The sequence below is a fragment of the Lathyrus oleraceus genome, chromosome 7 (genome assembly GCF_024323335.1).
Source record: "Lathyrus oleraceus cultivar Zhongwan6 chromosome 7, CAAS_Psat_ZW6_1.0, whole genome shotgun sequence".
Lineage (NCBI taxonomy): Eukaryota > Viridiplantae > Streptophyta > Magnoliopsida > Fabales > Fabaceae > Lathyrus > Lathyrus oleraceus.
Window position 1 is genome coordinate 246,918,280 of NC_066585.1, and position 72,089 is coordinate 246,990,368.

A 72,089-nucleotide genomic window follows, 5' to 3' on the forward strand; every position below is an offset into this window, starting at 1 on the left:
CAGAAATGTACCGTACACTAGGTAGCATCTGAGAAGATGAAGGTTTAACTTGGTCGTACATTAAACCATCTCTGAGCAGAATGAGCCGTCCATTAGGCTAAATCTGATGATAAAAGGGGGTAGTCGTACACTAGACTACACTTCAGAAATGTACCGTACACTAGGTAGCATCTGAGAAGATGAAGGTTTAACTTGGTCGTACATTAAACCATATCTGAGCAGAATGAGCCGTCCATTAGGCTGAATCTGATGATAAAAAGGGGGTAGTCGTACACTAGACTACACTTCAGAAATGTACCGTACACTAGGTAGCATCTGAGAAGACGAAGGTTTAACTTGGTCGTACATTAAACCATATCTGAGCAGAATGAGCCGTCCATTAGGCTAAATCTGATGATAAAAGGGGGTAGTCGTACACTAGACTACACTTCAGAAATGTACCGTACACTAGGTAGCATCTGAGAAGATGAAGGTTTAACTTGGTCGTACATTAAACCATATCTGAGCGGTTGAAGGACTTGGCGGTCTAACTTGGTCGTACATTAGACTGTCACTGAGCAGAATCCGAGGACTTGACGGTCTAACTTGGTCGTACATTAGACTGTATCTGGGCAGAATTCGAGGACTTGACGGTCTAACTTGGTCGTACATTAGACTGTCACTGAGCAGAATCTGGTCTAACTTGGTCGTACATTAGACTGTATCTGGGCAGAATCCGAGGACTTGACGGTCTAACTTGGTCGTACATTAGACGGTCACTGAGCAGAATCTGGTCTAACTTGGTCGTACATTAGACTGTATCTGATGACTGGAAGGTCTAACTTGGTCGTACATTAGACTGTATTTGATGACTGGAAGGTCTAACTTGGTCGTACATTAGACTGTATTTGCAGAATCTGACTTGAAGGTCTAACTTGGTCGTACATTAGACTGTATTTGCAGAATCTGACTTGAAGGTCTAACTTGGTCGTACATTAGACTGTATTTGCAGAATCTGACTTGAAGGTCTAACTTGGTCGTACATTAGACTGTATTTGCAGAATCTGACTTGAAGGTCTAACTTGGTCGTACATTAGACTGTATTTGCAGAATCTGACTTGAAGGTCTAACTTGGTCGTACATTAGACGGTATTTGAGTGGTATTTGAAGATTTGAAGGTCTAACTTGGTCGTACATTAGACGGTATTTGAGTGGTATTTGAAGATTTGAAGGTCTAACTTGGTCGTACATTAGACTGTATTTGAGTGGTTGAAGGTCAGAATGGATCGTACGCTAGATCGTATCTGAGTTGTTGAAGGTCAGAATGGATCGTACGCTAGATCGTATCTGAGTTGTTGAAGGTCAGAATGGATCGTAAGCTAGATCGTATCTGAGTTGTTGAAGGTCAGAATGGATCGTACGCTAGATCGTATCTGAGTTGAAGGAGTCATATGTTGAGATGAATCAGGATGGACCGTATGCTAGGCAGTACCTGAGAAGTGAAGGTCCAACTGGGTCGTACATTAGACCGTGTTGGGATAGTTGAAGATCAGAATGGATCGTCCGTTAGATCGTATCTGAGTGGAAGGAGTCATATGTTGGGCTGAATCAGAAAGAACCGTACGGTAGGCCATATCTGATAGTATTTGTGTATGCTGTATTTGCAATGAATATTTGGGATGGGCTTATATATGCCATCGTTAGGAGGATGTCAGAATGGATGTTGACATGGAGCAGATCTGAAAGATGTATCTGAAGAAGAAAGTAGTCGTACGCTAGACTACACCTCGGAATATACCGTATGCTAGGCAGTGTCTGAGGGTTATAGTTGAATTTTGAATGTAATTGATGAGGATGTCCGTCTGAATGGACCTTTGTTTTGACTGTGTCAGGAGGATGATTAACCTGAAAAATAAAGTTAGCTTCATGCCATGTCATGATGCATGAGATGCAAATGTTGTATGCATGCGAAATGATGTAATGAGTGAATTATGCGTCTGGAATAAATGAGAGCATTGTATACATGTATATGTTATGAAATGATGTAATATATATGATGCGGAATGAAAATTGTATGTAGGTATGTGATGTGAGATGATGTAATGAATGCGCTATGCGTCTGAGACGTTCTTCCAGGGGACTCTACTGGGGAAATAAATCTCAGTCTTCTGGTCGGAGATATTCATATTGGTGACCCTTCCTTAGCTAGGGGTATTTGACTTTTATCCGATGGCAGAGATATTCAACAGAGCCTGACTGGGGGTAGAAGAGATGACCAGTCTAGTGATGCCACTTTCTTCCGGGGGATAACTGGCGTTGCCGGGGAATCGAATTAGCAATGGATTCATTGGGAAGCGTGATTAGACCTTCTCCTCGATCCTGAAGTCGTGTAGTAATTGCTATTACTATTCTAGGCATGCATTTTTGGTAAACATTGATCATATTCAAATGCATATATCAATTCAAGTTAAATCAATGGACGTTTACGCAAACAAAACAGAGAAAGTAAGACAAAAGCATCTTTTTGGAAATGAAATTGTATTGATTTTGAAAGAGGGCCCATGAACAGGCAAATCGTGTACAAGGAGAGAGAAATCCTAGTAAGAGGAAATTGCCGAGAAAACAAAGAAAAAGCTATGCAGGAAAAGTCCTGTTGATTTTAAATCCACTACCGTCATTATGTCTTCAAGTATCTCATCTCCTGCTGTCGGATAGAAGTGATTGGCTTGTTCAATCCCTTGAACTTGGTTGAAGCCGACAGAGAACGGGACATAGTCATACGCTTTAATCCCTAATTTTTGCCTGGACCGCCTTTTCAGGTTTTCAATCCACCGGGATACCCTTTTTTGCCCAAGCCGCCTTGTCAGGTTTTCGACTTGCCGGGTGTACGTTTTTATATGTTTATCCCTAATTTTTGCCCGAACCCTTTTGGTTCGCCGGGATGCCCTTACTTTTGCCTAGGTATGCCGACCTAGCGGGTCTCTTTTATGCGTAGTATTTTTTAACTATGTCCGCGTTCACAGGATGCGGGAAGTCTTCGCCATCCATTGTAGCAAGTATCATGGCTCCACCAGAGAATATCTTCTTAACCATAAATGACCCTTCGTATGTGGGAGTCCATTTACCTCTGGGATCACCCTGCGGTCGAATGATACGCTTGATCACCAAGTCGCCAATTTGATATACCTGTCTCTTGACCTTTTTGTTAAATGCCTGGGTCATGCGTTTCTGATATATCTGACTATGACAAACAGCCGCGAGTCTCTTCAATCAAATTTATCTGATCGAGTCGAGTCTGAATTCGTTCCTCTTCATCTAAGCCCGCCCCTTTCATGATTCTTAGAGAGGGAATCTGAACTTCCACTGGTAAGATGGCTTCCCTTCCATAGACTAAAGAGAACGGAGTTGCCCCTGTCGAAGTGCGGTAACCATGAAGAGCAAAAGGTAACATCTCATGCCAGTCTTTGTATGTTTCTGTTATATTCTTGATATTGTTAGCAGCCTCCACGGCGCCGTTCGTCTTTGGCCGGTACGGAGAAGAGTTATGGTGTTTTATTTTGAACTGCATGCCGAGTTCAATTTAGTACCATTATCAGTGATAACTCTTTTAGGAGACAGCAGGTTTCTCGAATGTATATTTGATAAGATCCATCTTAGAAATCAATAAAGTGGTATGATTCAACATATACTGTCTTAGTCGGCGAGCAGCCCAAGCCAAAGCGCAGCAAGCTTTCTCGAGCTGTGAGTATCTTGTTTCACAGTCGGTACCTTTTGCTAAGGCAGTGTATAACATGCTCTTTTCGACCAGACTCGTCATGTTGCCCCAGCACACCCTATTGAATTTTCTAACACGGTCAAATACGTGATTAAAGGTCTTCCTTCAACTGGTGGCATCGGAACTGGAGGTTCTTGGGGATACTTCTTGATTTTGTCATTCATCATTCCATACCATCTCTTGATTTTTCTTTTTTAGTAATTTGAAGATGGGTTTGCAGGTAGCAGTCAAGTGTGGAATGAATCGGGCAATGTAATTCGAGTGCCCCAAGAAACTTCTGACTTCTCTCTTGTTTATTTCAGTACCCAGATTTACAATTTCAATCGATTCCTCATGCGGCTGTATGGTAGTAACAGTCTGGCAAGTTCTCCAGGGATTTCACAATCTTCCTCACTTCCATCCTCGGCTTGGTAGATCGGATTTTCAAAGTCATAATGAACAGTAGCAGAGTTATTACCAACAGGATCCAGAGTGGATATGGATCGGCAAATTGTTACGTGAGTGTGTGCAAGAAAACATAGCTTGTTTGAAAAATGACAGGAAAGATAAAGAGCGCAATATTTGAATGCAAAAAAGTCCATTGATTTATTGAATATGAATATGCTTATGAAAATGACAAACCCTTAAAATTAGCTATTATGCCCCGGGTATAGACACAATGCTTTTGAAATACTAAAATAGCAATAACAATTACTCCCGACTAAAGGAAATCGGGATAGTGTCTTCAGCTTTCCAATTATCGAGTCTGTCACCAATTGTTGGGTAGACCCAGCTATCCAGGTCGCAATCGCTGTCAGCATCCTCTATAGCATTAAGAGTTTTGTCATGATTAGGCAGAGGAGCAGTGATGACCTTAGGAGTCTCAAGCGGATCCAATTCAAATTCTCCGGCGTCGATCATATCCTGAATTTTATTCTTCAACGACCAACAATCGTTCGTATTATGCCCGGGACTATCGGAGTGATATGCACACCTGGCGTCGGGATTATAACTAGGAGAAGTAGTGTTGGGTTTTGCAGGAGGATCTCTGAGGGTAATCAAATTTGCCTTTAGCATACCCTGCAGTGCCTGTGTTAAAGTCATATTGATCTTGGTAAACTGCCTTCTTCCCGGGTTAATGTGCCTCACAGATTTCTTGTCTTTTTTCTTCTCGAGCAAGAGAGCCTTCAGTTCTTTTTGCCCCTTGGATAAGTTCAAGATCATTTTCTGGAGTTGAGCATTCTGAGCCTGGAGATCTTTGACAGTTTGTTCGAGATCCATTTTTCTGTTTGGAGGAAAACCGTGAGAACACTGATCCCTTTAGAGTACCTGTTATGCTATGTTATGCTATGCAATGCATGAAATGTTTTCAAGGCCTTTTGGAATTTAACTTTGCATAAACTACCGAAAAGGGACACTTTTTTTTTTTTGTTTTTTTTTTGTTTTTTTTTCAAAACAGAGCAAAGTTAAATCCCTAAGTCCTTGAAATGGTTAGTACAATGTTATGATGTCATGATGTTATGATGTTATGAGGTTAAATAAATAACAAGCACAAGCAAGTCACACAACCATCATTCCTAGGTTTTAAGGCTTGCATGAGTTCCATAGGTAAGTACCCTCCCCACTGAAGTTTAGTTGGTTCAACCTGTCCTAGAATAGTAACCGGGTTCTAGAAGGATCTCAAATCATTGACCTTTCTTTAAGTCCACTTCAGTGCAACACCAAGTGGTTGACCGAAGCTTCCCTAAAGTCCAATCTCAAAGAGTGTAGCATCGAGTATCAACCAACCACAGTCGGAACCGAAGCCAGTCATCTCACTACTTTCTAATGGCTAGGATGAGTCAGTTAGGGTTCTAAAGGTCTGGTTAATGCTTTGGTGACACCACGCGAAATGCCAAAATTTTCCTCAAGTAAACATGAGGAACATCAGGACATCCAAAGTGTCACATTAACCGTAGCCATCATTTTAACCATTCCAGTATACGCCGGATAGTCGCGATGATCTATTGCTACTTACCTAAGGTACACTAGATCCGGGTGTAGGATCTTTCACTCAAAAATACCCAAGCAATCCCTTAAAAGTAAATCAGACAATTTGGAATAAGTGATCTTGTTTTTAAGGTAACCTCTCTTTTTAAAGTGTCCCCAGCAGAGTCGCCAGTTCTGTCATACGGTGAACTGACTTGGGGTATTTTGCTTTTTATCGCAATGTCGCGGATAGCAAGAGTCGCCACCGACTTTTCTTTTATCCAATAAGGAAAGGTGGAAAAGAACAGGAAAGACCTCAATAGATTTTGGGTTCGGGAGGTACATTATACAAAGGGAAGGTGTTAGCACCCTTTGTATCCATGGTTATCCATGGGCTCTTAATTACTGGATCACTTATATTTTTGTCTGAAAAGTGTCGGTGAATTGCTTAAAAAATGTTTGAAAGAGAGTTTAACTTTGTAATGATTCTCGTATGAATGTATACAAAGTATTTATCTCATTTGATTTTGAAAATGGTTTAGAAAAATATAACTCGGTAATGATTCTAGTATGAATGTATACCAAGTGGTGATTTTCTAGGATTTGTAAAGTGTAAAGTGTGAGAGGTGGAAAATGTTTTAGGTTATGATCCAGTAATTGAGAGTTATACCTTCCTGAGGTCGTTATGGGCATTTCCTATCCTTATGAGGGTAAAACTGTCCTTACTATTGAGAAGTAAGTAATCTTACCCTTTGGATGTTTAAGGGTCACCGTAGGGTCATCGATAGGTCATTGAAGGCAACAGTTGTGAGGATACCTTAGCATTCGAAGGGACGATCATCATTTAACCGTGGGCTACACCGAAGGGTCATCGAGGGACAAAATCGTATTTTCGAAGGCAACATCCGAGGGACCATGATTTATTTTATGATGATTTAATCGAAGGGTCTTTGCTAAGTGTATCCCTACATTCGCGGGACATGACCGTTATACCGTAATACCGTAGGGCAGCAAAGAGAGGTCCAAGATCACTTATTTAAAGGCAATATTTTAAAGTCAATTAGGTAATTAGGACGAGCCTCCATATTAAAATCAATACATTAAAATTAATACATTAAAATTAACACATTAAAATTAATTAAGTAATTTAGGGTGAGTCTCCACAAGGGTATCCCACAAATAAAGTGGAAGACCTAACGGCAATCTTTTCCTGGGACATGTGAACCTTGGCAAAATTCAGCAAACGGGTTAGAATACCAAATCGGGGTGTAATCGAAGATTACACCGCAAAAGAAAATACAGCAGCATGAATGTCAGGCAAAACAGTGCATAATTAACATAGAATAGATCAGATACGCATAGGACATAACAAACAAAATATTAGCGACTGTCCCGTTCGCCTCGGCCTCGCCTAGCGAGGGCCTAGCGAATACTCGCTACATGCTCGCTTAGCGATGTGCTAGCGAGCGGCTGCGGGTTTTGAATTTCAGAACAGTATGACTTCAACCTGCGGCATGGCTTATGGCATCCAACACATAATTATACGGTTCAGCATTCACAATATTCAGGCACACTTATATTCACATGCAAAACCTCAAATATGTTTATGAATTCAATTATAATATCACATGCAAGTTAAGAACATAAAGCGGTATCACATGCAAATTAAGAAAATAAAGCGATAATAGTAATGCAAACCTGTTTGCAATCGAATTGCAACCTTGAATTGGCGAGCCGGATTGAGTTGGGCGGTGGTAGCTTCGGAGCGGAGGAGCGGCCTTCAGGGTTTCTAAAGTAGCCCTCAGGGTTTTTGTGCCAGGGTTTTCGTCTGTCTCCCTCTGTTTTTCCGTCCTCCCTTTCATTACTGAAGTGCTGGTATTTATAATGCCCTTTTTCATGACCTAATGGGCTCAGAACGAAGCCCGAAATTTTTTGTTGTCTGTCAGCCTCGCTAGGCGAGCTGGTAGCGAACGTTTGCTTCGCTAGGCGAGCGTGTAGCGAACGTTCGCTAGGCGAGCGTGTAGCGAACAGGCCAGTTTGGGCCATTTTCTGGATTGGGCCATTCGTGAGCTGGGCCTTTGTCCCTTTAAGATCAGTGCCATAAAATGAGTCGGAATACCCCTGAAAAATGTCTTGAACTATTGATGGGCAAATTTTGGGGTATGACAGCTGCAATATAAAAGGATGACAATCCTTCTTTCAGAACTCAGGGGTTTTAGGCGTGAAGATTTTATTGTTCCATCATACTTCACTGTTGTATTTTTGTTTGTGTCTTGTATTAGGTTTATCTTGTGAGCCAAGCAATTATCACCTAGATGATTGCGTTGGACTAGGGTGTTCATTGAGTTGTAAGTGTTGTGTCACTCTAAGCTTTTAAGCGTGAGTGTTGTGTATCTTGATTAAAGTTGTTAAGCACAATCAAGAGTTGTTTGAGGTATAACTTCACCATTAACTTTAATCTAATTAAAGGTTGTAATCACTGAGGTGATTGAGGGGGAGTGAGTAGGAACTTTGGTCTTAGTTTAAGATTGAAATTGCATTGGGTAGGTATTAAGTGTTGGTGTAAGCCCTAGAGGCCAATACTTTTGGTACTTGTATCGAATTATTTAAAGGCATTTTATTTATTATGGTTAATTAATAAAGTTCCTGGAATAGATAGTCCGTTTAATGTATTAAGTGTGACTTAATCATGAGAACACATTAAACATAAGGACACTATTCTTAAAGTATCCGTAGTCGAGCTTTAATGTGAAGTGGGATAACATTAAAGCATTAAGACTATTATGTTTGTAGACTGATGATCACATCTCATGGATCATGGATAAAGAGTTATCAAGTCTTAAACATAGGTATGAATATTAGGAGTAATATTTATACCGGATTGACCCGCTATGAGAATACTATATAGAAAGTTATGCAAAGTGTCATAAGTTATTCTCATGGTGATAATAGTGTATACCACTCTTCGACCTGAAACCACTATGGATCCTAGATGTAGAGTCGAGTGCTTTGTTGCTGATCCAACGTTGTCCGTAACTGGATAACCATAAAGACAGTTGATGGGTACTCCACAAAGCATGCTGAGGGACATGAGTGTCCTAGATGGAATTTGCCCATCCTGCGTAACAGGATAAATGTCTATGGGCCCAATATTGAACTGGACAAGGGTGACACGGTCTATACCTTGTGTTCAATATAAACATAAGGGCAAAGGGGTAATTATACACATAATTATTATCACAGGAGGTTTTGTCAGATCACATGACATTTTCGTGACTTGGGTAGCAGTGATGTGTTGCTAGATACCGCTCACTGTTTATTATGTTAAATGTGTGATTTAATATAATTGCCAACGTCGCGAAAACCTATAGGGTCACACACAAATGACGGATTGATGAGAGATAGAATAATTAAGGAACATCGTAAGGTACGGTGTACTTAAGTAGAATACGAAATATGGTAATGTACCAAATACTTAAGTGATTTTGGCATATTATGAGATATGGGCCAAAATGCACTTAAGTGGGTTTTTTGGCTTGAAGCCCACACAAGTGGTTCTATAAATAGAACCCCTTGGGTAGAAGCATTGTAACTCACTGAGACAGAAAACACAACTGAAGAGTTGGAATTTCGTATCTCTCTCTCACTCAAAGCCTTCATTCATAACAACTAGCACTGCGATTGAAGGAATCCGTTCGTGTGGACTGAGTAGAGACGTTGTCATCGTTCAACGTTCGTGATCGCCCCGTGGATCTGTATCAAAGGTTTTGATCATTATCAAAGATCTGCACCAAAGGTTTGAATCGCCACAAGAGGTAACGATTCTATCATTGATCATGCCCATTCGTAAGGATCACTAAATGGAGAAATTTTTAAATTCCGCTGCGCCTTGGATGGCAATTCTCCAACAGTGGTATCAGAGCCACTTACGAAACCATGAATCTGATATTTGTTTTTGTTCTGTAATAATATGATTAAAGACAGAATGAATCAAAGGTTAAATTGAGATCGATCAAGTTACATATATGTGATATATGTAATCCTGATGCAAAATACATTATATATGATATAGTGTTCTCGTTTCGTTCATTCAAACCCTCGATGATTGTTTTCCTTTGAGCGATCAATGGTCGTTTGCTTCTTGATCCGACATTAGTATGGTGAAGCAATGACATGTTGATCAATCATACTGAATTAACAATCGAGATGTTTTTGACGGTCTGAAATCGATGCATCAGGGTTAGTGACGGCACAAGGGTTGTGTTGTCAGAGAGTTATGCGATTGGGGTTTGAACGCACAAGAGTTGTGCTTTCTAAACACTTTTTGGAACAGTGTTAACCGGTTAACGCGTATGGTTAACCGGTTAACGAAATGCGAAATAATTTTTTTTTTAATTTTCAAACAGTGTTAACCGGTTAACGCATTTGGTTAACCGGTTAACGCAAGACGAAATTCAATTTTCTGAGTTTTTCAAACAGTGTTAACCGGTTAACGCATTTGGTTAACCGGTTAACGCAAGGCAGAAAAGAATTTTCTAAAAGTTTTCAAACAGTGTTAACCGGTTAACGCATATGGTTAACCGGTTAACGCAAGGAAAAATTCACCCGTTCAGCTAGAAAAAGTGCTTTGAAGTATCAAGTGTTGATACGAAAACGACGTCAATTTTAAATGAATTGTTCATTAAAATTTTCGAGCAGGGGCGCTGCCCCCTTGACCCTTGTCCGCTGAACAGTCAGCGGAACCACCGTTCACTGACCGGGCAGCGGACCCCCGGCTAACTCTGCGTAGTGTGATTGATCATCGAAATTTAATTTGATTTTAATTAATTAAAGGAATTAATAATAATAATAATAAAGTGTTTATTATTGTCTTGTGGTGATCGGTTATGGCCTTAGTTTTCCTTTGTTTTGTTTTGGGTTTTAAAATACGACCTGCGTGTCGTGCCTCTCTCTTAATCTCCCAAATGTAACTTCTTTTCTCATCTCACTCCCTCGTATGTAAAACGAGTTTCTTTTATATAATGTAATGATATGAAGAAAGCAAAGAAGTCAATGCCAAAGGAGGACAACCTTGAAGATCTTGCTTGGAGAAGCTTAGATCGTTGTAGGTTAGCTTAGGTTCTCTCATTGGCTTGGGAGAACAATTGCGCTAGGGGCCATAACTGTTTCATTATGTATGTATGTATGTTGATGCATGTGAATGTATGTTGATGCATGTGAGAGACGGTTTATATGATAAACAAGCCGGTGAGATCAGAAAAATTGCAATTCCCTCAAATTAAATATTAAGTTTATGCTTTCCAAGTTTTAACACTCATCAAGACTAGTAATGGATAATGTAGGTTTCGCCTATGCGAGGTGCATGATCTATATATTAGTAAGGTGCGATGGGATAATTGTAATATCCAACTGTTAAAACAATGGGTCAAACTTAACTAAACAAATTATGAGAATATTATATATGCTTTCCAAGTTTTAGCACTCATCAAGACTGGTATCGAATAATGTAGGTTTCGCCTACGCGAGGTGCATGTTTTGTATTAGTTAAGGTGCGATGGGATAATTGTAATATCCAACTGCTAAAACGATGAGTCAAACTTGATTATAATTTTCTTATATATGTTTAGAAGCAAGAGTTGGGAATAATCCATATGATGGATTAGAATAAGGAGTTATTCACCCAACTGAAATTTTCGAGAGTTGTATGAGATACAATTGGAAGGAGTTCCTACCTAAAATAACCTAGTTTTGTGTAATCCGCCTACGCGGACTTAGAACGGAGTGAAATATGGATCTCGACCCACTAGAAAATCTTCCAACAGGATTTTCCGAATCAAATGATGAGGGTCATTTGTTTTGAGTAAAATAGTGGGAGCATATTTAATTAAAGGCCTAATTGAATATGTCAATGATACTTATATTTTCATTAATCCTTATGTAGATTACCATGACAACAAACACCTCTAACAACATTCTGCGATCAATCCTTGATAAGGAAAAATTGTCTGGGACAAATTTTCTGGATTGGCACCGAAACCTGAGGATTATCCTCAAACATGATAAAAAGTTGTATGTCTTGGAGACACCTGTTTCTGAAGAGGAACCTCCTAGTTCTGCACCTAAGGCAGAAAGAGATGCTTATAAGAAGCATGTCGATGATGCCAATGAAACTGCTTGTCTCATGCTGGCTACCATGAACTCAGAATTGCAAAAACAACATGAGAACATGTCAGCGTTCGATATGATCGAACACCTGAAGTTGCTTTATCAAGAGCAAGCAAGGCATGAGAGGTTTGAAGTTTCAAAAGCCCTTTTTCAAAGCAAGTTAGCTGAGGGAGCCCCTGTAGGTCCCCATGTACTCAAGATGATTGGGTATGTGGAAAACCTTGAGAGATTGGGTTTTCCCCTCGAAAAGGAACTTGCAACTGATTTGATCTTGCAATCGTTGCCAGATAGTTTCAGTCAATTTGTCCTAAATTTCAATATGATTGATACGGACAAATCTCTTCCTGAACTGCTCGCCATGTTAAGAACTGTCGAGCAGAATCTGAAGTCAAAAGGGAAGTCCATTCTGATGATCGGAAATGGAAAGAGACAGAACAAAAGGCCCACTAAGCAGAGTGGTAAGGGGAAGGGCAAGGAAGTTGCCAATCCCAGACCCACTGCTGCTTTGAAGCCTAGTGGAGGCATAGCAAAAGAAGGCACCTTCTTCCATTGCGGTAAGACCGGACACTGGAAGAGGAACTGCCCAAAGTACCTGAAAGATAAGAAGAATGGAGTAGAGACTTCAACTTCAGGTATTTTTGTTATTAATTTATCTACTTCTGCATCATGGGTATTAGATACTGGATGCAGTTCTCACATTTGTACAAATGTGCAGGAACTAAAAAGGAGTAGAGATTTGGCAAAAGGTGAAGTCGACCTACGAGTTGGCTATGGAGCAAAGGTTGCTGCTTTAGCCGTAGGAACTTTTGTATTGACTTTACCTAGTGGTTTAATAATTCAGTTAGAGAACTGTTATTATGTACCTGCAATTAGCAGGAATATTACTTCCATTGCTTGTTTGGACAAGTTTGGTTTTTCATCTATAATAAAGAACAATTGTTGCTCAATTTATTTGAATGATATATTCTATGCTACTGCACAAATGAACAATGGACTATATGTCCTTGATCTTGAAATGCCTATTAATAACATTAATACAAAAGGGTGAAACCTAACGAGTTAAAACCAACTAGGTAAGAATATTAAAACTCTTCGATCAGATCGAAGTGATGAGTATTTAATCCTAGAGTTTGATGACCATCTGAAAGAGTGTGGGATCCTATCCCAACTTACTCCTCCTGGAACATCCCAATGGAAGGGTGTATCTGAGAGAAGAAATCGAACCCTGTTGGACATGGTCCGATCCATGATGAGTCACACCAATCTTCCAAACTCCTTTTGAGGACATACACCATTGACACACTTAACCGTGTTCCATCCAAAAGGTTGAAAAGACACCATATGAGATATGGAGTGGTAAGAGACCACATATGTCTTACATGAAGATTTGGGGTTGCGAAGTTTATGTGAAACGACAAATTTCAACTAAGCTTGAGCCCAAATCTGACAAATGCTTATTTGTGGGGTATCCTAAAGAAACAAGAGGATATTACTTCTACAATCCTTCTGAGGGCAAAGTGTTTGTCGCTCGAACTTGAGTTTTCCTAGAAAGGAATTTTATTTCCAAAGGAATCAGTGGGAGGAAAGTAGAACTTGAAGAAATTCAAGAATCACAAAGTATCGATACACCTATGGAGGAATTAGAGCAGGAAACACAAGTAGTTGTGTAAGAGCAACCTGCTCAAATAGAACAAGACCAGCGTAGGTCAGGCAGGATACGTCACCTACCTGAGATATATGGATATCTGATCAAGGTGATGTATTACTCATGGATCAAGATGAGCCTGTGACCTACTCATGGAATCTTCGTTTTGATGAAACAGTAAAACTGTATGGATTCATCAAAAACGAAGATGAGACTTGTGTCTACAAGAAGGTTAGTGGGAGCATGATCGTATTCCTGGTATTATATGTAGATGACATATTACTCATTGGAATCGATATCCCTACCCTACAACAAGTAAAGTCTTGGTTGGGGAAATGCTTTTCTATGAAGGACCTAGGTGAAGCAGCCTATATATTAGGAATCAAAATCTATAGAGATAGATCACAAAACTGCTTGGCCTAAGTCAGAGTACATACATAGACAAAGTGCTGAGACGCTTTAATATGAATGATTCCAATCTGGTTATGTGTTTTACTTAAATGGTGGCACTGTGAGCTTGAAAAGTTCAACGCAAGATGCAGTTGCTGATTCTACAACTAGGGCCGAGTATATTGCTGCCTTAAGTGCAGCAAAGGAAGCTGTTTGGATCAATAAACTTGGCATAGTCCCTAGCATTGTGGATCCCATTGGTCTCTATTATGATAACAATGGTGTTATCGCACAAGCTAAGGAGCCTATATCTCACCAACGATCCAAACACATACTTAGGCGTTGTGCGAAAATATGTAAAGTACCTACACTTGACAATATAGCTGACCCACTGACAAAGCCTCTTGCGCAGCAGAAGCATGATGGCCATACTAGATCAATGGGCATACGGGGTATGCCTGATTGGCTCTAGTGCTAGTGGGAGATTGTTGGTGTAAGCCCTAGAGGCCAATACTTTTGGTACTTGTATCGAATTATTTAAAGGCATTTTCTTTATTATGGTTGATTAATAAAGTCCCTGGAATAGATAGTTCGTTTAATGTATTAAGTGTGACTTAATCATGAGAACACATTAAACATAAGGACACTATTCTTAAAGTATCCGTAGTCGAGCTTTAATGTGAAGTGGGATAACATTAAAGCATTAAGACTATTATGTTTGTAGACTGATGATCACATCTCATGGATCATGGATAAAGAGTTATCAAGTCTTAAACATAGGTATGAATATTAGGAGTAATATTTATACCGGATTGACCCGCTATGAGAATACTATATAGAAAGTTATGCAAAGTGTCATAAGTTATTCTCATGGTGATAATAGTGTATACCACTCTTCGACCTGAAACCACTATGGATCCTAGATGTAGAGTCGAGTGCTTTGTTGCTGATCCAACGTTGTCCGTAACTGGATAACCATAAAGATAGTTGATGGGTACTCCACAAAGCATGCTGAGGGACATGAGTGTCCTAGATGGAATTTGCCCATCCTGCGTAACAGGATAAATGTCTATGGGCCCAATATTGAACTGGACAAGGGTGACACGGTCTATACCTTGTGTTCAATATAGACATAAGGGCAAAGGGGTAATTATACACATAATTATTATCACAGGAGGTTTTGTCAGATCACATGACATTTTCGTGACTTGGGTAGCAGTGATGTGTTGCTAGATACCGCTCACTGTTTATTATGTTAAATGCGTGATTTAATATAATTGCCAACGTAGCGAAAACCTATAGGGTCACACACAAAGGACGGATTGATGAGAGATAGAATAATTAAGGAACATCGTAAGGTACGGTGTACTTAAGAAGAATACGAAATATGGTAATGTACCAAATACTTAAGTGATTTTGGCATATTATGAGATATGGGCCAAAATGCACTTAAGTGGGTTTTTTGGCTTGAAGCCCACACAAGTGGTTCTATAAATAGAACCCCTTGGGTAGAAGCATTGTAACTCACTGAGACAGAAAACACAACTGAAGAGTTGGAATTTCGTATCTCTCTCTCACTCAAAGCCTTCATTCATAACAGCTAGCATTGCGATTGAAGGAATCCGTTCGTGTGGACTGAGTAGAGACGTTGTCATCGTTCAACGTTCGTGATCGCCCCGTGGATCTGTATCAAAGGTTTTGATCATTATCAGAGATCTGCACCAAAGGTTTGAATCGCCACAAGAGGTAACGATTCTATCACTGATCATGCCCATTCGTAAGGATCACTAAATGGAGAAAATTTTTAAATTCCGTTGCGCCTTGGATGGCAATTCTCCAACATTAAGTGATAGGATTAAACAGGTGGTTTAAGGCCTGAATTAATACTGCTAATAGTGGATTTCCTCCCTGGCTTGATAGCCCCCAGACGTAGGTGTGTGTGACACCGAACTGGGTAAACAATTCCTTGTGTTATTTATTGCAGTTACATTTATTTGCTGTTTACATTCCTGTCTGCGCAGAATCGGATGTCATAACATCCTGTGGGACATCGATAGTCTGTTAACTAGAATTTCAAATACTGTTGTACCATTTTGTCTCATATATGCAAATCTTTATACAAAAGATAGTTGCAATTTGCTATTCCAATTATACCCTCCAACGGATCTTTTAATTGTCTATATAAAGGAGACTTGGAATATTGGAAGAAGTTGCTCATTTGTTAAGCTATTGCTAACTCGCACGCTATTGAACATATACACGCTTTTGCTAAAGTATATATTTTCTGTGTATAGTTTTTGTAAACATACATAGATTTTTTGCTTATTATTGTGTGAGAAATTCATTATGCTTAACTTGTGTTAATCTGCTTTCTTAGAAGCATTATTGTAAACACAGTCTTGTAAATCTCAAATTGCTTCAGTGGTTTCCTTAAGTGACTAGGTTTTAGTTAGATAGACTTAAGAAGACATAGACGATTTGTCTTTGTGGTGTCTGTAATCAGTTTCAGTTATAGTGGATTAAGTCCTTATTGAGAAGGAAAAATCATCTTGGTAGGGTGGACTAGAGGGAGTTTCGTTAACAGCCAACTAGTATAAAAATAACCTTGTTATTTTCTTGTTCATGTTATTGATTGATTGAGTTGGCTTTGAAAAATCTTTCACTTTTAGAAACCCAATTAACCCCCCCTCTTCTTGTGTTTCTTGCCACCTTCAATTGGCACAGAGATCCGGTTCTAGTCTTGATAAGATTATTAAACACTTAACAATGTCAGATGAAGATCCAGTGTGAAACACATGGCTAATATTCTAGCACCAATTGCTCAAACAAATGATAGAGATCACTACAATGTTAAACCGCATATTTTTTATGGAGATAGATTTGACTATTGAAAGGATAAAATTGAGATATTCTTTCTAGGTCACGATGTTAATCTATGGGATATGGTAGTTGATGGCTACGTACTCCTAATAGATACAAGTGGCAATAAAGTTGAAAGAAGAGTGATGACCGATCAACATAAGAAAGATTATAAGAGTCATCACAAAGCAATAACCATCTTGCTAAATGTTATTTCATACACTGAGTATGAAAAGATAACCAATAGAGATACTACAAAATCTATATTTGATTATCTAAGGATGACGCGTGAAGGGAACACACAAGTCAAAGGAAACAAGGCTCTTGCCTTGATTAAAAAATATGAAGCGTTCAAGATAGAGGACGAGGAAATTATTGAGAACATGTTCTCAAGGTTTCAAACTCTTGTTGTAGGACTTAAGGTTCTGGACAAAGGGTATTCTAATGTTGATCATGTTAAGAAGATCATCAAGATTCTACCTAAGTGTTGGATACCTGTGGTAACAACTCTGACGTTATCGAATGATCTGAACAAAACTTCTCTTGAAGAACTGGTTAGTTATTTAAGAAGTCATGAGATTGAGCTCGAGGAAGATAGGCTCAAGAGGAAGAGCAAATCTATTGCTTTGAAGTCTTCAGAAAGATATGAGAAGACAAAAGTTCTTCAAGCATAAACATATGAAGAGTCTTAAGAGGAATTAGAAGAAGAAGATGAATTATCTCTTCTGTCTAGACGCGTCAATCAACTCTGGAAGAAAAGGAAAAGCAATTTCAGAGGACAAAGAAGGGTAGGTGGTCGTTCTGAGCCCACTTCTAGATTCAAGAAAGTTGGAATTGGAAAAGAACTCAATTTCTTTCAGTGCAAGGAGCCTGGCCACTTCAAGAGTGAATGTCCCAAGTTAAAGAAAGACATGCCTGAGAAGAAATTTAGAGGAAATAAGAAGGTTTTGATGGAGACATGGGATTATTCATAGTCTTCAGAAGATTATTCTGAGGATAGCAGGCTAACATGGCACTAATGGCTTGCACATAAGCTCCTGTAGAAACGATTCAATCAGAACCTGAGTTAGATTTTGAAGATGTATTTTTTGAACTTTCTCATTCTAAACTTGAATCTAGTTTATCTGAAGCTCTAGACAAGTATTACAATCTTCTGGACAAATACAAGGATCTGAAGAAGATTCATGTATTTGAATCAGAAGCTTATTGTATGCTTCAAAAATAGTTCTCAAGTTTGAGTGAAGAAAAACTTATTTTGAAAAACAATAACTATATTCCTCAAAGCAAGAGACTCAAACCTGAGAAGAAAACTTTTTCAAAAGCCTCTACAGGTTCGGGTGATATCATAAAGAAATATGATAAGTCTTTATAGATTTTTTTGGCTAGAAGCCTGAATAGAAACTTAATGGCTTCCATGATTTATGGTGTTAGCATAAATTGAACAAGGGGTACTAGTTATGATTTTGATGAAGAATCTGATTCTGAAAAAGATGATAAGCCAAATACTCTTCAGTCCCATTTTGTCCCTTTGGGGAAACAAAATGGTGATATGCCTAAAGGTATAATCTTTTCAAAACCTAAGGCTAAAGTAAAACCTCATTCCCACTTCAATCATGCATTCATGTATAAATATCCTTCACAAAAACTCAAGGTTGTTAAAAACTCTGTGAAGACTAACCCCAAAGGATCCAGAAAGATATGGGTACCTAAGAATAACATAGTATATGTTGTAAATATCCTTTGCTGCAGAGTTGAGACACCAGTCATAGTACCTGGACTCTGGATTATCATGGAACATGATGGGAAGAAGACATATGTTCCAAAGCGTGGAACTTAAGCCTTGAGGCATGGTTGGTTTCGGAGGTGATTAGAGAGGAATAATCATTGGCTCCAGAACAGTAGGTAACATTACTCTTCCTTCCATTACCAATGTTATTTTAGTTGAAGAATTAATGTATAATCTTGTGTCCATAAGTCAATTAAGTAACAATGGTTATGACATTATTTTCAATCAAAAGTCTTATAAAGCTATCAGTCAAAAGGATGGCTCAACTCTTTTCAATGGAAATAGGAAGAATTTTTTTTATAAGATAAGACTTTATGATTTAAAGAATCAAAATATAAAGTGTCTTATGTCTGTAAATGAAGAAAAATGGACGTGGCATTGACGACTGGGCCATGTTAGCATGAGGAGGATTTCTCAACTAAATAAGCTTAATTTAGTCAGAGGCCTGCTAAATTTGAAGTTTGCTTTAGATGCTCTCTATGAAGCATGTCAGAAAGGTGATTTTTCTAAAACCTCTTTCAAAGCTAAAAAAATTGTTTCAACCTCCATACCATTGGACCTTCTGCATATTGACTTGTTTGTACCAGTGAAAACCGCCTCTATCAATGGTAAGAAGTATGGACTAGTCATTATTAATGACTACAACAGATGGACATGGGTGAAATTTCTCAGACACAAGGATGAGTCACATTCTGTATTTTCTACCTTCTGCTCCCAAGTGCAAAATGAGAAAGGTCTCAGAATTGTAAGAGTCAGAAGTGATCATGATGGAGAATTTGAAAACAAAGTTTTTGAAAAACTCTTTGATGCTAATGTCATTTCCTGTGATTTCTCCTGCCCTAGAACTCTATAATAAAATAGAGTTATGAAGAGGAAGAATAGGACTTTGCAAGAGATGGTCAGAACCATGATCAACGAGACTAATTTGGATAAACACTTTTGGGCAGAGGCAGTCAACACATTATGTTATATTCAGAACAATATCTCTATAAGACCTATTCTGGGAAGACTCCCTATGAATTGTGGAAGAATCTGAAGCCCAACATTTCATATTTTCATCCTTTTGGATGTTCTTGTTTTATGTTGAATATTAAGGAGAATCAAGCAAGTTTGATTCTAAGGCACAAAAGTGCTCCATCTTAGGATACTCTGAATGCTCAAAAGGCTATAGAGTATACAACACTAAGACACAGATTGTTGAAGAATCAATACATGTCAGGTTCGATGATAAGCTTGACTCTAAAAAACAAATCTAGTTGAGAAATTTGTAGATCTGGAGATCATTTATTCAAGTTCTAAAGGAAAGACTTCAAAAGCTAAAGAAGATGAACCAAAAGACTCTGAAGCTCCTCAACCAGAAGTTGTTGAAGCTCAGACTCCTCTGAAAAGGCAGAGACAGAGATCTTCACATTCTAAAGAATAGGTTATATGAGATAAATTTGAACTTGTTAGAACCAAATCCTCATTCAAACCTTCTGAAGAGTCTCTTCTATGTTTGGCGACTTTGATAGAACCAACATCAATTGATGAAGCGATTTTGGACACAAAATGGATTTTGGCTATGCAAGAGGAACTCAATCAATTCTCCAAAATTTGACATGTGGGATCTAGTGCCAAGACCCAAAGGAACTCACGTTATTGGAACAACGTGGGTCTTTAGAAACAAGTTGAACGAACAAGGAGAGGTAGTAAGAAACAAGGCTCAATTGGTAGCACAAGGTTATAGTCAGCAAAAATGGGATTGACTATGCAGAAACCTTTGCACTAGTTGTCAGGTTAGAGTTTATTCCTCTCTTAAGTTCCATTGTTGTTAATCATAACATCATCTTGTATGAGATGGATGTTAAGAGTGAATTTTTGAATGTTTACATTACTGAATAAGTGTATGTACACAACACCCTACTTGTGAAAATCCTAAAAATCCAGATTTTGTTTTCAAACTTAAGAAATCATTGCATGGTCTGAAATAAGCTCCCAGAGTATGGTATGAAAGACTAAGCAATTTTCTTTTAGAAAATGATTTCACCAGAGGGAAGGTTGATATAACTTATTTTGTAAGTCATTCAAAAACGATATCATTGTTGTTCAAATTTATTTGATGATATCATATTTGGTTCTGCTAATGCTACTTTGTGCAAGGAATTTGCTAAGTCTATGCAAGCAGAAATTAATATGAGTCTGATGGGAGAACTCAAGTTCTCAAGTGGAACAGTTTTAAGACAGTTGTTTTAGAAAACTAAACCGCTTCTGATTTGTTAATGTGACACATTGGGTGAATAAACCTTGGGATTAGGTAAAATGTTCACGCTTTACCCTCTAGTCAGAATTTTGAACTATTCAAAAAAAATTCATGATTGCAAAAACCTCTATTTAAACCCACTTCACACACTTTTACTACTATCATAACCTACACTTTCTCTCTTTGAGCTTAAAACTTTTAGCAAACCCTAAAACCCTTTATTCTTCGTTAACAATGGCTTTACAACAATTTCAACAAGAACAAGCTCAACAACAAGATATTGCTATTACTCAACGAACTGCTAGATTTTCTTCTTCATCATCACAACCTAAACCACAAATTCCTCATCTGCTACAAGTTGTTTCATTGATATCTTCTTCAGGATAACATGTGCATATTAAAGATGCTTATGATGCTCCTGAAATTACTTTGTCTACTCCAGTAGATAATCTAGAAGTGTTGTGTGAACTATTGGTTGAGTTTGACAATATGAAAGACAATGGTATTGATATTTTAACTATTGTCAAACTTCAAGGTTGGGAACAGTTCTTCAACCATCTTCAAGGTCCAGTCTTCTATAATTTGGTTAGAGAATTTTAGATTCATGCCAAATCTTATCTCTTCCAAGTTACTTCTTTTGTCTTTGGAAAGAAGATTGTTATTTCGGAGAAGCTGATTGCCAAACTCATTGGACTTGATGGGTATAGAATCAGATGTCAATCAATGGTGGAAAAGGAATCCAATTTGGATGAGATTTCCAAAGTAATTTTAATCTCTGGAAAACACTATAGAAAGGTCAATGATATTCACCCTAAGCTAAAGGTGTGGGCTAGAACTCTTCTGGGATGTGTTCATCACATAAAATCTACAAACTCTTCTGATTACATCAACGGTGACCGACAATATGTCCTTTACTACATTGCTATTGAGAAGAAGGCAAGTCTCCATGTACTTATCTTTTAGCACTTAAGGGATAATATGAAGGAAACTAGAGATGGTAGCAGAAAGATGAAGAACTACATTTCTCTTGGTAGGTTGATCTCAGACATTCTGATGGAGAGCAAACTGATTGACTCTCTAACAAATGATCATTTTTCCAAAGGTATACAACCTCTGGCTGGCTGGATGTTTAATGTCAAAGTTCTGAAGAATATGGGCATCATTACTGAAGTGTTAATCCCTCATGTTGAGTTGCCTAAGGAAGTTATCCACAACTGAAGGATCCCTTTGGAAGATTTTCATATCTTCTCAAAGTCATATCCTCTAGAAGTTGTGGTAGGATTTCTGGAGAAATGTCATATTGGTGTTATTCTTCCAGCTTCTGAATCTACTTCCAAAAGAGGAGGAAGATTTCTAAGAAGCATTCTATGAGGATGACCAAGAAGTTTAAGGCTTCCAAGGAGAACTCAGAGCTTCTGGTGCTACTTCTGCGGGAACTGCTTCTGGTAAGTCCGTTTCTTTTGAAGCTCATCTACTTACTATTGATATTAGTTCATACATCCCATCACCACACTCACTTCATTTACCCTATTTCCACATACTTTTGTACAAGTTCACTTCCTCCCATTCTCTGTTATCCAAACTACAAATCCAAATGTCACCATTCCACCACCCCCACCATCACTTTCTAAAATTCTAACTTCCACTCTCATACCTACATATCAACCATTATTTCCATGTTCCCTCTTATCCTAACTCACTCAATCAGAAAAGCCTCCATCACCAACTCATTTTAAAAACTATCAACCCATACTCCCCATTCACTATGACGTCCCTATTATAGAATCAGAAATTGGTTCTGATTTTGAGTCAAATGTTAAGCTCATAGCCTTCCTAGACAGAATCCCTCAACCCTACCCTGACCAAACACCCTCTTAAACTAACATTCACTCTACACCTCTGGATGAATTATTTTCTCAATTTGAAAGTGAGGTTGTTTCCAGACTGAACACTCTCTCTGAGGCTTACACTTCAAATGAAAACTTCTCTGAAGTGTGTGCTCTAACTAACAACTTCAGAAGTTGGATAGAATTCAGCTCTAAAGAGTTGGAGTTCATGTGCCTGAAGGAAGCTAAAAGGAACTTATATGCCAGACTTTATGGTGTAGTTGAACCTCTGCTTCAGAAGGTTCCTCCAACATTTATTCTTCCTGCTCCAAAAGTTATTCCACCTCCTTCTCCTGATCAGACTATTTTGGTTGCTTCTGAGTCAACTCTTGAAGCTTGTAGCGTCTCTAGGGTTAAAAAGACTGTGATTTCTAATGAAGTCATTGTGAAGACTTTGGAGCACCTGGCGGTTGAAAACTCTTTTGGGTAAAAGAGAGGCTCAAGCGACAAGATGAGAAAACATCAAATATTAAAGGGATGCTTGGAATGATCTTATCAAGACTGCCACCTCCTCCTTAAACCCTAGTTTTTTTTAAACTTTGTGTTATCTTTGTTTTTTCATTTATGTACTTGAATTTTTTTTAATGAAATGAAATTTTATATTAGTTTACTTTGTCTTTAATTTTTTTTTGAATGATGACAAAGGTGGATAAAAATGACTGATTTTGATATATCTAATTTCAATTCTGAAACCCAAACATGTCTCTAACTGTTTTTTGGCATTGGTAATCTTTCTGGGAACTTTGAAAAAGTCCATCATGTTAACCAAGTGTTTCAGGTTCTAAGGTATTAACCAAGCTGAATTGAGTTCGTATGAACCAGGCTTATGTTCTGATTAGTTAACTAAGAAGTTTGCAGTTATTCATACATATTCTTGTTCTGAACTAAGTTCAAGTGAACCATGTGTGTTTTAAACCAGGCGTATACAAGATCTGAACTAGACGAAGTTCTGAACCAGGCGTATACAAGTTCTGATAATAACCAAGCATGCATAATACAACCAGATATATATGAAAGCTCTTATAAATCATGCTTTGTGACGAGGCTGATGATCAGACTTTTTGGAACTCAAGCAAAGTCAACTCTGAATGAAATACTTATGTATCCATGTTGTTGCATTCTAGGAAGTTACTATATTGATCATAACCAGGCTTCTGCCTTATACAAAGTTATTTCTTTCATGTTGATTGATATTTTTATATGTGTTAAGATTATTTTAAGTCTTAAACTTAGAGGGAGCTTGCAAGCCTAACTCTGATATTCTAAGATGAAAATAATTTTTAACAGTTTAAAATTTAAAGGGAGCTTACAAACCTCACTCTGATGTTTTTATGTGATTAAACTAAGTAAAAATTGTTCATCAAAATACATGGTTTTGTTATCATCAAAAATGGGAGATTATAAGAACAATATTTGGTTATGCATTTGGCCTTTAGTTTTGATGATAACAATGCATTGTTTTTTAGAGAATGATTTTGTACACTAATGATTTTTATATAGTGTGTAGCTTTTGCTAACAGGTTCTAACTCTAAAGCATTGATGTGTGATGTCATCGGATTTTGGAATCAACACACTCTAACTCTGAAGAGATACAAGTGCTTTACAAGATGCTGTTAAGTTATAGAAAGCTCTTAGACAATGGTTCTAATGAACGTTTGTGCTAAAGCTTCTGATTGTGACTATGATTGAAGAGCCTTTGAAGGATTGTCAGCCTTCAAGATTATGCACTCAAGTTTTGAAGATTCTAAAGAATAAGATCTGAAGACTCTAAAGACTAGGTTATGAGGAACTGTGTCAAGACTCTGAAGACCAAGGTTCTGAAGATTCTCTCAACTAGTCTATTTATCCTTCTAATGATGCTTCAACATCATTTCATCAAAATCCTCTGAAGATAATAAGATAGGATCAAAAGGTTTTGTGTCAGGAAAATAGTACATAGTACAAGATCACCCTTCTCTCCACTATGTTGATTTTGTGGGCTAAGGACAATACTATTGTACCATTTTGTCTCCTATATGAAAATTGTTATACAAGGAGACAACTATAATTTTCTATTCCAATTCTACCCTCCAACGGATATTTTAACTGCTTATATAAAGGAGACTTGGAAGGTTAGAATAAATTGCTCATTCGCTAAGCTATTGCTAACACTCATGCTATTGAACATACACACACTTTTGTTGAAGTATATATTTTATGTGTATTATTTTTGTAAAAACACATAGAGTTTTTGCTCGTTATTGTGTGAGAGATTCATTATACTTAACTTATGTGAATATGCTTTCTTAGAAGCATTATTGTAACACACAGTCTTGTAAATCTCAAATTGTTTGAGTGGTTTCCTTGAGTGACTAGATTTTAGTTAGATAAACTCAAGAAGACAAAGGCGGTTTATCTTTGTGGTGTCTGTAATCAATTTCTGTTATAACGGATTAAGTCTTTGTCGAGAAGACAAAATCACATTGGTAGGATGAACTGGAGGTAGCTTTGTTAATAGCGAACAAGTATAAAAATAACCTTGTTATTTTTCTTATTTGTGTTATTGCTTGATTGAGTTGGTTTTGAAAAAGCTTACATTTTTAGAAACCCAATTCAACCCCTGCCCCTTTCTTGTGTTTCATGCCACCTTCACTATGTGATTTTGAGTGTTTTAATTTAATGTCAAGTTGGTTTATTTCTAGATCTTGCTCATATTGTCTTTGTTTTTGGTTTAAAGTATCTGGACTACTTTGAGATATACATCTCCAAAATATATCAAGAAAACATTATGAGATGCAACTCCGAACAAAAGTTAGGTATAATTGGTGTGTCTCACTCGTTGGTGTTTAATTTTGTAGGAAATGGATGCATCCAGTGATGCATCTTTGAAAATAGGGGCATTTTTTACTTTTCGCCAAGGGTTTGGAAGAACCTATAAGAGTGGGAAAAGAAATTTCCTAAATCAAATGAAAACTTTTGAAAATATATTGTACAATATAATGAGAGACTCGCAAAAATGTATTTAACATGTTTAATATATATTAGTATTTTTTAAAGAAAATGTTTTTTTCCTGATATATATATATATATATATATTATATATATATATATATATATATATATATATATATATATATATATATATATATATATATATATATATATATATATATATATATATATATATATATATATATATATATATATATATATATATATATATATATATATATATATATATATATATAATTAATCTGGTTTAACCACGGTAAGACCCTTAAACCTTAAACTTGTAGCTTCATCAGTTTAATGTCAAATCCAATTTTAATTTCCTGGATATTTACTATAATGTTTAGTTTATGTGTTTGTTCGTTGTACTTAGCCTCTGTTGATTCAATGTGTATTTGTTTGTTGTATTTAGCATTCACTGATTCAATGTGTATTTGTTTGCATTCTCCCCGGTCTTGGCGGGACATGGTCATATGTTTGTACTATGCTTCACATCATAGAGGACTGGTCCCCAACCAAGGGTAAGATTCTCGTTCCTTCCCCCGGAGTATGACTTGGATCGAGGTGGACGTCCCTGGCTTCCACCGCCTAACACCATTGGATTGGTTGGATCCGAAGGGAGGTGCATCATCTACATTGAGAAAAGTAATCCTTAATCATGAATCCAATATTCAAAAAAAGACTCACGTCATCCTGCACAAAAATCATAATATACTTTGTGGTTGCAACACTTAGCAATTAGTATATCAATTAGTCAAATTGTGTAACAACTTTAAAAAACATCTAACTAATAAAATGATTAGTAAATATATAATGCTCTACCCTTTTATTCTATATTCATTAGTTATTTATGGTGTTGGCAGAGATGACCCTTCCATCCTCCCTTTCACTAGATGATCGACATCCTAGAAAACATTGATTATTGATGATCACTGATATTCTGAAGCCACATGACAGTCTCTTTGAATAGCCCGCCAAGGCCTTTTCTAATCGATGGGGCGGTAGCATTGTAGCTTCCTTTATCTTTGGGGAAGACACATTTCTTAATCCTTCGTAGCGTGGTCGAAAATGTTTCTACAAGAGATGTGAGAGTATACTCCTCTGTGCTCAATTGGATCCTGATCATGCTGAGAGATTTGCTAAAGGGAAGCGAGACTACTTAAGGAATTCTTTGCTAAAACTTTCCTCGATTTCTATGGATCGGACCTAATTTATTTATTTCCTCTAATGTCTCCATGTCGATCAGTAAAATTGAGAAGTAAGTCGGATGAAAGTGTCGAGCAAAGGTTCTTTCAACAGGAGTTGGTGATTTATGAGCTCATCATAAAGCAAGATGCATAATTATTGAAGACTACGTGATCTCTGATATCATGTAGATCTAGCTTTGGCTGTTAAAGATATGATAGTCTAATTGCCTTGAACTGGAAATTATTGTTGGGAATCTATCGTCTATGAGGCATCTCGTAAGGATTTCCATCGATGTTGGAAACTTTCGTGACCATCGAAAGGCCAGTGTATGCGATATTTAGAACTTCCTCTTTCTTTAAACATCTTCGTGCTTCTAGATTTCTAATGTGGGTGCATAATTGGTGTGCTAGTAAGAATAAGCGTTTTAGTCGGTGGATTGCCATCGAGTATGCAAGCTTTGTGGATCTCAGTGGTGATAATGAGGTATGATAGAATGAAAACAAACTATCTGGTAATCCATGTTGTAACAGTGTATTGTACGAGTCGTGATGGTAACTCTTTTGATTGCTTACAATTTTGTGTTTGGAGTTTGGTTACTCGCAATCTAGGTAGCATTGGTGCAATACGATCTTCATCTTGGTCTATCAAATCCATTCTGAGATGATCTTCATTCGTCATTCAGAGGTTCTTTACCTTCTGGAGAAGGTGTGGCAGCTGTAGATCTATGCCTAAAGTTGTTACGACATAGGTTGTGTGATGATGGATAATTAAAGTGAAACGCGATTAGAAGGTGGATCAGGTACAGTTGATATTATATTAGAAGTAACTACCTCCATTCTTCGAATATTTTGATACATATATGAATTTGGATCCATGATGATCCATTCATGGAATATTTGCAGAAATTGAATATGAAAAGATGCTTGATGAGATCGAGCATAACTGACATTCACCTTCGATTTTGACTGCTGTTGATCTAGTGACTTGAGAAGGTTACGAATTGGTGAATTGAATAGTGAACATGAAAATCGTAAAAATGTAGGAATTGAAAGTTGATTCCCACATACGGCTCCATTACTCTATACTGGAACATAAATAGTTGAAATGGGTGATGCAGAATCCTGAGTTGATGGTGTTGATCTACAATACAGCGACGTGGGATGGACCTGCAAGGTTAACACTCCAATGCCCAAGTCAGTCCAAAATTCAAGATGATTACAGTGAAAAAGAAGATCAGAAAATGCATCTTGCTTTCAGTGTAAGATGGCTTATACCTTAGGTCGATTGGAGTGGATTTGAGTTGGTTTTGACCTTAACCATTTGAGCCTCTGGTAGATCCATAACAGGTTTTTTCCAAATTTAAACCCTAATATGGCCTATAGATAAAAATCTTATATGTCATTTCACATCATCCATAAAACGAGCTTTGATCTCATATCCTCATTCTTTATCATTTTCTATAAATCTCTTGGTTTCTCACATATGTTTTGTCTTAGCCCTTCGAGAGTACCTTTGTGTCTAGGTGAGGATCATTATTCTAGGTGAGGGTTTAATTGTAATTTACTAAGCATGTATTATCTTTTGATTAAAATATTCGTCCATATGATTTTTTTATTTACGAGCTAAACTAGTAAAAGATCTTGCTTGTTTTAAGGGATTGTCTTAGGAAGTCTCCATTTGGTTCATGAGTTTCGCCAAGAAGAAAAGCTCTATTTTTATGTGTGAAGATTAGTCATTGCAATCTCCATAATGGTTCTTGAGCTCAGTCTGATTAAAAGCTCTATTGGTTTGAGATATGCTTGTATAAAATATCACATTGTTCTTGAGTTCAACCTAGTGTAAAAGCTCACTTGGTTCGAGATTAGCCTGTATAAAATATCATCTCGGTTTAAGGCCAACCAATGTAAAACTCTAGTTCGGTTCAGAGGATAGCCAACTTAAAACTCCATCATAATTCGGGGGGATAGCCAACATAAACTCCATCTTGGTTCAAGATCAACCTGTGAAAAATCTCTATTTGATTTGGAGGATAGTCACTTTAAACTTTGTTTGTTGTTTTGTTGGAAGTTAGTCTTGAAACTTCATTTCCTTGTATAAGGAGGTTTGCGGGTACATTCTTCTAAAAGCTCTCAAGATTAGTGGATATTCTCAAGAATAATTCTTGGGGACACGTAGATCAATTAAGTCTCTCTCTCTCTCTCTCTCTCTCTCTCTCTCTCTCTCTCTCTCTCTCTCTCTCTCTCTCTCTCTCTCTCTTCTCTCTCTCTCTCTCTCTCTCTCTCTCTCTCTCTCTCTCTCTCTCTCTCTCTCTCTCTCTCTCTCTCTCTCTCTCTCTCTCTCTCTCTCTCTCTCTCTCTCTATATATATATATATATATATATATATAATATATATATATATATATATATATATATATATATATATATATATTAGGGGTGTTCAAAAATTTGGTTAACTGATCCAAATATCTAATCTGAATTGAATCGAACCATAAAAAACTTAAACCATTTAAATGATTAATAAATTGAATTGTTTATTTTAACCAATTCAATTAATCTAATTGAATTTAAAAACCAGTTTAAACTCTTATAAACTCTTTCCACAATTTTATCTAAAATATAAATACTATTATTTCATAAATTCAATAAACTTAATAAATCATTATATTAAAATAATAAATATTTTAATTATAATCTTTTAATATTTTTAGTTAGTTACTATTATCATAATATTTTCATTTTCACATTACTGTTCTTCCCCAAATATGAAATATGAACCCTAAATCATCTTCTCTCCAATTCAAACTCAACATCAATTTCAATTTCACCTTCTATTTGTTTTGAATCGATTTCGATTTCAATTGATTTCAAATTTCACTCGATTTCATTTTCGATATGTTCCATTTTCACTGGGTTTCGATTTAACTCGGTTTCGATTTAACTCGGTTTCAATTTAACTCGGTTTCGATTTCACCAGATTTCACCTTCTCTACTCGGATCTTGCTCGTAGAAACTCTTGTCTCGACTCTTTTTGAGGTAAACCTGTTATTTTCTGCTCTCAATTTCACTTTGAATTGAAATAATATCTGAAAATTGCTTTTAGTCTTGATAGGATTTTATTTGAATTTTAATCTACTGGTTGATTTGTGTTCTCCTGAAAATGATGGTTTGGTTCCAGTAATTTTAGTCTTGATAGGAACTTGCTTTTTATACAGTGTATTAATTCTTTTTGTGCATCATCTACCTTTCACCTTTGTCAGGAATATGTTATAGGTACTTTCTCAACGTAATTCTCTAAATTCTTTTTCTTAAGTTCTTAAATCCCTTTATTGATTTTAAGTGGATGCCTGTTAGGTTAGAATATTCTTTTTCAGCTTTGGAAAATTACAAGATGGTTGTGAATGAAATCAGTAAAAAATTGAACATTACTCTGTATGTTTATTCATTTCTTGGCTATGAGATTAGGGTTTGTATGTTAAATCTAATTTTATTGCTCTAAAATTTCATCTCATTTATTGTATTGTGATCTTATTACCAAGACTGTTGTTTTTTTTTGTTTGTTCAAGTTAGATTTGCATCAATTTGATATTGAATTGTTGGCTATTAGAAGTTAGAAAGTTAGTTAGAAAGGTAATTGATTGCGGTAATGTCTGTATCCGCATTGGGCTGCAATTGCAGTGTGATCCTAAATCACACTAAAAACCTAATGCCGCAACGGCCGCATCATATCACCGCAACGACCGCATCAGCCTGCATCAGTCTGCATCAGTCTGATCAGGCCGCAACAAATTATGCATTGCTTGTGCGTTTTGATTTTTTTGGTTTAAGACATAAAGTACAGTTTATAGCTCCATTCTATGTTTTACTGCCCGATGATGAACAAATAGACTATTGAGTGGCCACATGGTTTTGTTTACAGCCTGACCTGCACCTTCAAGGTGGTGGTGGCAAGGTGAGAAAAAGGAAATAGCTTGTTTATTTTGGTAAGGAATTGAACTTTTTCTTGAGAATTACAGCACTTTCAAATCAATCTCTTGTGCCAGATTTGTATTTCTTAGTTTAATTATAAGTTAGTTTATTAGTATTATTTTTAGGTTTGATTTTAACTAAATAATAGCTTCAATTACTGTGTTGTACTGGTTTGTATTTTTGGAATTTGGTGTTAAGATGGTGATGAAATTTGAATCAAGAAAATGTCATGGCTGTATAGTACTTTGTTGCATGCAAAGATTAGTGTAATGGTTACATTCTAAATATCTTGTTATGATATTATAGCATTTTTTGTGACATGTAATTTATACAGTGGCTTCCTACTTCCTTTTATGTATTTTTGGTTAGTGAATAGACTTTATTTCAAAAATTTAACTATTCTATTGGTTTTACTTTATCTTCTTGAGAATGAAAATGCTACCTTTATTCAGAACCATGATGTTGTGCAGTATGTAAGAATATAAGTGAATAACAATTTATCTTATGGCTTTTGCAGCTAGCTTCTCCTTATAGATCGGACGGATGCTTAAAACTTTTCAACAAAATTCTAGTAACTTCGATATGGATGGTCATGACAGTGTTATGGACTTTGAGACAGAAGAACATATTGGTTCTACACCTCCAGTTTCTAATAATGCTGGTTTGTTGCCTCAAAAGCGTAAAAATCGGTCAGAATCATGGAATCATTTTACACCGATGCCGTCGAACACAGAAATGTCAAAGTTAGCAAAATGCAAGCATTGTGGCTCCTTAATCAAGTATAATGGTGGAACAAGCGCTATGCAGTGTCTCGTCTAGGTAGTTCAGTTAATCTATCAGGTGGTTTTAATGCAGTTAATGATCCGTACCATTGTGCTGAATTCTACCAATCAGATGAGTGCAGCACATCAGAGACAGAATTACAGAAGTATATTCAAGAAGAAGTAGAAAACCGTCCTCCAAATTTTGATGTGCTAGAGTGGTGGAAGGTGAATTCAAGCCGATATCCAATACTTGCAAGCATTGCAAGAGAGGTTTTAGCCATACCGATATCCAGTGTAGCCTCTAAATCAGCTTTCAGTACCGGAGGAAGAATCCTTGATGCATATCGTAGTTCTTTAACATCGGCTAGTGTGGAAGCACTTATGTGTACTGAAGATTGGCTCAAAGGAGTAGTTCCATCTTTTCTTAGTAGTGAGGATCTCGATAATATTGATCGAATTGAGGATGGTAAGATGTCAAAAGATATAAAAACTAGTGTCTTATTACTTTTTTATTACATGTTAAATTTTCATTCTTTCTTTTGCAGAACTATATTCTGCGCCAGATGCCGGAAGTTGCTCATCCTTTGTGTCAGTTGTTGATGATTGAGGGTAACATTTTTTATGATCACTGTTCACTACTCTTGCATTGCAATTATAATTTAGATTTATTGGCACTTGAAAATTTCCCTCATCATGCTGCTTCTTTTGAACTGAACCATTGTTCCCTCATCATGCTGGCATCAATTCTACAAAGGTTATGAATACCTGAAAAGATGTCCTCATTTTGAACTTTCTAGTTTTATGAATTTAACATTTATATTATGAACTGCTATTTTTTTCCTTTCTTCCTGTCACTATGATTTGTAAAAGAATTATTATTCATATTATACAACATATTGTCTGACGTGGACATCTTAATCAAACTGATTAATAACATCTGGTACACATTTACTGTTATATTATCTTCTATCTTACACTTTATCCTCTATTAGGTCCACAGGTTTGACTGAGAGATTTGAACTTTTCATTTGTGGTCGTGAACTAGGCAATGCATTCTCGGAATTGACCGATCCTATAGATCAGGTAAGCTTCCAAACTTCATAAACTCACAAAAATCATCACTCTAATGGAAATCCAGTAACAGAATCAACAGAAAATAAAGGTATTATTTGTGGATGATTACTTCAATGTTGTTGAAATATAATCACCAGTAACAGAAGCAACAGAAAATAATATGTTGACTATAGATGAGTCTAACTTATGAGGATATTGGTGCAGATCAATATTACTTTATGTTTCAGTTAGTGTATTTCTCATTTTGCACGGCTACTAAATGAATAAATCTGTTAGTGAGGTTTCGACTCTCTGTGGTGCGTTTGTTAGCTTATCATGGAGCTCGATTTGTTCTTTTGAATCAAAATGTGCAGGTTTGGTTAGTGTGAAGAGTTAGTTAGGAAATTGGTTTTTTCTATTAGATTGAAATGTTGAGAAGTTAGGTGGAATGGTTTCAAATGAAATTCACGCGAAATGTAAATTTAAATTCAATTTCTGCTTGTGAAATACAGTAGCTATTGATCTATTTTGAAATGAACTTGGACTTAAATTGTAATTTCGTTTTAGGTTAGTTTCGAAGTCAATTTGAGAATCAGTTGATAGTGGAATTTCAATTGATTTTAAAGTTAGTATTATTTTGCATATTCTGCAGAATGTTGTTAGCAGGGCAATGTTTGCTTGGAATTGAATGATATCACATGGTGAAACTCATATTGCCGTGCATGGATGATTTTGCAGGTTGGAGATGGCTTGGATTGCCTTTGAAGAAGATGGCCATGGGAAATTGTGGTTGAAAATTGGATGTTAATGCTTATGAGCTTAGATTAAAAATTAGAACTTTTAGGTCACATGTTAGTTTAGGTTCATTTTTGGAATGTTCATTTGTAATGTGCAATGAGTTTATCATGGAAACTATGTATTAAGATGAACTTATGGTTCATGATTATGTATGTGGACCATTTTCTGATATGATATAAGTGTATAGCAGAAAAAGTTGTCGGTTGTGGCATTCGCTGATGAATATGAATTCAATTTTTTAAAAAACAAAAAAGAAACAGTTTTTAAAAAATCCAGATTTGAATTCAATATTTAAATTCAATTTTATTATAAAAACAAAAAAGAAACAGTTTTTTTAAATATATAAAAAAAACCAGTTTGGAATTTGGTGAAAAAATTAATCCAATTTTTTAAAAAATTGGTTTTAAACTGGTTTAAATAAATTAAACTGGTTTAAATAAATTAAACTGGTTTAAAATTATGAACCGGTTCTGAATTGGTTTTAAACCGAATTGAATTGATTAAACAGATTAACCACTTTTTGCTAAAGTGGTTTTTAAAAACTGCATTGAACCATTAATATGGTTCGGTTCAATTCAATTCATGAACCACGAACACCCCTAATATATATAGATATCATAATAAAAAAATGATTTAAATAAATTCTAAATGTCAAAACTTATTTTTATAAACAAATAATACTAAAATATTTGATTCTTAAACATTTAAAATACCTCTTTAGACCTGATAAATTTTTTAATATTGATTAAAATAATTCATAAATGAAATTAATTTTTTCTTAAACTTTTTTTGTGAAAAAAGTTCATTTTCAAATCACTTTTTTTGTTTAAGAAACTGAATCTTAATATTTTATTCTTCCTTTTTTACTAAATCAATTTGAGTTTAGTTTTGAATATATTAATAATTAGTATATAAGAAAAAATAATATTTAATGGTTAAAATTTTAATCTTAAAAATATTTAATTTACCTTTTTAATCTTAAAAAAATTATAATTTACCTTTTTAGAAAAAAATTAAATTTGTAATCTCTTAAAAATATTTAATTTACCTTTTTAATCTTAAAAAAAAATTCATAAAATACTCGTTATCATTTCTCTTTATTAAACTATTAATTAGCTTTACTATATTTAATGTTATTTTACTAAAAAAACATTTCAATAAATCATATTTTATATCGCATTATGAACTATGAATCTGATTGATAAGAACATGGTATCCAACTAAAACTAATGGGTATCTAATAAATACCATAGTTTTTACTTTACATTAATGAAAAAACTTTGTTTAATAATTGTATTTAGCCTTTAATTTTTAATCTTTTTATTAATTTATGCTTTTTTTTTCAAAAAGTTATTTGAAATAGATTTTGAACGGATAGTTTTTAACTTATTATTTTTTTATTTTGTATTTATTAGTTAATATAATAATTAATTTATCAAATACTCAAATTAATTTATCAATACTCAATTATTAATTATAAACTATCAACCATCAACTATCATTTATCAATTATTATTCATTAACTATCATCAATCAACTATCAATTAGTTTTACCAATCAAAGTCTATATTTCAAGAATAATAATTCATGAGAAGCATAACTTTGAAATCAACTATACGAATAAAATGTAAATAATGACCAACAAAGAAAAAAAATCTTGAAGAAGCTGTCCAAAATAAGTATCAAACTTAGAATATATATATATATATATATATATATATATATATATATATATATATATATATATATATATATATATATATATATATATATATATATATATATATATATATATATATATATATATATATATATATATATATATATATATATATATATATATATATTATTCTTAATAACAAATAAATCTTATTTTTAATTTAATTACAGTTTTAATACCTCTACTTTATTTGATTCACGAAATTTGTTCTCTATTTTAAATTTTGAATAATTTTGATTTCATCTCATACTTTTAAAATTAAAATTAAGAATGTTTCTATTTTTTAAATGACAAATTTTTTTTGTTGTTAAATATGATAAATCATCGTGTATAAATTTATTGTGCAACTTTATAGATACAAATAGAGCTAAATAGTCTTTTGATCCCGGTAAATTAACATGTTTTGATTTTGGTCCCTGAATCTTTTTTTGTCTGAGTCCATATATCTTACTTTCTCGTTGATGTTAGTCTCTACCGTTAAACTTCCGTTAAAAAAAGTCAATGTGGCAAACAATATTGACGTGACAATTATATTTTCTTCTGACACTTTGTATTGCATGTGGAAATGCAACATGAGGGTTTTAAAAGGAGGGATGTAATCCAAAATTTGAATGATTTTGTAATTTCTTCTTCCTCTCTTCAATACCATTGCATTCTTTTTCCTCTCTTCAGTATCATTGCATTCTTCTTTTTCTTCTCATTTGGAGTATAAAACCTATTTTGAGTTATTGAAGACAAACAATGAGATCAATAATTTTTTCATCTATTCTGTCAAAAAAATGCAGCAACATAAACTCAGAATTAAGGTTGGATATGTGGTTAGAATCAACGAAAGGAATTTTTTGTATATGATGTTAAGATGGGATCCATTTGATTATTGGATATGTTGTTAGAAGCAACAAGAACTTTTTTTTAAATATGTTGTTAAAGTTGGATCTATTTGATTATTGGATTTGTTGTTAGAAGTAATAAGAGAAAAAATTTCATCATAAACAAGTGTTGAAGTGTCCTTCATTTGCCATGTTTGTTCTTCCTCTGCAATTCAATTTTAGGTTGCTTCTACGAAGGCTGGGGATGAAAAAATTTCAGACTTATATAATTTTATTGTCTTGATAAGTTGGCGTGTTTTTTGTTTTAATCCATAAATATATATTTTTTGGTTTAGATCCATAATTATGGATTTCTATTACTGCTTTTTTTATTTATTCTAATCATTATTTTTGGGTTTTTACTATTGCATTTATTTGATTTTAGTTCCTAATTATGAGTTTCTCTTAGTGCATTTTATTCATTTTTTATTCACTTGATTTCACAATAAAATATTTTAAATCAATGGTGTAACTCAAAAGCTTCAGAATAATATTAGAAATTAAAGTATTTAATTAGTACTAGTATTCAATTTTCTACTTCGTTGCCTTCTTTACTGTGACCTGACAAATGAATAAATTTCAACTCATGAGATAACTTTATTAACTTAAATCCAAACAAATCCATAAAACTAAAGGAAATCTAATTTTGTTCGGCCCGCAAGTACAACCCGTTGTAGAAATTAATTTTAAACCTCAAGTTTATATATATATATATATATATATATATATATATATATATATATATATATATATATATATATATATATATATATATATATATATATATATATATATATATATATATATATATATATATATATATATATATATATATATATATATATATATATATATATATATATATATATATATATATATATATATATATATATATATATATATATATATATATATATATATATATATATATATATAATATATATATATATATATATATATATATATATATATATATTAGTGCATATATTATTAAACAAATGTAATGATGGATGAGTGGTAAATACAATGGTGTTTTAATCAATATTTTAAAAATCGGATTGGAGATTGAACCGGTGATACTTTGCGATTTAAGATTTAATTTGTTCAACATACCGTCGAACCGTTTATTAAATAAACTAATATTATGAAACTAAATTTCATAGATATATCACAGATAATCATACGTTCACAACTTAATAAAATAAATATTTCAAAAATCTATTACAAAGTTAATACAACAATATCGATAATACATATAATAACATAACATAGTTCTACACTTTATTTTAACCTTCATTTAGGAATAATTTGACCAAATTACAATAATAAAAATTAAACTAATTCAATTCAAAATTAAAATAATAAAATATAATAACTAAAATAAAGTTCAAATAATTAAGAATATCTAAATTAAATAAGATATAATACTAAAAGTAAATAATACAATATATTTCATTAAACAACAAAAAAACGAATTTGAATTGAACTACGTCAAATAAGTCTTAATTGATAACAAACAATATTGATTTGAACGATAATCAATATTGAGTTGGATATCGTGACAATTTTTAAAAGAGACGGGATGATGATGGAGTGTGGTTGAAATAAAAACTATAGTGACATAACAAAATTTAGAAGTTTGTATCGATGTAAAAAAACATTGATTTTTTTTTTGTGATTGAAAAATATATGTTAAGTTTTGATATTGATATATTAAAATTTTAAAAAACATTAAAAAAAATGGTTAATTTTATGCATTTTTTTAACCGGACGGTTTTACAAAACCGACTCCAGTTCTTTAGTTCAAATGATTTTGAACGGTTCAATCCGATTTTTCCGATTTTACTCCGATTTTGATCCACTAACAATTTTAAAAGCTTGATCCAACCGGATTCATCTTCGATTCTTGGTCCAACCGGTTGAACTGACCCATTAATTTCGATTTTTAAAACATTGATTTTACCTAAAGGGGTTGTTTCAAATCCCACAATATGAAAAAATATATTTTATTAACTTAAATTAATATCAAAACTAAAAGATTATTTAAACCATAGAAATATAAATTAAAATAAACATCTTATCGTTTTTTATGGAAAAAATGTGAAAGGATAATAAAAAATGTTTGAATCCAAATTAGAAAATTAATTTCGTAAATTAGGTAAAATTGAAATTGAAAAAGTGTAATTAAATTTTTTTTAAAGAATTTAATTGAAATATACTCACAATAAAAAGATTTTACACCGTCAATTAATCTTAGACGTTGAATATTAAAATAACTTTGATTTTTATTTAAAAATTTATAAAATAATACAGATATGTGATAGTGATGAATCCACGATATAAATCTTTTTCACTGACAATGCATAATAATTAATTTATTTTTTAAATTAAAATATCCACTAATATATTTTAATATCTAAAAAAATAATTGGTATTTTTGACCAAGAAAAATAATAATCGGAAGGTATTCGAAACTTGATGTCCCTCTCTTTTTGTGTGTGGCGCTACTTAAGCTTCTTTTCATTTCATTTCTTTTCAATTTCTATTCTTTCTTTTAGATACTCTTTCCTTGCAAACAATTCATCATCTATATAAAGGTCATGCTATTTACCCACAAACCTACGAATTAGTCTTCACGGGAGTACTTTTTATTCTCTCTCTCTTGTTTAGTGAGAGAAACAAACGCAGTGTGAGTGAGAAGATGACAGGTAGGAAAATTGAGAAAATGGCTTCCATTGATGCTCAGTTGAGGTTGCTAGCTCCGGGTAAGGTGTCTGATGATGATAAGCTTGTTGAATATGATGCTTTGTTGCTCGACCGTTTTCTTGACATTCTTCAGGATTTGCATGGGAGTGATATCAGAGAAACGGTATTTTCAATTTCAATTTCATCACCCTTTTTTGTTTTTATAGCTTCATGTTATTTATGATGAAAAGATTGTTGTTTTAGTTCCGCATTGACGAATTTTAGATGCGTAACTTTGATTTTATGTAATGGTGAAATTCAATTGTGCTCATTTTGGCTTTATCTGAAACCCCGTTTTGATTTTTTTGTGAAATTTGTAGTCTTTTTGGTCTTGGAACATTGTAATTGATGAAAAAAATTGCTTGAGGTGTGTATTTGACTGTATGGCTGTTGGAATGAATGGGCATTGAAAGTTATGTTTGGTGGTTTTAATTGTTGAAGGACCTTGAATTCTGTGTTCCATGCATGGTTTTCAGTTGTCATTGTCTTGTAGTCCTTGACTCTGGAGCACCGACACCTCAGAAAAAGGTGTGAAAAAATGTGTTAGTGTCGGTGTCCAAACCTGACATTCACACTTGTATTACGTTTAATTTATTTATTTTCAAATTATTATTGATGTTGACGTGTCAATATTGGTGTTGTGTTTCTGGTGTCCGTGCTTCATAGGTCCTTAGTATTGTAAAGAACTACAATCAAATGCGTCTGATTCGTCTGAGTTGCATCCGGGTTGTGGCTACGCAGACTCTTTTTCTTCTTTTTTTTTTGCCACGATCTAAATTTTTCACTTTTGTGTGTGCGCATAAAGCATCGCAGATCTATGTCTCTTCTCATTTTTATCTTGTGTTTTGAGCTAAAATTTAAGTTTTTCATGAACTAGATTCATGCTTCAGTATACCAAATCAAATTTTACCTGGATATTAGCTTTGCTTGTACCTAGTCTGCATATTTATTTTCCTTCGCTGAATACATGGACTTTCATTGCTTATTAGTTTCGATGATTTGATGTTAATTAGGTTCAAGACTGTTATGAGCTGTCTGCTGAGTATGAAGGGAACAATAACCCTCAGAAGTTGGAGGAACTTGGGGAAATGCTGACCGGTCTTGATGCCGGGGATTCGATTGTCATTGCCAAGTCATTTTCCCACATGCTTAACTTGGCCAACCTGGCAGAAGAAGTTCAAGTTGCCTACCGAAGAAGGATTAAGTTATTGAAGAAGGGCGATTTTGCTGACGAGAACTCTGCCATCACTGAGTCAGACATTGAAGAGACCTTCAAGAGGCTTGTGAATCAACTGAAGAAGACTCCCCTTGAAGTCTTTGATGCTTTGAAGAGCCAAACTGTTGATTTGGTTCTAACTGCTCATCCTACTCAGGCCGTTCGTAGATCTTTATTGCAAAAGCACGGAAGGTTTGTCCATTACTACCTTCATTGTGATTGTTGAAATTCAACTCAGAGGACTTATGGAGGAGTTATGGAGGTCCATTTGTTGAACATCTATCAGTGAGTTGAAAATTAGAGACCTCTAATAACATGACACCAGAGTCCTATGTTTCTGGCATTTTGACGATATCTGTACTAAGGCTTAATCTCTGTTGATGATAGTTGCTTTCTTATTTTGTTTTCAGGGTAAGAGATTGTTTGACACAGTTGTACGCAAAAGATATTACACCAGATGATAAGCAGGAACTTGACGAGGCTTTGCAAAGAGAGGTGCCTATCTGCTGATTTTTCTTGATTTTATATACATATATGCTGCCATCACTGGCAACCCCATGATTATCTGTATGCTACTTTATATATACAGTTATACTTAAAATCATGTATATTAAGTGATAAATTATTTTCCTTGGTTGGGCTAGAATAATCCGAGTTATCTGTGTTTATATCTATTAACATGGATATCAATGAATAAATGCCGTGATGCTACACTCACTGCATGAAGGTATACAGTGGGTTGAATTTTTGTGTTTAATATCCAAAACTAAAATCTGATGACTTTTCCGTGATCATTTGGCACATCATATTTGGGTTCAGAATTGGCATAAATGTACTAATCGATGTGTTATGTCTGACGCAATCCACCTTCAAGTAGTGCAGTATCTTAATAATCTTATAGTGCTTGATCAAAATTACTTATTTTAATTCTATTTATTATATCTATGGCATTTGATTCTGCTGTTGTCGGTGCTAGATTATCAAGCTCTAGTTTTGTGGATTTGGCTTTTCCAATTGAATCTACTTTAAGAAGTAAATTGGTTTCATTAGTTTATGGTTATGAATTGTTTGTTAGATCTTAATTTGATATTTATATGGCAAACTTTGTGTAGTGATAAGAACCTACTGATGTTTCTCGTATGCAGATTCAAGCTGCATTTCGTACAGATGAAATTCGAAGAACTCCTCCTACACCACAAGACGAGATGAGGGCAGGAATGAGCTACTTTCATGAGACAATCTGGAAAGGTGTACCAAAATTTTTGCGCCGCATTGACACTGCTCTGAAGAACATTGGCATCAATGAACGCATCCCATATAATGCTCCTGTTATTCAGTTCTCTTCATGGATGGGAGGAGATCGTGATGGTATCTTTCTTTTCTCCTAAGCAATTACTCAGTGGATATGTTTCTCATAAATCTATTCTATCTTTTGTTAAACTTCCTGACTTTAATGGTCAAAGTATATATGTAGTAGATTCAGGAATTTAATATCTAGATCTATGATACCTCATTTTCTTAATTCAGTTCATCTCATCATTGAATTCTACCATCTTCAGTTTTGGATACTGCGTTATAGACGTGGCTTATAATGTACTATAACCTGTCATTAATTTTTTCTAATGTGTATTGCAGGCAACCCCAGAGTAACTCCTGAAGTTACAAGGGATGTGTGTTTGCTGGCTAGAATGATGGTTGCTAATTTATACTTCTCTCAAATTGAGGATCTCATGTTTGAGGTATCAAATATGCCAGTCATCATTAATCATATTTAATTTTAGCATTGTTTACCATCTCGGTTATTGTCTGTTTCTGGCAGTTGTCTATGTGGCGTTGCAATGATGAAATACGAAGTCGTGCAGAGGAACTCTACAGCTCAGCAAAAAGAGATGCAAAACATTATATTGGTATGTAGTATGTAATAGTCATGTTATTTTGTTCTGAATTACGGTCAAAGCATTTAAATCCTTTATTGAAATCTACAATGTTACACATAATCTCATTTTTAATGCTGAACACAATAATGTTGAGATGTCTTAAACTTGTCGATTAATTTAGAGCTGTACTTTTTGAAGTTTTGATAAGTAAATTGTATTGAGTTTTACAAAAAAAAATTCTTCATTGCTGCAGAGTTTTGGAAACAGGTTCCTCCAACTGAGCCATATCGTGTTATTCTTGGTGATGTGAGGGACAAGCTATATAATACACGTGAACGTGCCCGGCAGTTATTAGCCAATGGAAGCTCTGAAATACCTCAAGAGAGTACCTTCACAAATGTTGAACAGGTATTATCCTCGAAACCGCCAGATAAGCTGTTGCATGGTACAGATAATTGAATCTTTTCACCTTTTAAAAGAAACTTCCTCAAAGTGACTTGAAAACTCTAATAAATTAGACAGCATTGAACTCATAATTCAGGAAAGACAATACCAAATGCATGTCATGATATTATAATTGCTCAAAGTAATCTTGATATAGTGATTCATTTATTATTTTAAACTCTAACCGGCAATTTTTCATGTAGTTCCTGGAGCCTCTTGAACTATGTTATAGGTCACTCTGTGCGTGTGGTGATCAGCCGATAGCTGATGGAAGCCTTCTTGATTTCTTGCGGCAAGTTTCCACATTTGGGCTTTCACTTGTGAGACTTGACATCCGTCAAGAGTCAGATAGGCACACTGATGTTATGGATGCTATAACAAACCACTTAGAGATTGGATCTTATCGAGAATGGTCTGAGGAACGCAAACAAGAATGGCTGTTGTCTGAGCTCGGTGGAAAGCGTCCTCTCTTTGGCCCTGATCTTCCTAAAACTGAAGAAATTGCTGATGTTCTGGATACCTTCCATGTCATTGCTGAACTTCCTTCGGACAGCTTTGGTGCTTATATCATTTCAATGGCAACAGCCCCATCTGATGTGCTTGCTGTAGAACTTTTGCAACGTGAATGTGGCGTGAAGCAGCCCTTAAGGGTTGTCCCATTGTTTGAAAAGCTTGCTGATCTCGAGACTGCTCCTGCTGCACTAGCCCGCCTATTCTCAATAGAATGGTATAGAAACCGTATCAATGGAAAGCAAGAAGTTATGATAGGATACTCAGACTCGGGAAAAGATGCTGGCCGTTTCTCTGCAGCTTGGGCGCTGTACAAGGCTCAAGAAGAACTTATAAAGGTTGCCAAGGAGTTTGGCGTTAAGCTTACAATGTTCCATGGAAGAGGTGGGACTGTAGGAAGAGGAGGAGGTCCCACTCATCTTGCTATATTATCTCAGCCACCAGATACTATTCATGGTTCACTTCGGGTTACAGTTCAAGGTGAAGTAATTGAACAGTCATTTGGAGAGGAGCACTTGTGCTTCAGAACACTTCAGCGTTTCACTGCTGCTACACTTGAGCATGGAATGCACCCTCCCGTGTCACCGAAACCAGAATGGCGTGCCCTCATGGATGAGATGGCTGTCATTGCAACAAAGGAGTATCGCTCCATTGTTTTTCAGGAGCCTCGTTTTGTTGAATACTTCCGATGTGTAAGTATTATTTCCCATCATTCTTATTAGTAATTAACATTGCATATAAAGATGCCCTTGAATTTATAGCCATTTAATTGACATTTTTTACCATCACCGCCACATAACACTCTCCATCATTGTCACCACTCACCACATGACACCCTCTGTCTCTACTTGGCACTTCCCACCACTGACAAGGAGTTCAAAAATTAAGATGTACTTCTTTAATACACTTGGTATTTGAAGTTTCATACTAACAGTTATGACTATTTGTTATCATGTTTCATTCTTCACCAGTCATGTGAAATTATTATTGCTTACGTTTTACTGACCTTGCAAATTCTTGTTATTTTTCCTTTTGTTTTGTGTGCATAATTTTCTCTGCTTACTTTATTTATGAATCATTACAAAATGCAGGCAACTCCTGAGATGGAGTATGGAAGAATGAACATAGGCAGTCGCCCGTCAAAACGAAAGCCAAGTGGAGGAATTGAATCACTCCGTGCTATCCCTTGGATCTTTGCCTGGACTCAGACAAGGTTTCACTTACCAGTATGGCTTGGCTTTGGGGCTGCTTTCAAACATGTAATTGAGAAGGATCCAAAGAATCTCCAAGTGCTTCAAGATATGTATAATCAATGGCCATTCTTCAGGGTCACTCTTGACTTGGTTGAGATGGTGTTTGCCAAGGGAGACCCAGGGATCGCAACTCTTTATGACAAACTTCTAGTGTCAGATGAACTGTGGTCATTCGGAGAGCGATTAAGGTCTTCATATGATGAAACCAAGAGATTTCTCCTCAAGGTAAACTATAGTTTTATTGCTTCTATTTTGCGCATAAGGATTTTTAGTCACATTTTGTTTTTTGTTTGTAGGTTGCTGGACACAGAGACATCCTTGAAGGAAATCCTTACTTAAAGCAAAGACTTTGTCTCCGTGAATCTTACATCACAACTCTCAATGTGTTGCAAGCCTACACATTAAAGCGAATCCGCGATCCTGATTACCATGTGACGTTGAGGCCACATTTGTCCAAGGACTACATTGAATCAAGCAACCCAGCAGCAGAGCTTGTGAAGCTCAACACTACAAGCGACTATGCTCCTGGTTTGGAGGATACCCTTATTTTGACAATGAAGGGTATAGCTGCTGGCATGCAGAACACTGGTTAAGCTGTTATGCTGTTATTTTCCTATATACACTGTTTGTAACTTTGTGGCATGGGATGCATACATTTGGTACCTGTGTTTTCTTTTGCAGATGTGGATCCACATCAAAATAAAAATTACTCTCTCTATCACCATATAATAACACCGGATTTTGGCTTGTGTCAGCAAGTATTTTTATCTATTTCACCTTATGTCATTTGATGTTATACCCTTCTCACATGATCCTCAAAGTCATTAGTGTACTAAACTTGCATCTCTTATAATTTTTCATTGGTTGGTGATTCGATCCCTTGAAAAAGGTCAAAATTTTAAATAGATTATCAAAGATTAGTCTTCATAATTGCATACAAGAAATAGCAGTTAAAACCAACATTACCTATTTATTTATGAATCTACAAATTTGGTAGGGCGAACATTTTTCTCTCCAATTTTGTCAATCACAAATTTTGTTACCAAATTAAAATATTTCAAAAGAGGGATTAGGATAGGCGTAGAAGTTTTCTTCTCCAATTATGTTGATAAATTTAGCTGAAATATATATATACTTAAGAATATTTTAGATCGTGTGTAAAAGATTAAAAGAGTATTTTAGATGAATTTTTTGTCTAATAGTTTCTATCAGTGGTTTGTTTTAATGAAAGTAATAATGGGAAAGAATCATCTCAAACTAGATCTTAACTATAGTTGTTTTATTGCAAGTGAAACAATTAAAATATCTAATCAGTTTTTCAAGTTAACTCTCATTAAATTATATTAATGCAATTAAAATTATCTTGAGTCATCACAATGCTATAATAGATATACAACTTACATGTTTACATTACATAAACCTAATTTAGGTTGGTGCCTGTTTATGTCATCACTGGCAGCATTTTTATTTTTTATTTATTTATATTTTTTATATATCGGAGGTTTTCTTTATAATTTTATGTAAGAGACAAATTATATATTCATTTAAAATCTTAAGATGATAGATATGTGAATTCTCTCACTTATAAAATATTGAATCTCCAATTTTCTAGTTAATGTGAGACTTTTCCACACTTGTTTCTCAATACTTCCAACTCACACTTATTTTTCTCAACCATTTAACCTTCACATAACCTAGAAAATAAAGATAAATCTAAAGACTAATTTAGATTTGCGTATTGTTTTGATTATAACTTGACCTAAAAGAATACAATTGAAATTAAACCAAGAATTTTAAAAAAGATTTTAAACATGTATTGTTGTGTCAGATATTTGATCGAACTCTAGTATGGTCAAAGGGTACCTTCTTGGTTCGACAATCCGACAAGGTCATTAGCATGTCGTCGAAGTTTGTTCACATGTTGTAGTCGAAGTATGCTAGGATTGTTAGCATGTCGAATTGAGTCTGTTTGTTATGCCCAATTGTTTAGGTTGACTTATTTTCTAAGTTAACTTGTGTAATGAGCCAGTGTGTAAAAGCCCATTAGTTTAGTGTGTTAGTTTTCTTATAAATAGCATACTAGTCTCTCATCATTACATAATGCAAATCCTAATTAGAGTGAGAGAAGTTATTTGCTATTATGTAACACTTGTAATTTTGTTTCAAAGAGAAAGTAAAGAATAACAGTTTATAACCAACTTGTTGTGTTCTTCTTGCTTCCCTTTTTTAGCCTTGTGGGGTTTCTTGCCGATCAAGAAACCGATTATACTTTGTTATTCCGATATTGTTTTCTCAACAAATTAGTGCGGTGAACGTGGAAAAGATGACGTCAACAAAGTATAGGATTAAAAAGTTCACCAGAGTGAACGATTTCGGTCTATGGCACTTAAAGATGAAAGTCCTACTAGTTCAACAAGGTTGTTTAGAAGCGTTGAAGGGAGCCGGAGCCACGGACATTGCGTTAACGGACAAAGAAAAAAAGACTATAGTAGAGAAAACCCACAATGTCATATTATTGAGCCTTGGCGATAAGGTTCTTCGACATGTTTCGAAGGAAACGACGACGTCGGGTTATGAGTGAAACTCGAAAGTTTGTACATGACCAAATCGTTGGTCAATCGTCTCTACTTGAAGCAAGCTTTGTATTCATTCAAGATGAGTGAAGACAAAGTTCTGGATATGTTCAACAAGTTGATTCTTGATCTTGAAAATATTGATGTCAAGATCGAGGATGAAGATCAAGCATTGTATTTCAAAGAAAATCTCTTGTATGGAATAGAGTCTTTGATCTTTGAAGAAGTTCAATCATCCTTGTATTCTAAGGTTTTGAACGAATGAAAGGGGCACAAGCCATCTTCGAGTGATGAAGGTCTGTCGGTTAAGGCGAAATTCACCAAGAGAGATGTCAAGTTCGACAAGAAGAAAGGTAAAAGTCAGCAGAAGTCTTATAATTGTGATGCATCTGATATTCAATGTTATCACTGTAAGAATGAGAGTCATACAAGAAAAGTGTGCCCTGAACGCCTGAAAGATCATAGAGGTAAGGATAATGGCAACGCAACCATTGTTCAAGATGATTTCGACTCATCTGATGTTCTTGTGGTTTCAAGCGGTGACTCAAGTAAATAGTGGATTATGGATTCATGTTGCACTTGGCACATGACTCCAAACAAAGACTTGTTTGAGGAACTATGTGATAGATATGATGAATTTGTATTGCATGGAAACAATAAAGCTTGCAAGATTGCAGGTGTTGGATCTGTCAGATTCAAGCTCCATGATGAGTCAATAAGGTTGTTGATTGAAGTCAGGTATGTACCTGATTTGAAGAGAAATTTGATTTCTTTTGGTGAATTTGAAAAGAAAGGATATGTTTTCCAAGGAGAGAAAAGTATTCTAAAAGTCATGAAGGGGTCGAAGGAAGTCTTAAGAGGCGTGAAGAAACAAGGCTTGTATACCTTTGAGGCTGAAGTTGTCAGTGGTCCTGCAGATGTTGCATCCACGAAACCTTTGTTGAAGACAAAAATTTGGCTCATGAGATTAGGCCATGTCAGTGAAAGGGGTCTGGTCGAATTGGGGAAACAAAATCTACTTGGTGGAGACAAAGTCGAAAATTGAAGTTTTGTGAACCCTATTTACTTGGAAAATCTTGCAGAGTGAAGTTCAATAAAGGCAAACAAAAAATACATGGATCCCTTGATTACATCCATGCTGATCTTTGGGGGCCTGCAAGGTGTCCATCACATTCAGGAGCAAGGTATTTTCTATCCATAATTAATGATTATTCCAGAAAGTAATGAGTATTCATCTAGAAGACTAAGGATGAAACTTTTGAGAACTTCAAAAGTTGGAAGACTCTGGTCAAAAATCAGACTGGCAGAAAGTTCAAGAGGTTGAGAATCGACAATGACCTTGAATTTTCCAATGAGGCATTCGACAGTTTTTGTGCAGCCTCTGGTATTGCAAGGCATAAAACTACTGCAGATACTCCCTAACAAAATGGTTTGACTGAAAGGTTTAATCGAACCATTTTGAAAAGAGTTAGATGCATATTAACTAGTGTTGGGTTAAAGAAGGTGTTTTGGACATAGGTTATTTCGACAACAACATATCTGATAAACATATGTCCTTCGATTGCGTTAGATATGAAAACACCTAACGAAGTTTGGTCGGAACATCCACCAGATCTCGACAAACTTAGAGTATTTGGCTGTATAGACCATGCTCACATTAGGCAAGACAAGGTCGAACATAGAGCTTTGAGATGCGTGTTCATGGGATACCCCGAAGGAGTCAAAGCTTATAGGCTATGGTGCCTAGAGCCAAGTCACAGGAAGTGTGTCACTCGTCGAGATGTAGTTTTCAATGAAGTTGAGATGGATTTCAAGAAAATTGATGACGTTAGTCGAAGTGCACATATATTTGAAGAAGAGTTGGAACTTGAGGAGATTCTTGTTGAGGTGGAACATGTCGATGATGAATTGCGTATCGCAAATCAAGTCAAAGAAGAAGCACAAGATGCTAAAGATACTGAGGAAGTTGAGGAAAATGTCGATGACTACCTATTGGCAAGAGATAGACCGAGAAGAGTCATCAAGCCACCTTAAAGACCTGGGTATGCAGATCTCATAACTTATGCCTTAATCTGTGCAAGTGAGATTCTATATGAAGAACCTAGAGACTATAAGGAAGTTATGAGGAGTCAAAATAAGACTGAATGGTTGAAGACCGTGGATGATGAAATGAAGTCTCTTCATGATAACCACAGTTGGGAACTGATCAAGAAACCTGTTGGAGCCAACTTAGTTAGATGTAAGTGGACTTTCAAAGTTAAGGAAGGAATCGAAGAAGTGATGTCGAAAAGATACAAGGAAAGATTGGTCGCAAGAGGTTTCACTAAGAAAGAACATGTCGACTTCAATGATGTGTTCTCTCCTATTGTGAAGCACATGTCCATTCGAATCTTACTTGCCATGGTGGCACAGTTTGACCTAGAACTAGAAAAAATGGATGTGAAAATTGATTTCTTGTATGGAGATCTAGATGACATAATCATGATGAGGCAACCTGAAGGGTATGCAGAAAAAGGAAAGGAAGGTTATGTGTGCAAGCTGAATAAATCTTTATATGGACTGAAACAATCTCCTCGATAATGGAATAGGAGATTCGACAAGTTCACGACACACATAGATTTCATTAGAAGTCAGTTCGACCAATATGTTTACTTCAGATTTCGACTTGAAAATTCATTTGTTATTTTGTTGCTTTATGTGGATGATATTCTCATAACAATCAACAATGTCGAGGATGTAATGAAGGTGAAGACTGAACTCAAGAAGGAGTTCGATATGAAGGATCTGGGAGTTGCATCCAGGATTCTTGGGATTGACATTCGAAGAGACAGAAAGCAGTCAAAATTATGCTTATCTCAAGAGACATAACCCTCAATGAAAGGTTTGTTCCCTTGATGTATGCAGTTGATAAAGTTGCATGAAGAAAACTAGTTTGTTTCCTTGATGTTATAAAGTTTGTTCCAAAGTGGAGATTTGTGAAATATTGGATTGAACTCATGTATGGTTGAAAAATTACTTCTAGATTCGACAATCCGACATGATCATTATCATGCCGTCGAAGTTTGTTCACATGTTGTAGTCGAAGTATGCTAGGATTGTTGGCATGTCGAATTGAGTCTGTTTGTTATGTCCAATTGTTTAAATTAACTTGTTCTCTAAGTTAGCTTGTGTAATGTACATGTGTGTAAAGTCCATTAGTTTAGTGTGTTAGTTTTCTTATAAATAAGATACTAGTCTCTCACTATTGCATAATGTAAATCCTAATTAGGGTGAGAGATGTTATTTGCTATTTTGTAACATTTGTAATCTTGTTTCAAAGAGAAAGTAAAGAATAATCATTTATAATCAATTTATTGTGTTCTTCTTACTTATCTTTTTTCTACCCTTGTGAGTTTTTTATCGATCAAAAAACCGATTATACTTTGTTAGTCTGATATCGTTTTCTCAACATGTTGCTTATAAGAGGGAAAATGCACTATATATTTAGACATTATTACAAAAGCAACACATGAACGTAATTGTATGTCCCTTGATATAATTAAGATCCTAAATACGGAAAAAATGCTATTAACACATGCTTAAGACAAATGACCCAAATCTAGCCCTTGGATGATATATTTATGTTCTTCTTTGAAGCAACAGTAATCACCTCCTCTATAGCTTGAGCAAAAGTTGCTATTTTGTATGTGAAAAAACCAACTAGCATTGGAATCAATTCTAAGTGCATAATACCATATTCTGGAACAAGAATCCTGCATTAAAACAACCAAGCTTTAAAAACTGCACATCTCATCCACTATATATTAAAAATGGTAACTGTTTCGGTTGCAAATCCAAAGAGAACTTACGCATTCCATCGATTATAAATCATGACCAATATAACAGGAACCAGTAATCTTGGTTGCCCAACTGCTCCTCTGAAAGTAACATTCAACAAGTTGTTAGGCCTCTGTTATCTATATCAACAAACAAGGTGAAAAATGAAGATATGTCCATGGCTACAGTGTAAGAGATCACTATGACTAACAAGTGTTCTCACATGTTTCACTGACTAAGTTTAGCTGTTAATGACTATACCCTACATAGTTTATATAGATATCCGATCATATTTTACGATAGTATATTTCTCCGTGTTCACGTGTCTTCTTCCATGTGAGTGATTTGGCAAGATGATGAAATATAATTAGGAGCGACAGTAAAACTTGTCTACAAATATAGTTTGTTAGGAAACTTCATATTACCGAGAAAAATTAGATACTTCAAACTAGACTATCAAATAGTTGTCTACTGAAGAAATTAAATTCCGCATAGTGAATCATCAACTATAGATTACTTGATAAGGGCCCTTGAACCGTTTGAACTTAGTGAATCCACGCTACTTCCCAGCATGCGGATATATGCCAAAGAACCAATAAAGCCAGCACCAAAGCTGAATACATGAAAGAAATGTATGTATTAATCAAACATGAATAATCCTTGAAAAAATCTTTTGAAGGATGCTAGGTGTTATCAAATCTTAGCAAAAACTTAAACTTGATCTTGCGTCAGCAACCTAGATTTTTAGCATTAATTAATTAATAATAATTGATAACTAGGATAACAGTGAATTTATCCAATATATCTCTCAATGGAAACGTGACACTGATTATTGCCTAGATGTTGTTTCTTTTAATTATCTCAGTTTAACATTCGATAGCATAGGCAAAAGATGGGAATGAATGATTTAACAGGATATCCAATTCAAATAATCAAGTTAACAAGTGCTAGAAGAATCAAGGTACCTAGCTGCAATCTCAGGAGAATAAGAAATATAAGTTGAAACCAGACCAACGCCGCCTATACCTAACGTAAGCACTTGCAACCTCTTCTTTAACTGAAAACCCAAATTAAGTTTAGGAAAAGAATTAACAATGCTCGGTATTTGATCAACGTCACAATGAATAAAAGTGTAAGATTTACATAACTTCTAATGAACAAAAACCAACCAGAAAATGGTGTTGAGTACCTTATCATACTGCTCCCTGTATTGAGCAGCCAATACTTCGGGATTTTCACGAGATTTCCTTAATTCCCGAAACATCACATCCTATAGGTTAACATTAACAATCGTCAAGTTACCATTTTCGATTCAAAAGTAAACTATGGATTGAGCTCTATGTCCTACGCCGTCCTAGTTTATACACTTATAAAAGCTGGAAAACATATCCAGTAGGTAAAAAATCAGATACAAATGAAACAAATTTAGTGATGTATAAATTTACTTACGGTTCCGTCAGTTGCAGCTTTGGCAGCTCTATTCCATTTGTCTTGCTCACGGCGTGTTGGTGCCAATCTCCATTTTACCCTCTTGCTTTCACTTTCATTCGCCTGGTCAATATTAAATTTGTAAAAATATAATTGAGCCTTGTGGAAAACAACATAACATACCATGTGCTTTTTTTGTTTCTCAAATAGAATTAGGTCATAAATAGACGAAGAGAATTAAATACTGAAGATCATAATATAGCTCATAAAATCCAAAAGATATATTGATCAGGGAAAATCAAAAGAAGATACACATCTCTTACAATAGTCGGCGTCTCTATTTGCTGCTGTACAATAGGATTTGCAGGAGCTGAGAGTTCTTTGCTCAAATCAACATCCATACTGCAGTTCATAATTGAAATGACATAATACATAAAGTGAGAACAAAAGAAAGAAAATAAAACAATGAAAGCACAATTGAAGACTTTGATTTGAATATTGTGGGGGCAAGACCTGTCGAGGCTCATGGCTCTATTTAAGCTAAGAAACCCATAAGGTACTTCCTGTTCACAACAAAATTATTTATATCAGAATCAACTCACAGAATTAAACACAAAATCTGAAGTCATTCACCAAGATATCTTGAGTCACCACCATCATCAGATACATACACTTTTGTCATTAGGTGGGTCGACTCAAAGGATTAAATAACAATCATGTTGTTCTTAATTAAAAGAATTTGAGTCATCAAGGAATGTAAATGTAAAACCTTAAAAATGAAATATTGTTGTGACATTCATTTCCATTATTGTATACAATTCCCTTTCCTCTTAGAGTCTCATTATGTAAAAACCAAAACTGATAAACATGGATATGATGATAAGCAAACTGAAGTATATGCAAAACCTGGTTCTGTTAATTTCATTCCTTTGCCCCAATAGTCTCAAATCTCAATGTTACTTAAATGGATCGAAATTGAAACCCAGGTAAGGCGGGGCACTAATCATGGAAAGAGAAACCAAATCTAATTATTATACAGAAAATAAATTGAGGCAAAATTGTTATTTATTGCCATTGATTACATATAGAAGTAAAACATGGAGAACAAACAGAGAAAAACATAACTAACTTCCCTAGAAAACTTAAGGTCTGTGAGTGTTAAGCCAAGTAACTGAATCTCTAACAGTTTTGAAAGGGATTGGGAAGTTGGGATTAATAGGATTAATAGCATATACGACGAATATCTTTGCTTCAACTCAAAATTCAATATAGGAAAATGGGAAAGGCATAATCATTTTCTCTTGTTCATTAATCCAAACACAATAATCAAGTAAAAATCCTCTAAAGCACCGACACTTCGGAAGAAAGCATGTCCGGTATCAGGTGTCGTCCGGTGTCCAATACCAACACAACACTACAAGTGATTACATTTACCGGTGTCGAAGTGTCACAGTCTAATGCTTCACAGGACATACCACAAACACAAAGCAATCAATATCATAACTAGCCAATATACAGTTCTCACAACCACAAGCAATGCATCAATCAACTCACAGTAACTCCAACTAAACAAACACCAATTCAAAGAGACCCAGATAGGGAATAACAAACTACCTTTGAAGGAGAAGGTTCAAGGGGAGTTTGAGGTGGCTGAATCATCCTTTTGAAACGAGGAACGAAATCCTTGTTCCACATATAGTCATCAGAAGCCAAAGGGTCAGGATCCTCACCACCCCAATACTTGCGAAGCTTGGTGGTTGTTGGAGGACCACCGTATTCACCAGGAGCCATACCAGTGGACCATTTCATGGGTTTTTTATTGGGAAGGATAACCTTGGTTTGTCTTGGGTGTGGTAATGGTGAATCTTGTGACATTGGTGTTGCTGCACATGTTACACAATTGTAGTAGTTCATAACTACCATTTTCCTTCACAATTTTTCACTTTCTTCGTTTCTGTTCTGAGAACGGCAATGAACTGAAAGCACACAACCAGTGATCGATGGATATGATTCACATGAATGATAATGTGTGTGTATTATTTATTTATTTATTTGAAAATGTTTTTATTAATTATTAAATGGACAGACTTTATTTGCAAAATATCTCCTAGATATTTTTCTCACAATTCTCATAAAAAAAAACTATCATTATCATTTTTTTAATATAAATTCATTCATATTTTTGTGAAGTTTATTTACTAAAGAACTAAAACGGATTGGCACGCTTCTTAGGTTTTTTAGGGTCGAGCTAAAAAATTTTGTTGTAAAATGAATTTAAAAGTTAGATGTTTTTTTTTTAATGTATCCTATATATTTTGTATGCATCACGCGAAAATACGAAAATGCACCTCAGTTTTTGAAGATACATCTTTGGATGCATTTAATACACATTCAATGTAGACCATTTTGAGTGACACCTTATAAATTTGTTTTTTTTTTTAAATTTCGGAGATGTATCTCCGGTATATTTTCGTATATACATTTTCGAAATGTTTACACACCAGCAGCAAAGCCAGACAGTAAAAACATGTAATTTGACAAAATAAAATTAACATTCATAACATGAAACTGGCATTACATAAATGATTTTAACATAAAATGCAATATTACACTTCAATATCCACATGGACGCTTCAACATCTGCATAATATCTTCGACCGGTCTTGAAATCGTCGCTTACAACTCAAGCGAAACTTTTGTTTCGAAACGGAAAAATGTATTCCACGTAGCCCTTACACCTGCATCCGTCTTGAGCTCAAAGTTGGTGAACTAAATCTTTTCTCCGTTGTCAATCAACGGTGAACGGTACTCGATCTTCACAATTCTTTTATTGTCTCCATAAGGTAGGAGATGGTGAATTTCGTATTTAATATTTGTAAGAGATGTGTACTGAGCTTAAACTTCTGCCTGAGAGTTGTGTTAGAGAATGAGACATTTGTGGCATACTAGTTGATTGATATTTGTGACATTTGAGACATTTTCAGTTTGTGTGAAATGAAAAACAAGAGTATCTTAATTTATAGAAGTTGTAGACAAATGTGAATCATTCAAAACCTAGCATGTTGATTCTGGAGATATATCTCTCGTTCCACACCATATTATCTTATTCCGAAGATGCATCTCCAGAACCTCTTCTGAACTAATCATAAGGAACACATAACCTTTGAAAACAGAAGTCAAGTGAAAACATTTTTTTTTAACAAATGAACTAGTGTTATGGGAAAGATAAAAAAAAGTATTAAAACATTAAGAAATTGAATATATCACCCTTCATTAATATAGAGACATAATTATATACACTTATTTGTTCGACTAAATAGAAAATTAAAATGAATCGCAATATTTATCGTCGGTTAAATTTATAGGTGATACCCCTTTTGACTTTTGCGTATTTGATTCTCTTTCAATGCTGCTCAATTTCATGAACTGTTGAATCCTTTATATAAAATGGTTCAGCCAAGTCTCGACTTTTATTGTTGAATGAGTTGTCCACTCTAGTGATGTCAGGGGTATAGGGAATCCAGGTTTCAAGTAAACTTGAACAAAATGTCGTGATTTTGAAAGTCACCCAATACACATAATAAGATCATATTGATTTTGAGATGGGGGGGCGGTACGTAGTGGGAAAAGGGTTTCTGAAAAATCATATCGTGCCAGATTAACACACACTATATCATACACAAATTCTATGAGGTTACCCATTTCATGGAAGCACATCCATTTTGCCTCCGGTGTCGGTCCACTAAGGTAAGGAACAAGAGACTCATAAACTACATCAAAGTTTTATTTCTTTCCATACAATTGTCTGTCTGATTCTTTATGAGTGCCCAACTCGTGGATAAGTTGATGACAGACAAGTGTATGATTATCTTTTCCTTTATCGAGTAAAGTCGAAACAACTCGATAATCGCAATTACCATCCCCCTTAACATTAACGATTCGCTCGATGTACTTGTACATAAAAACTAGCATCTCGTCAATGAATGAAATATTTGGTAAAGGCGACAAATGAGGTGGTTTGCTAATGCGAGCTCCCTTGAAAACACTTTTTTGAGATTTTGGAGTTGGTGAGTCCGAAAAAACTTTGTCAACATGTTCAAAATATGAAGGAGACCGCGTCGTTGAATTGTCACTCGGTGTAGGTTTGAGATTCTTCGGAACACCTTTTGTTATTACTGGTTGTGAGGGTCGTTTCAAGTCGGTGGTTTTCGGATAAGCAATCTTCCTCAATTGTTCTTTGATGTGGAATTTCACGTTCTCATTGGATTTCAAAAATCTCTCTTATATCAATTACTATTCGGTAAAAATAGAGATATTCAATTTACCGTCTTTCATTACACCATTATCATTAAACCTAAGCCACTTTCAATGAGTGCAAACCTCATCCATTTTTATTGGGCTACCAAGTTTTGCCTTTTTTTGCAATAAAATAAGCACATGGGAGACCATATGTTTTCACAATTGTGCATCCACACTTAGCACTATCAGAACCTACATTGTCAGGTCGTTTAGCCTCGTGAAAAATATAATTCAAACCCACTCAAGATATGTTGCTGACCAACTGATAATAAAGATTGTTGTCTTGAAATTTGTGTTCCATAACTATGATGCTTCGACCAAATTATGTTTGTATCTCATTATGCTGGTTCTGAATCATTTGGTTCACAGAGTCCCAATCTCTACACAAATCGCCATTACTATTTCCCAACCAATTCTTTAATGTAGCATGGGCAGACTCAACTCGGTTAGTTGTTGTATTTCTAAGGTGTCAAACCTGATCGGTCCAAGCACAAGCAATCTTCTCCTTCACCTGGTCAAGAATTATGCTTTCAACATATTTCAACAAATCATGATACTTTTCACACACTTTCCTAAAATGCATAACAAAATCAACATATAATTAGTTTGTGGAAGAATTTTACATAACGATTCCACAAATCTATTATTTTTTCCACAACTACACCCGCCTTCACCATTTTTCCATCTCCGGGCTCTATCTGTTTCGTCCCTACCATAGGTTTAACCCGACTTCTCACATTCTTTGTTATGTGATATCTATAAAGTAATGCATAAGAAGTAGGAAATACCTTTGCAACCGAATTCATCAAGGCGATATCTTGGTCGGTAACAATCACTTTAGGCATATCATCTTGGTCCTTCAACATTACCCGACACACCTCTAAGGCCTAAGTAACATTCTCCTCTTTCTCGCTCTCTATAAATGAAAACCCGATAGAATAGGTCTTCTCAGTTGAGGTAATACCAATCATATCCAATAATGGAAGTCTATACTTATTGGTCTTATACATTGAATCAAGTATGAGCACAGTAGGAAACATGTTGAACAACTTTATGGAATCATGATGAGTTCAAAATGTATCTCTAACAGTAATTTCATCCTTGCACGTTCGGTACCTAGACACATAACTGTTATCATCCAATAGTTTCAAGAGTTATTGCATTTCAGTTATGTCCCCCCTAAGGACTTTTTAGTTTGGCACCGAATATTGTACACTTTCTTGATATTTGAGATATTTTCAGGTCTTTTACGTTTCAAAGTTGCAAGTATATTTTTTGGTTGAACCAAATTCAAAGTCATGTCAGCAACGCATTCCTTCTCTTCCGGCATGAGTCGACACAAAATTGGATGGTCGACTAACTTTACACATAAATCATAGTTATGAAAACGACAAATGACATTAGATGTCCAATTATTGTTTGCAAACATATAACCACACGCACCTTAAAGGGACACTCATATTTTCTTGAACCAATGTCATCTCATTTAAAAATCAGGAGTGAAGTTTTATATTTCCCGCTTCTTCCGTATGTCATTATCACAAAAGCACATCTTCTATCTGAACCATTACCAGACCTTCTGATAACCACACTGAATCCCAGTTTGGAGGCCTCCATACAAATCCATTGAAGCATTTGATCATGATATTCAAACTCTTGCTCATTTTTAAATTAGTTACCAATATCTACCGTCTTCACAACAATCCCTTATACATTAGGAGATATAACTTATTGGGGGAAACCATCGGGATGCACCATATCTAATGAAAAAAATTACCACAAAATAGTAAATAAGCGCTACTGTTGTAAACAGAGTTGGAAAATAAACACATACTGTTATCGAAAATGCATTTCAGGAGAAGTTCAAAATTGTTCCGGAGATACATTTCCAGAAAAAAATGCTAGTTTTCTCAGACATAAAGAAGATTAATGTGTACAATGAGGTTTGAAATAAATGATTTTTACCTAAAATTCTAACTTCTTTTGCTCCCTTTGATGTGATAAAGCACAAGATTGAAGATTTGAAGTGAAAATAGGGATTGAGAATGGAAGGGTTTTTTGTGAGAGTTTGTTGACAAAGACAAGCATGGTTGTGTGATCATGCAACTCTGTCTATATCAAATTATTCCATAGATTCATCTCCGGAAAATAGTGACATGCAAAGGTGATAGTAACTTTCAAGATTTTTTTTTTAAAATAACCACTTTTTTCAATTAAAATTCTAAAATAACAATTTTTTAAAAATATTTACCAAAATAACCATTTTTCAAAAAAAAATCTAACCTAAGCGCGAGTTGCATGGGCACATCCAATGAAAATGATATTCATTGGCGCCACATGCAATGGTGCATGCATGTGAAGGTGCCATATGCAATGGCGCATGTATGTGTAGGTTATGTGTAGGCACCACATGCAATGGCGCATGTATGTGTAGGTTATGTGTAGGCACCACATGCAATGGCGCATGCATAATGCACTCTATGTGTACGCCAATACATGTGGCTACAGCTCCACCACTCATCTATAAATACAACAACACTCTCCCATAAATTTTAACACAAATTCTTACCCTCTCCTTCCATTTTCCTTCAATATTCTTCAATTTTCTTTAAAATGTCTGCATATTCATACTTGTGTCCTTATATTCACAAGAGAAATGCCGATTTAATCTTTTCAGCACTGCAACCTCCGATGAAGATCTGACTTTGGAATGTAGATACATTCGAACATCTTATGTATTTGCAGTTGTAGATACGTTCAAACATAAATAAAGTAGACAAATATAGTTGGGGTTCAACTATTTGGTCCCATCTATATAGTTGTTTGTGTAAAAATGCCAAAAAAATACTTGTACGTTTTATCCTTGCGCATATTTGCTACAAACATGGGGTTGGTCAAGAAGATTGTCACTCGCCCCGGTCAACGAGAAGCCGTTCACATCCTCCTACGCAACAAAGTAAGTTTATCTTAAATCTTCTGATTTGTTAGACTTTATACTACAACTAACTGTAACTAATATATTTTCAATATTTTCGATCAAGGTGGTCAGTTAAGGGGATGAACTACAAGAGGTGTCCCAAACACGTTGTAGTAGTCTATCACAATCTTTTAGACCATATTGGACCATACGATGTATTACTATTAAACAACTCTACTTTTGATTTAAAAAAATTATCCAATTACATATATTCTTTAATCATGTCAAATTCTTATACAGTTTATCTGAAGGTCGTATCTGGGTCTTGATCATCAGGTTAACCATGATGATGATGCAATTTGGATAGCAAAAACACCAATCATCAGGTTCACTACTGTAGAGATGCACCGGAGTGACCGTGTAAAGCTGCAGTTCGGCATGTAACAACAAATTTGGAACCTCCGACATGTTTGGGAGATTAGCATCAACAAAGAATCGATGGCCAATGGGATTATTCTGATTGGAGAGACTTCGCAAAAGAGATGTTTCGTCATTGGAGGAATCAACGACAACGCATCTTAAATGAACCAATCATGCATGGTGCTAGATCAACTCAACATTATATGGCATGGTTTAGGTTGGTTACAACACCACAGTTTGTGTCTGAGCCAAAGTATTTGATTGATCCATGCCAACGAGCTTCGTCATCAAACGCCCAACAACAAATCCCCGCCCAAGAACAATATCAACCCACCCAAACCCAACGACCAACCTCACATCATCACCCAACCATATACACTTAACCATTAAACACCCAACCATGCAACCAATTCATGCCACACACCTAAACTTAAAACCAGGAACCAAACCCTAACCACCAACAACCATATGCAACCACCACATTTGTTTATAGCCCTAATTATTCATACGATTAAATCTCATTCCATCATAGCCCCCCACTTATGAACACCCAACCATTGTTTGACTTTATTACACCATACAAACCATTGCTTCGTTTCCAAAATGATTCAATGTCCCAATTCGGGAAACCATACCGTCCATAAACCACTCAACCACAACGACCCAACTACGACAACATGGACATCAAACTCAATTACGGCAACACCGTTGGTGGTAACACCCCAGCTATTGGGGAGAAATGATGACAAATTTATCAAATACCGTTGAACCTTCCACCAGACCTTCACACCATCCACCATTGCATCATGTCAGCACTCAAAGACCTTAAACACCTTAGAGAAATTATGGGAGACCTCGAAGGCAGACTAACGCACTGGGATGTGGAACAGGGGGGCGTTTCAATCGGGCGGGTCATTGATTTTCTTGTTAATTGTTATGTATTTTAACTTTATATCATAATATTAATAGTTATTTTTCATTTACCTATTTATTTATAAGTATAAAATATAAAATTAAAAAAAAAAATAATACATAAAGCTTGCGCCACATGCAATGGCACATACACATGATTTATAGTAAGCATGTGTCAATTGCATTGGCTTCACTACATGCATATGCCAATGGTGATGTCGCCTCTTCTTAATGACAAAATGCATGCGTCAGTCCAACTGACGCATGCTTTAAACGTGTGGATGAAGCATGATTATTTTGGTAAATAAATTGAAATTGTGGTTATTTAAGAAATTAAATTGAAAAAGTTGGTTATTTAAAAAAAAATAAACTTTCAAAATCCCGCCCTAAACTTCCGAATATGCATCTCCAAAATTTTCACTAGGTTGATCCATTATGAATATATTTATGGGAAATTCCGGAGATGCATCTCCAGAATTAAATACACCAAACTTATAGAGCGTCACTCATAATGGTCTACGTTGAGTGTGTATTGGGTGCGTCCGAGGATGTATCTTCAAAAACTAAGATGCATTTTTCGTATTTCGCGTGGTGCATAAGAAATATATAGAGTGCCATAAGAAATCCCCAAAAAATTATTATCTGAACTCAGACCTATATGAGTTTTTGGCTATCCGAATCAAAACAGAATTTTTTTAAAATTATTTTGTATGCAAAAATTAAAATGAAAATTCCATATTATATTATCAATATAATAAAAAATTATATTACTTTAAATATAATATACTTTTAAGGCCTATATTAATTTTATAAATATTATAATATATTTTTAAATACAATATATGTCTAAATTATATAAAATTATTTTCATATATTTAATATAAGAAAAATTAATAGAATATGAAGAAATTATGAATTAAATACAAAATAATAAAATATTAATTTGATTATATTAATGTATAACATTTCAAAGACAAAAATTGAATAGAATATAAATAAATTTAATGAGGTGAGAAAAATGTGTTGTTTTGGTGTGACACAATATAAATATCAATATAATTTTTTAAAATTTACAGTTATGCGGGCCTAACGGACTACCCGTAGTCCATATAGACTATCCCTAATAGGTGACAGACTTTTTAAGACTGAGTTAAAAAACTGAAAAATATGAGCTCTAATTTTAAAGTCAAAGTCCTATGATTTATCGAACTTGGCGGGTTGGATCATATGGACTAACCTTAGCCCATTTTGATGGCTCTATGGAGCACTCAATATCTATACATGCATGAGTTTAAAGGAAGTAATAATTAAATTTCACCTAATTAATCAAAATAACTAACATACACATAACTAACTAATTATTATAGATATCGATTATTTAAGTACTGGATTAGGGTTAACTATATGCGTTAAGAATTCAACAAGAAGTAAAACGAATAACAATGTTGGTATGGGTCGGCTAAAAGGCCAATAGGGATGAGATTCAAATATCCAACCCAACAATGTGAATCCCGATCAAAATGAGTCAACATATATAATAAACACACGTGAAGATTCAATGTACACTTTTCTGATATGATAATTTCACTTCACTCATTTTGACAATGTAATTGACTTAGGCATTAGAGTGATAATGTTGCAAGTCCACCCCACGCCATCGTATTGGAGATCAACACTATCGCTTAAAGAGTCCATAATCACCATTTAACATCAATCCTGATTCTCGCACGAAACAATGATGTCGTATATGGGAATTGACATCTAATTCCCACGAAATTCCACTATCATATCACTCTAGATCTATAAGAAAGATCTTTACCAAAGTTACCATAAGATGAAGAGAATAACCTTTGGCATCACACAGAAGACGTGTGCCAAATTTACCATTCTTGCACCACCTTAACCATTTTTCATTGATGGGATCCACATGAAAGCAATGTATGATGAAGATCCATCACTGGATAGCCTTATTCGAGCAACGACTGATACTAAATCACAAAATAAGGACAAGACGATGCTACGATTTTGACATCGTGAAGAGGTATATGGAATCCAAAGTGTGGAGTTACTATTGGTTATAACAGTTACCGTAGTGGATCATACGATAGTAAATTTCCTCTTGGGCGATGGGAGTTCGTGTAATGTCATCTACACCAATACACTCATGCAACTAGGACACCATTAGATAGATATGAGCCCATGCGGGGACGAAGTCCTCATAGCCTTCCACTGTTTTGTAACTCACCCTTGTGGAATAATGGATTTACCATTGTCACTTGGAGAGGGAGAAGGCGAAGAAAATGTAACCCTTAGTTTCTGGGTAGTCCCATATAAGAGTGCTTTCAGAGGCATCATAGGCGTATCCTTTTTGGAAAAATTGGATGTTATGTCTTCCATAGTCTACTTTAAAGTAACATATTACAACAACACCAAAAGACTGGTCGTACTTAACACCGACTTTAAGACAGCAAGACATATTCGCAAAGTTATACTGAAGAATCTTCTCACCACCTCAGTGTCATCAGAGAAAGGTCCGTGAAGAGTCAATATGGTCAACCTTGACATGCGTGAGGATGAAGTTATACCAACTCTAGATGGCGATTTTGAAGTCATTCAGCTTGGTGATAATCCCATTAGATCCATGAATATAGGATCTAGACTCCATTATGAGGTAAAAAAACACGATGATCAAATGTCTTCGGGATAATGCAGATCTCTTTGCCATTTCTCCATATGAAATTCCTGACATCGAATCCACCATAGTCTTTCATCAGTTAAACATCGTTCCCAACGCTCGATATATCTCCTAGCAAAGAAGAAGGTATTCTCTATAGAAGGATAAGGCTACCAATAACACAACCGAAGGACTATTGAACTTCATTTCTGAAGTAAAACACACTAAATGTCTCTTCAATGTCGTAGTAGTTAAGAAGGCATCTGGAAAGTGGAGAATGTGTGTTGACTATACTGACATCAATCGAGCATGCCCAAAGACTCATATATACTACCTAACATAGACAACCCGGTAGATAACTCAATCGAATACAAGTTGTTATCATTCATGGACCCTTATTCCGGGTATAACCAGATACCTATGTATAGATATGATAGGAGGAAAATGACATTCATGACCGAGCAAGCCAACAACCAATATAATGTGATTCATTTTCGATTTAAGAACACGGGCACGTTGTACCAAAGGATAATGAATAAAGTCTTTCGAGAGGAGATAGGTAAGACTCTTGAGGTATACATGAACGACATGATTGTGAAGTCCAGTCAAGAAGAATCCCATGACCAACACCTCTGGATGGTATTTAAAAGAATTCAACAATACAACATGAGACACAACCTAGAGAAATGCACATTTGAAGTGAAAGCTGGCAGATTTTTAGGGTTCTACGTTACATAGAGGGGGATATAATCCAATCCCAACAAATGTGAAGCAGTTGTTCAGCTGAGCGCACCAACCTAGAAGAAGGACACCTTTCTATATATTCTTGAGGAAAAAATAGAAGTTTGAATGGACATTGGAATGATAAAGAGAGTTTGAATCACTAAAAAGGAAATGGACACACCATCAATGCTTACTCATCAGCTCCCTGGAAAAGTCCTTTATTTGTACCTGGAAGTCTCTAAGGAAGCCATGAGCGATTTCTGATCAGGGAGCCGGATTTCAGCTATAATCCATTATACTTCATATCAAAGTCTCTAGCCGGACCAAAAACACACTACCAAAAGATAGAAAAGGTAGTTCTAACATTGGTGACCGTATCAAGAAATATAAAAAGGTATTTCCTCGAACACTCCATAGTAGTTCGAACAAACTTACCCTTGAAACAGGTACTTCATGACCAAATTTGGCCAGACGATTAAAAAAAATGGTCCATTGAATCCTCAGAGTTTGAAGTATCTTTCCAAGGAAGGAAGGCGTTGAGAGCCTAGTTGTTCACCGAATTCTTAGAGGAAATGACTCCCAACCCACCAGAACTAGCATATACTTTGAAAGTATTCACGAACTGATCATCTAACAAGCGGGGACATAGTGTTTGCATGATTGTAGAAAATGGGGACAACCTCGTAGTTGAAGTTTCTTTACAATTCAATTTGTTTTCCACCAACATTCGAGCCGATTATGAATCAGTTATCGTCGAGGTCACATTGTCAGGAGAGATAGGAGAGGAAAACATTAAAATAATAACAAACTCTTAGTTGGTCATCACCCAAATCAGAGGGGAACCACAAGCTATGACCCGTTTCTACAAAGATACCTGAAGCGAGCCAGAGAGAAGTTGGAAAAGTTCAAGACCTTCGAGGTTGTACATGTCCCATGGGAAGAAAACATTCAAGCATATATACTTTATAGACTAGAAATTACAAGAGGTTTAAGGGTTAACAATTCTTTCGTCTGGGAAATAATGAAGATTCCAAGTATCAAAACCCCGGGAGACATAGTGATGGTTGTTAATAATGTTGGTCAGTGCTCCTAGATATCCCTTATCATGGCGTATATAAAATTAAGAGTTCTCCCATTTGACCCGACTGAAGCCGCTATTGTAAAAAAGAAAGGGGGTTCATATACCGTGATCGAAGGAACTTTATATAGAAGAGGCTTGTCCACCCCTTTGTTAAAATGCCTAGAGAGGGAAAAGGCTTGTGATTGATTGTGTTAACTACTTGATTCTATGTTTGCGTGTCTGGTTTCTACTCATAATATGCTTTGATTATGAATTCCATGTTGTGTGTGGGATTAGGGAAGATTTGGGACTAGTTTGGAATGGTTGAATACACTAAAGAATTGTTACTTTGGTTAGAATGCTGAAATTTGACTTCTGGATGAGTGGTATTTGAATATCACCTTTTGATATTCTAATATCAATGTAAAAATGTGAATTTATGACTTCTGGATGGGTGGTAGTCGAATACCACTATTTGGTATTTGACTACCAATGTTAAAAATCCTGAAACAAATTTGAAAGTAGTGCATCTTGAGTTTTGTAACTCTGACTGAGTTGCGGTCAGATGCGTAGGAAAGCTAATTTAGATAGATATTCTATAGTTAAGTAATGTAATGCTTGTATGCAATATTTTGTTAATTAATAGGTTGTAATTAACATGAAACTTATCTAGGTGGAGTAGTATTACTAATGAAAGAATGAATCATGAAGTAAGGAAACTCTAGGTGAGGTAAACTTCCTAGAATTGAGGTATTAGCACTTGTAGCCATATTCTAATTAGTATGAGTTATGAATGATAGGTTTCTAAGGAAACCAAGTCTATGCATGTGCGGGGAATATTAAAGTTTGTAATGGATGCTTGAGATTTGTTACCTATAACAAGATATAGATTCACATACGGTGGTAGGTAGTACCGTAAATTCGAACATAGTGGAAAGGTTAGTTGGAAGTCCTTGACCCATGACCAGGCTCATATGGAAGTCTATATGACCTATTTTGAGTTTTTTCGCTATGCACTGTGTTAGTAATGATGTGTATTGGACATCTATTTTGTTTATGTACCATGTTTAGATATTGTATCATACTGTCATACTCCAATTTGTCCAAAATAATTCAAAAAAATAAATAAGAACAAATAAATTGATTGGGTTTGATTTATTTGTTTTATTAAAAAATTGATTTTATTTCATTAATTTTGAACTCATTTTATCCCACAAAAATATCCAGGGGTAGTTTTGGAATTGAATTAAATTTGTAACCCTAATAACTAGTATATAAAGTTAACTCATTGAGCCAATGCAGGGAGAGTAATCGCCCACTCACCTGATACTTACTCATTCCTCTCTCACGCAAATAGCAAAAAAATAAATAGAAAAAAGAGTAATAAAAAGAAAGAGATAAAGTATTATTCTTCTTTCTTCAAGCCAAGCATCATAAATCACCTTCTTCATACCCTCACTCTACAACAACACAGTAACACCAACTACCTCATCTCTTTCCTTCATCCCACACTAAACCATAAGACAATAACCTCCCATATCCACATACCATGAAACCACTGCACTCCCTTCGTCTCCTCATTGCGTCCTCGTCAAAACTCCAATCACCAGTGATAACCTTCGGTCGCGTACCACCCAAATCCGCATCCATCTCAAACAAATTTGCACCACCATTTAAATCACAACTTGTATCTTACTTTATCACTTCACACCATCATTCCGCTCTGTTTTGCACACTCAACAACTCTGTTTCAGAACCTCACTCTTACAGTCGACCACTACGTGATTCAAACATCAACCAACACTCACGACCTCCACCCTTATACTCACTTCGGCAGTGCCTCTACCAAAACCTCCATCCATTTCCAAACCACTCACCAACCATCTTTCTCTAGCCACCATACCACAAATCCGTTCGGCAACCACCTTACTCCCTCCGGCGACTCTCACACCAACAACTTCGAACCACCAATCTCTCAGTGGCACCTTCAAAACTCCAACCATCAGCATCTTCGCTCATCTCCTCCAGCAACATTACTCCATATTCAACAAATATGTTCCATTATTTAGTCTCATTTTCGGCCACACAACAATCGTGCTCCACCAAATACTATGTTGGAAATGCGGAGGAAATGAGAAGTAACAACATCAACGAATAAATATGAGTCTCTCTAGAATATCCCTTGGGACATGATTGAATTTCTAAGGTCCATATTAGCCTAAAACTTGTATAAATATGAGTCTCTGATCTCATATTTTTAACAAAATCACATTACACCAGAATAAGCATATATTAGGATGTCACATTTGTCTACTTTACTGGCGTGAATGCTTCACTTGAATTTAAAGTCACTAAGTACACCTCTCTTGTAGATCTGAAATTCATATTGGGGAATCTCCTAGAATAGTTAGACATTCGAAAAGTTGTCAAACTCGAGTACCGTTCACCCTCGATTGACAATAAAGGAAACATTTAGTTCAATAAGTTTAAGCTAAAGACGAATGAAGATTTAAGGCTTATGTGGAATACATTTCACCGTTACAAAACAAAAGGTTCGATCGAACTGGATGCCAAAATTGTGAGATCCACTGAAGATATTTTTAAGATGTTGAAACACCCTACTTGATGATGAAATGTATTGTTTGATTTATGTTAATGATTATCTATGTAACATTTCATTTCTTATGTATTTCAACACTTATCGATGTTAATTTATCTTTGTCTTTGCATCTATTTTGTTTTTGCATTTGTTTCTGGTTCATTAGAATCCAAAAATACACTTTCGTAAGGTATATAGACATGCATTTCTAGATCAAGTTTAGTCATAGAATATAAGTGTGACTCAAAAACAAATGAATTGTGTGTACGTGGTGCATCTGAAGATATATTTATGAATTCTACGATTAGTTTTTGTTTTTCACTAAGGTCGGGAAGCAATACATAAGATGTATAAAACAACCCCTTTTGAAGTTTTATAGGATTGTTTTTTGCATAGATTCAGAAATCTCTTGAAGTTTTACCGGATTTTTTGCAAAGATTCAAAAACATTTTGCAGTTTTACCGGATTTTTAGGAAAAATTCGGAAACATTTTAAAATATTTTCAGATTTTTAGTAAAAGTCCGGAAATATTTTGAAGTCTTACCGGATCTTTAAGAAAACTCCAGAATATGCAAGATTATAACGTTGTTATTATTGAAGATTTCAAAGAATCCGGGAAATTTTGTTGTATACAATTTTTTTTTGATAAATCCAGTATACCATATTTTTTTTTCATAAACCTAAAAATCTGGTAGTTCACACTATGCTTCAATTGTACGCTCCTGGACGTGATGCTTCCCCTGTGGATTTTACTCAGTTTTTCACTATTGACGCAATTGGTTTTACATAAATGTTTACTTTTTAACTAACTCAAATAGGTTTATGATATCTCTGACATTGATAATTTATTTTGTATATGTTGTAAATGTCATATATTTCCCTATCGGACGAACATTTTGGCATGGACGCAGTTCTTTGGTTAACAACATGGTATTATTAATGCTTCAAGTAGATACAAAATGATTGCAATTCGTTTTGTAAACAACAATCATTCGGTTCAGATGAAGTTGAAACCCAATTATCCTTTGTGTCCCGTGACATACTGATGGAGATAGAACTGTAGTGAAGAGTAAAAGAATGAGAATTAGCATATGCTGGATGTATTAGGCACTAGGAATAAGAATCTAGGAAGTCGACATAATTTGTTTTGTAATGATATTATATCACTTTTGCATTATATGTATATGTTTTATCAGGTATAGTTTGTTAAAAATGTAAAATAAATAAATGTGTTTTTTGCATTACTGCCTACTGGATTTTTCAACAATTCCAGAAAATTTGGTGGGTATTGGTGTAACACCTCAAATTTGCACCCATCATTGTACATACATTCTCACATTAGGTCATAGCATAACATGGTCCACTGCATAGCATTGCATTGTCCCAGTTGCCTCAAGAGCAAGCAAGCAAGAAATTAGGTCAAACTGGTCAGGAGATCAGTCAATCAAGCAAGCAAGCACAATCTTCATTGAGCCAAGGCCTTAGGGTTTGTCCAACAAGTTCACATGACTAGAGAGTTCATTTTAAGTGTTAAAGTCAAGGGTTGAAGGCTCAGAGGTCATCAATTCATACACAGACAGTCAAAAACCCTAGACAGTCAACAGTCAGTCAAAGCAGTGGATGGTGGCCATTCTTGTGGAATTTGGGCACCATGATCAATAATCAAGAGTTCATATGTCTTGGGACATCATTTGAAGTCAAGTTCTCAAGGAATTAGGGTTTGGAGTTCATCAGAAGAGGTTCAGTCACCCAGAAACCCTAAAAGTCAACTGTTGGTCAACTGTCCATTTAATCAGTGATTTGATGATGGAAATTGGTTTGAGAGGTCTCATTCATGTCCAAATAGTCCTCATATATCATGTCAAACACCATCATGGAAGAATTTGAAGCCAAATCAGAAATTTCCAAAAATGGAAATTGGACCTGTAACTGAAACTTACCAAAAATGGAAAGTCTTGATCCTCAAACTTACATCATGATACAAGCTTCAAATGAATTTTTGCCCAACATGAAAGTTGAAGATCTTGTTCTCCCATTTCCAAAAAGTCCAAGAACTCTCAATTCCCATGTATGGTTGGCAAGTTATGATCGAATCGATTTCAGAAAATCTTGAACTTCAAAAGGCCATATCTCTCAAACCATTTAGCCAATTTTGGTGGGGTTTTTTCCTACAAGTCACATTTGATCCCCTCTTTCCAAAATATAAATTTCGTGAGCCAAAACATTGCCAATCAAAATGGCATTTTTGAACCTAGCATATGTGAAATTCAAGTTTGACCAAGAGTTGACTTTTTGATATAATCATTTTTCTACCATTTGGCCAATTGAAATAGCTCAGAAATGTCATTTAAAATGTGTTTGCAAGCTCAATTATGCAGTACATATGGCCATTCTTTAACTTGCTTGAAATTTGGACAAAAGGACACTTTCACCATATCTATCCATACTATCCACCATACCATGCTTTGTACTCTTAAAACAGAAAATTAAAAGATCATTTGCTGTCATTTGAAACCTCAGTAGCAGCCTAAAACCAACAGGAAAAGGCCATGCCAACTTGCTTGGAATTGGGAAGAAAGTACATGTTTCAATAGCTACATCCACATTTTTCATGGCTTTTGATGCAGGACCACAAGACAGCAGACTTTCATCATCATTTTCTGTCAAGGACAAAGGCTAAGAGCAGACACAAGCCACATTGGACAGCACAAACCAATAGAACTTCATTCATTGATACTCACTTTTGGCCATTTTTTCTAAAAAACCTGTCAAACTCCAAAGAGACAAGGCATTGCAAGCAATACCAAACAGCAGGTCCTTTCCTCATTTTGCTGTCATTGGAAGCTACTAGCTGCATCCATCAAACCATTGTTCACTCATTCATTCTAAAAACATCACCTTGCTTTGCATTTTCAAAAGCCTGTCCAAAAACTCAAAGAACCAGAGCAAGCTTTGTTGGTTTTTCTCCATTCAAGCATCATTTTAAATCAGTAGCAGCCACACCAAAACCACTTGGCCTAAACAGAAAAACTCTCAATCTCTCATTTGGCATTTTCACATTCTTGCATCTTTCAGCCAAAAGCACCAAAGGACCAAGCCTTGCATTGTTATTTTGACCATCCATTCATCAATTGAAATCAGTAGGAGCAGCCATAACCAGCAGAAAAAACCATTGTGCTCTCATATTCTAAAAGCTTCATTTGTGTGCATTTCTCAAAAGTCTGTCCAAAACTCCAAATAACCTAACCTTGCCTTTGTGGATTCATCATCAAAACAACATCATGAGCATATTTCCATCATCCTAAACCATCTGTAGCAGCATCTAGCAGGACTGGTTTTTTTGCAAAGCATCAGCCATGACAGTCCAAGTTTGAAGCCCTTCCAAGCTATTGCAAGCCAAGCCAACTTCACACTCATCATTTGAAAGCTTAAAGTGTACCTGTTTGGAATCAAAGTCACCAAATACCAACTGTATCATCATTTGCCTTGCTGATTTGGTAAAAATTCGACTCCCACTATTCTTAAAATTATTACATGCTTAGTGTAGGTCTATCCATGCTGATTGTCATGATGCTTTTATTTTTGAAAATGGTTGCTTATTCATGAAGTTATATCGTTTTGAAGTTTGGTGTTAAGATTTGTTTTTGTTCGATTCATGAGCATGGTTGTGTTCTATTGAAAATCAATGCTGGATTCTTGTTGTTGATTGTTTGATGAGTCTTTTAGTGTGTTCAATTGAATTTTCTGGAGAAAATTGTGAAACTCGAATTGGGGGATGAAGATGACATTCCTGTAGCATGAAACCCTAAACTTCAAAAGCCATTTTCCCAGATTTTCTTGCTGTTTCACGTGCATGGCATGGGCTAATTTCACTAACCAATAGAAACATTCCAATTTCTGGGCCAAAACGGCAGCGCTTAAGTTAGTGGATTCAGGAATTACAACTTTGCCATTCTCCTTTAATTAATCCAACTTATTCCATTTTAATTTCACATTTTTATTTCACTTTGATATCCAATCTTCCAAAAATCATTGCGCATCCATTTTTAATCCAAAATTCATGGGGTTTTTTGCATCATGCTCAGCATGACCTCTATTATTTTATCACATTTTTTCCAGAATTTTTGGATGGTTGGTTTTTGTTTGGCATTAGGGTTTGTGACATGTGACCAAATTTTGTACACTTTGCCAAAACACTTGTGAAATGATGATTCTTTATCCAATGGCTCCCAAATTTTTTGTGCTTAAACTAGACACACTAATGTTGATTTTGGTGTAGAGTTTGTGAATTTATCATTGCTGGTTTGTGAGTTATGATTTTTTGAATTAGGGTGTGACAATTTGTGTCACACCATTGATGTCCAACTTCATGATTTTCATTCCCATGCTTCTTGACCTCCAATTGATCTGATTTTTTGCATGAACCTACTCTTGTATGTCTAGTTTACATGTGAATTTTCTTGGAATTATTTGTGGCATTTCCTAATTGTTTGAGATTTTCTCCCCTGCTTAGTCAAATGTTGACTTTTTGTGACACTTGTTCCCATTTCATTTGTGAAATTCTCATACTTTATTGGATGGACATGAAATTTTACATGAGATA

At 35.3% G+C, this 72,089-nt stretch overlaps 2 protein-coding genes and 1 long non-coding RNA gene across 4 annotated transcripts; 2 read left to right on the forward strand and 1 right to left on the reverse strand.

The window, feature by feature from the left end:
• The first annotated feature begins 29,605 nt into the window (after positions 1 to 29,605).
• Positions 29,606 to 33,644, forward strand: LOC127107381 (uncharacterized). Of its 2 annotated transcripts, XR_007795711.1 has the most exons (6): positions 29,606 to 29,883; positions 30,767 to 30,830; positions 31,334 to 32,046; positions 32,126 to 32,189; positions 32,573 to 32,663; positions 33,372 to 33,644. It is a non-coding gene; the product is annotated as an uncharacterized LOC127107381 (long non-coding RNA). The 2 variants fall into 2 exon arrangements; XR_007795710.1 differs by lacking the exon at positions 30,767 to 30,830.
• A 4,858-nt stretch (positions 33,645 to 38,502) lies between these two features.
• LOC127101245 (phosphoenolpyruvate carboxylase) lies at positions 38,503 to 44,861 on the forward strand. Its single transcript, XM_051038605.1, has 10 exons — positions 38,503 to 38,889; positions 39,779 to 40,173; positions 40,392 to 40,476; positions 41,127 to 41,349; positions 41,617 to 41,720; positions 41,801 to 41,888; positions 42,112 to 42,266; positions 42,506 to 43,504; positions 43,904 to 44,290; positions 44,362 to 44,861. The coding sequence occupies exons 1-10, from the start codon at positions 38,722 to 38,724 to the stop codon at positions 44,656 to 44,658; spliced, it is 2,901 nt and encodes a 966-aa protein (XP_050894562.1). The 5' UTR covers positions 38,503 to 38,721; the 3' UTR covers positions 44,659 to 44,861.
• A 5,229-nt stretch (positions 44,862 to 50,090) lies between these two features.
• On the reverse strand, positions 50,091 to 53,908 carry LOC127100976 (protein CONSERVED ONLY IN THE GREEN LINEAGE 160, chloroplastic). The gene is made up of 9 exons (XM_051038292.1): positions 53,497 to 53,908; positions 52,396 to 52,445; positions 52,206 to 52,284; positions 51,904 to 52,005; positions 51,644 to 51,724; positions 51,420 to 51,511; positions 50,972 to 51,067; positions 50,487 to 50,555; positions 50,091 to 50,390 (listed from the first exon to the last, which is right to left on the reverse strand). The coding sequence occupies exons 1-9, from the start codon at positions 53,803 to 53,805 to the stop codon at positions 50,237 to 50,239; spliced, it is 1,032 nt and encodes a 343-aa protein (XP_050894249.1). The 5' UTR covers positions 53,806 to 53,908; the 3' UTR covers positions 50,091 to 50,236.
• Positions 53,909 to 72,089: the final 18,181 nt, after the last annotated feature.

Excerpts from the sequence above, each read along its gene's own strand:
- LOC127101245 (XM_051038605.1), top strand. The coding sequence starts at position 38,722 with ATGACAGGTAGGAAAATTGAGAAAATGGCTTCCATTGATGCTCAGTTG. Across the intron at positions 38,890-39,778 it reads GGAGTGATATCAGAGAAACG|GTTCAAGACTGTTATGAGCT; the intron begins GTATTTTCAATT and ends GATGTTAATTAG. Across the intron at positions 41,889-42,111 it reads AGATGCAAAACATTATATTG|AGTTTTGGAAACAGGTTCCT; the intron begins GTATGTAGTATG and ends TCATTGCTGCAG.
- LOC127100976 (XM_051038292.1), bottom strand. The coding sequence starts at position 53,805 with ATGGTAGTTATGAACTACTACAATTGTGTAACATGTGCAGCAACACCA. Across the intron at positions 51,725-51,903 it reads AAGCTGCAACTGACGGAACC|GATGTGATGTTTCGGGAATT; the intron begins GTAAGTAAATTT and ends GTTAACCTATAG. Across the intron at positions 50,556-50,971 it reads GGTTCAAGGGCCCTTATCAA|AGGAGCAGTTGGGCAACCAA; the intron begins GTAATCTATAGT and ends TGTTACTTTCAG.